At 48.4% G+C, this 72,089-nt stretch overlaps 2 protein-coding genes and 1 long non-coding RNA gene across 3 annotated transcripts; all 3 read right to left on the bottom strand.

Annotated features, from left to right (window-relative positions):
* Positions 1-12,649: 12,649 nt before the first annotated feature.
* Positions 12,650-13,360, bottom strand: LOC141022646 (uncharacterized). Its single transcript, XM_073498909.1, has one exon. It carries the CDS (start codon positions 13,358-13,360, stop codon positions 12,650-12,652), a length of 711 nt encoding a protein of 236 aa, XP_073355010.1.
* A 1,425-nt stretch (positions 13,361-14,785) lies between these two features.
* On the bottom strand, positions 14,786-15,628 carry LOC141022647 (uncharacterized). Its single transcript, XM_073498910.1, has one exon. The coding sequence runs from the start codon at positions 15,626-15,628 to the stop codon at positions 14,786-14,788; it is 843 nt and encodes a 280-aa protein (XP_073355011.1).
* An 8,134-nt stretch (positions 15,629-23,762) lies between these two features.
* On the bottom strand, positions 23,763-25,377 carry LOC120963904 (uncharacterized). The gene is made up of 2 exons (XR_005755593.1): positions 25,144-25,377; positions 23,763-24,022 (listed from the first exon to the last, which is right to left on the bottom strand). It is a non-coding gene; the product is annotated as an uncharacterized lncRNA (long non-coding RNA).
* Between the last annotated feature and the right edge of the window lie 46,712 nt (positions 25,378-72,089).

A 72,089-nucleotide genomic window follows, 5' to 3' on the forward strand; every position in this document is an offset into this window, starting at 1 on the left:
AACCGTACATTTTCTTGTGGTTTGACTTAATCTCACCATGCTTCTTTGCATCCTGTGATCTTCCAATTGTTGTGAATCAAACAACCAGATTGGCAGAAATCCTATGTTTTTAAATTCTCTGTTTTGCACGTGCATTCCTATCCTATTCCTGTCTATTTCCTATCCCTGCATTGTTGGAATCCTCCAATTCAAACGAGCCCTTACAGAATTACTTCTCTTACAGATAGTTGTCAAAGAAAACCTTGCGTGGTTTGTCCCGCTCCTGCTGCGTCGTCGTCCACCCCTGCTCAGCTGCTCCAACGATAGAAGGGTCTAGCACAACAGGGATCCGGCCTCCAGACTGTCTTTCGCCGCCTCAGATCTTCTTTCCCGCCGCTGGCAGCCATGAAAACTGCATTACCATCATCAACCGAGCATATGACCTCGAGGACTACACGGGTCCGCAAGAGAGGTTGCACTCTTTCGTGTCTGCTTACGTTATGCATCGCTTAATATTCCATGCTACTTTATCATCCTGTTCACCGATTAGACTCTGAGTCAGCTCCAAACTAATGGTCAAACTCGAGTTTTTAAATGGTTGTGGGGTACATATCGGGGCCTCTATCAATAGTATCTATCTACTATCTGGTTAATCTCTGGTGTCTACTATGAGTTTCATGTTGGGTGGGAAACAAACAGTAAAGAAGCCATTATCTGTATTTTTTAACTGAAGCCATTATCTGCCTGCTATTATTGGTTTTGGGTCTATCCACAAGTTGCTACCATCACTCTGGATTCTGCATGCACTCCTTACATAATCTCACTATGTTTTATTCCTATGCATGACAGTTATTGTAAACAATGGAACTGAACATGTAGAGGAAAAGAGACGAGCCTTGCGTGGCAATAAAATTTCATGCAGACGTCGCTCCATGGTAGGCGCAAAGGCAGCCCCCCTCCACGCATTTCGGATTGTAATCGAGAGGAAGATATCTGTTCCGAGGGGGATTCAGAAGGAGAAAACAACTCCTATTTACCCCCTGAGGTCTTCGCTCTAACTTGGCATGCTGATGTTGGTTATATCATGCATATGGTGTCTTGCATTGCTTACTTTATACATCAAATATGTCATCTGCTTAGTTTAGACATCCTTTGTGCGAATGCCATCTGTTTAGTTTATTCATCATTTATGTGAATTATGCAACGCCATCTTGTTTAGCCAGGCATCATATATGTGAATTTTGCAATGCCATACTGCTTAGCCAGTCATCTTATATGTAAATTATATCAGGCCATCATTTTTTTCGTTACATATTACATTTGTCAACAATGTTAGTACATTCAACTGCTCTTCGTGTGCATCAGCCATTTGACACGGTGATGGAAAATTCCGGAGTGACAACAAGGTCTTCAGAGCAGACTATGCTATCTGACGAAGCGCATATCTCGCTGGTTACAGATAGCTCCTCAGAGGAGGATTCAGAGACAGATGACCAGTCCTATTCCCCCCGAGGTGTATGCTCTAACTTGGCAGGGTTATGTTGCTCATATCGTGCGTATGGTGTGTCGCATTGCTATGTCATTTGATTAGTTTAGACATGCTTTGTGTGAATGCCACCTGTTCAGTGTCTAATTACCAGATATGTGAATTATGCATTGCCATCTTGTTGCAAGACATTATATATGTGAATTATACAATGCTATCTTGTTGCAAAGGCATTATATATGTGAATTATGCAATGCCATGCTGTTTAGCCAATCATCATGTATGTGAATTATATCATGCTATCATTTTTTTGTATTACGTGTTCCATTTGTCGACAACGTTTGTATATTCAACTACTCTTCCTGTGCATCAGCCATTTGAACTGGTGATGGAAGTATCTGGAGTGAAAATAAGGTATTCAGAGCAGACAATGCTACCTGCTGAAGCAGACATCTTGCTGGTTACAGAGAGCTCCTCAGAGGAGGATTCAGAGACTGATGACTAGTCCTATTTCCCCCCTGAGGTCTATGCTCGAACTTGGCAGGGTTATATTAGCCATGTCATGCATGTTGTCTTGCATTGCTTAGTTTTTACATCATATATGGATTGCCATCTGCTTACTTGCTTACTATATAAATCATATATTTGAATTATATCGTGCCATCATGTTTACATAGTACATACACATGATCTATCTGAATTATGGCATGGCAACCCATTTAATAAAGACATCATATAGTTATATCATCTCATCCTGTTTAGTGTTTACAGTCATCATATTTTGAATTATGGCATTCTATCCGTGAATGTATGTGAATTATGGCATGCCAACCTATTTAATAAACACATTATATAGTTATGTCATGTCATCCTGTTTACATAGTCTCATATTTTGAACTATGTCTTTCCATCTTTTTTAGTTAGCCATCATAATGTGAAATTGTGTCATGCTATCCTGTTTAGTTAGCCATCATATATGTGAAATTGTGTCATGCTATCCTGTTTGGTTAGACAACATAAATATGAATTATTTCATGCCCTCTTTTATTCCCCACTATCCATTGCACCTATCTATCATACAATGTCTATACTTTCAATTACTTTTTTTGTTTATCAGCCATTTGAATTGGAGAGCGTGATGGCAGTATATAAAGGAGTAACAACACGGTCTTCAGAAAAGATAGTGCTACCAGTTGATGCAGATAGAACCACGGTTGTACTTGCCCAAGGACCAGATCCACCACACATAACCCAGACTCTCACAGATTGTACCCCTACCCAGTTGGACAGAGAACCAGCTACACCCCTTCTAACCCCAACCCCGGCAGATAGTAACCCAGTTCCAGTTGACACAACACCGTCTCCACCACAGAGCACCCAAACACGAGCAGTTAGTAAGGGAACTGCAGTGCCCAAAGCACGAGGACCACCACTCCGAATCCCAACTCAACGCTTAAAGGAGAAGAAGATTTGTTCTCAGGTCAGGTTCTGTAGCTATGGTTCATACTCCTTTGCTCTTGCATTACTGTATTTACTCATACCAACTATTTTCAAATTTGAAGGATGGAATTGAAACTCCAATGGCGCAACAGGTATGTTTTAAACCCGTTTCTTTAACTGGTTTGCTGTTGTAACCTGCTCTATGTTGATTTCAGTTTCAATTGAATAAACAGTTATGTTCTCATGTCATGCACATTACAAGTGTTGTTATTGCTCTATAGTTACCCACACTTATATTCTGTCTATTCTGCTTTGTCTTGAACAAATATTATTTGAACTGTGTCTCTATCTTGATTTAGCAACAAAAACTAGAATGATATAGACCATAAAGTGACCATGGTACATAGATATATGTTTGTTTCATGCTGTTATCCTGTCCACTTTACTACTGAACTCATTTACCAAAATGAGTTTCATATACAACATGGTAAACATGTGATGTGTCTGCTTGTTTCTCTTTTAGAATGCGGACAAAATATTGGAGAACAGTACCGCGTTATCCAATGGTAAAGGAAGTAATGCAGATAAGGTTCAAGATAGTGAGACATCCCTGTTGGTCTCCAAGAAAGCTGATAAAAACTATCTTGATGACAGTGAGGGAACCCAAAAGTCCTGTCTTGATGTAGTGTTCGAGTTACTGGCCACTACTGCTGGCACAAGCTCTTCGAACTCGCTGCCTGAATCAGTTCATCTTCTTGAGTCTCAACTTCAAGTTGAAAGACATCGATCAGATGTGCTGCGACAGGAAGCTGAAGGACTGAGGAAGTCCCTGCAGAATTCAGATGCATATTTTCTGGTGCAACAACAAGCGCTGGAGGATTTAAGCGCCAAACAAGAGAAAGTTAATAAGCTTGCTAAGCATCTTGCCAGCATTATGGGTACCCAGGATATTGTTTCTTGAGATCTTCTGAAGTGGTTTTAGTTCTGGATTTGTTTTGCTGCGGCGTTTATTTGCGCTGGTCGCCAACTTTGACAACCAGTGTATATGATATGCTGCTTTGTTCCCTATATTTGCACTGGTGGCGAACTTTGATGCCCAGTGGATGTAATATGTGTAATAGCCGTGATAGCCTAGCGTTAGTTGCTTGCTTATTTATTTCCTTGTTGTCTTGTTTATTTGTTTGCATGTAGTCATTGCAGTTCTTTTTCCGCGGTTAGCTAGTGGCTGCAATAACCTATTTTTTAAAACTAGGTCACAATAACCATGGGCTAATATTTACTGTAGTGACACTGGGCCTCCTACTGGCCGTAGAAACAGTGGGCCTTCTATGGGCCGTAGAAACAATGGGCCTTCTACGGGCCGTAGAAACAATGGGCCTTCTGCGGGCCGTATCATCAATGGGCCTTATACGGGCCGTATGATCGATTGGCCAAACATGGGCCAAACAGACCGCATTATGGCCGTAAACGGGCTAGAGTTGGAATCGTCCGTTCATGGGCCGACCATAACGGGCCATCGTTAATAGGCCGTATTTGATGACGCTATGAAAACGGCCCAACGTATTAACGGACCACAAACGGGCCGACTGTAACCACGGGCTGAATTTGGCCCACAAGCAGAAAATTACAGTAACGGGCCGTAAGTAAACGAATGCTGGAAATGAGCCCAAGAATAAATGGGCTCTCAGAAGGCCGAAAGATAACATGGGCTGGAAACGGCCCAACGGAATAACGGGCTGTTAATGGGTATAAAGTGATACACTGTTCATTACGGGCCAGTTTCACCACGGGCCGTTAATGGGTGTAAAGTGATACACTGTTCATTACGGGCCAGTTTCACCACGGGCCGTTAATAGGCCAAGAGTTACATAGGGCCTCATATGGGCCGAAAGACGTCATGGGCCATACATGGGCCAGAAGTGAAAACGGGCTGGGATCATATTGGATAGCCCAGATGACGCTACTGGGCCTAATTCAGATAGGGCGTAACGGGCCTTGGGTTAGCGGGCTGTAAATGGGCTATATGCGAACAAGCCATTAACAGGCTTTCCATGGGCCGGCCCGCCACCTTTTGACCAAGTCAAACGGGCCGACCTTTTCACAGGAATGGGCCTCTGTTGGGCCGTGCCATGTGTCGACGTATCATAGGCGCCTGCTGTCCAATGAGTGGATGACATCTGTCCCAACGATGAGCCGACACGTGTTTCCTCCAGCCAATGATGATTTTACACGTGGAAAATCCCCATTGGTCGGGGTTGTTAACGGGTTATCGGATCCAAAACCCGACCCGATAGCTTAACGGCATTCCGTTACGGTGGATGCCACGTGTCGGTCACCCTTGACGAAAGCACTTCTGTGACGTGCGATTTATCGTCATGGAAGTGGACACTTCCGTGATGATAATTTTGGTAATGTCATGGAACACTTCTAGACAGCATAGGTATGACTATCTTGATTCTGTCATAAATTTGTCATGGATGTACATGCATGACAAAAAACGCGACCTACTGTGACAAACACGTATCATCACGGAAGTGTATTTTTTGTAGTGATAGGACATCTCATATTCATTACTACAATCTCGTGGTAGGTAGATGTACTATGCACTACACCCATATGAATACAATCAAAAGCAGCATGTAGGGTATTATCTCTTCGAGAGAGCCCGAAGCTGGGTAAAATCCCGTGTCCATGTTACCATCGCTCCAAGGCGCCTAGCTTAGGACCCCTACTACGAGATACGCCGGATATTGAACCGACATCCCCCACCCCCATGCATCTCCGGCCACACCCCCATGCACGTCTGCTGTCCCAAAGGCTTCACCACGCTTGCATGAAAGTCAGGCCCACCCTCATGCACGCACGTACACCACCAGGTCTATCTTCATGCCACCGCTCGTGCCGCTACCACGCACATGTTTGACCAGCAGGGCTCCCCCTGCCGTCGCATGTGCCATTTCTGATCCCTCGATCGAACCAATGACCCCGCCGGCGCACTTTTCGCTGCTACAGTACTGTCCCTTGCCTCTGGAGACACAAAATCCCCCCGCGCTGCATGCAATCTTCAAAACGCCTCTCCTGTCACCACCCGCTGCCCAGCCCGAGAAGAAAAAGGCTACGCCTACTATTACCTCACCTATGTCCGCCGCAGACCACGAGATCGCCTCTGAGCGGCTGATCAACCCGCCCTTGCCACCCCAAGCCACTGACACCCTGGCCGCCCCTCCAATGACTCCATCGTTTGGCCCCACCACTCACAACCATCAAAATCCACCCCTCCAGCTCGTCCCAGCTCCGACGAACTCGCGCGCTGCTGAACTCCCGGGCCCTCCCCCTAACCATGGCAGGCCGGGCCCCCTCCCTCCTCTTTCGCTCCTTGCTACGAGACCCATATCGTACCCCACGTCTATGACTTGTGGCCCCTAGATTGGTTACCTCCCCTACATGACTTTGGTACTGCACCTCGAGCCCCTCCGACCCGTGACATTTGCTTACCTGTCCCTCCCTCTGGTCGCTCCGGTCAGCGCGAGGATACGCACGCATGCGCCTCCCCCGTCCCTTCAGCTCCGCTGCTGTGCATTCCTTTTCCCTCCTGCCATGACAAGAGACCTTGCCCTCCTCATGCAGACGGTGTAGCAGAAGATTCGCACGCAGCCTGCAGCGCGTCGCCTCGCGCCTCGACCCCTGCTCCTTCACCCTCCTATCGAGACGTTTTGCTGCATCCCAAGGCCAGCTCCATCCCCCTACTTATACCCACCTCCACCACCCGGCTAAAACTCACACACACAGCCACTCCTCCTCCAAACGCAAGAAGAAGACGACTCGCCGGCGGTGCTTCCGGTGCCTCGCGACGGACCACGTCGTCTTTGACTGCAGGGACCCCGTCCGTTGAGCCCGCTGCTGGTGCTCCGGTCACCGTAGCTTCAGGTGCAAAGCCCTTCGCCTCCTTCCCTGTTTTCCAAAGTTGCCGCCCTCCCCTACCCCCCGTTCTAATCTTGCTTTCTGTCCTGCCAGCTCCATGGACGCCCTGCCAGTCCACGCCGTCGCCAACGTCGCTCCTGCCAACCAGCCCCCATCGCTGCGGCCCCGACAACGCTCTGCTTCAGCTCCTTCCAGGTGGAGGTCCACGACGCTGGCTCCTCCTCCGCCTCCATGCCGCTCCGTTTCAGCTCCTCCTCCAACAAGCCCCACCTCATCTGCCTGGAGGCCACCTTTGATCTCAACGCCCCTCCTCCTGACCTCTCCGCTCCGGTCGACGAAGTCGCTGTCAGGTTTCAGGTACGCTTCATCAAAGCTATCCATGACCTAGATGAGGCGGCTGCTGCAACTGCTCGTCGCCTCAACCTATCCCCGCCTCGCCCAACCCACGCATCTCGCCGTGCACCTCGCTCGGCTCCGGCGTCCTCCGCGCACCTCAACAAAGCCCCCCACCTTTGCTCCCGTCCCTAACCCACCTTGGCAGCCCTTCATCGTAGTTCCGCCCCAGCTTGACCAGGATGACATAGCTAGGTATGCCTTCATCCACTTCCGCACTCCCGTTCACAACCTTTTCCCTGCCATCCGCCGTGTGCTCCGGGAGCGCAGTGGCAACCCTGTTTTCTGTGTCGCAGCGTCTTTCCGTGGTGCTGGCCTAGTATCCTTCCCCTCTACTGCCGCTCGCCATGCCGTCATCACGCATGGCCCCATGCATGTGTATGGCAACACCATCTCCCTCGAGCACGCTGAAAACCATGGCCCTTCCACCGCTCTTTTCGAGGATGATCTCGTGGAGCTGGAAGCCATTGGCTTCCCTCTCGAGCTCTGGCACCCATCGGGTGTCCACTTCATCCTCCACTTTCTTGGAGAAATCTTCTCCATTGATCAGTACTGCCTTCTTTCCGACGAGTGCACCTCCATTAGGGCTCATGTCGCCCTCTTCAAGGGTACCACTCTCCCTGATGCTCTCACAATCCAGCTACCCAATCTTGACATCCTAGTTGTACAGCTTCATGAGCATGGCAAGGTCACACGCATCGGCCCAAGCGACCCATCTCCCTTCTCCTCTGATGGGGACTCAGAATCCACCTCGGATTCGGCTTCCAACTCGGACTCCCCCGCTCCGGATCCTTCCATTGGCCTTCAGTGTGCCGCTGCAGCCATGGCAACTTTTGGCCCTTTCACTGTCTCACCAGAATTTCCACAGGTCCCACCACCTTCCCATCAAGAAACGCCTCGCTTGCCGCTGACGCCTTTGTTGAGCTTGCCATCAGTTCATCTGATGATAAGTCCCTTTCGCCAGGGTTGGTTTGGCACCTCCAGTCCTTTTGGATTCCATCCTGGCTGATATGCAGCCCTTGCTGGCCGATCATCATTCAGCTAACCCCGATCTGCCTCCAAACACTTCTCCGGTGGACTGTGTGCCTCCCTCTACTCCTGTCCTTGCTGCCGCAGCTGCTGTTCCAGCCGCCTTGACGTTGGCGCCACGTGCTGCAGCTTCGCTGGTGTACTCTCGCCGTCGCAGGGCTGCTGTGGCGTTGGCGCACCCCCCCCAGCCAGCCATGGATCTTGAGGCTGATCTGGTGGTGCATGAGGCCGTTGCCAAGAAAGGACGTGCCTGCCGTAGGCGGGCCAGCTCTGTTCTGCATGTCAGGCGGAGTGCTCGTCTCGCTGAACTAGAGCCATACAAGAAGGAGACCATGCAGGACAAGGCCTCCAAGGCAAAAGCCAAGCGCCTGATGCTGGGCAACTCTGCTCGTGATTTTGAGGATGCCGTGCGCTCCCCTCGCCTGTACCCTGATGATGTTCAGCCTGGCTCTCCCCGCGCCCTGGCCGCTCTGGCTCTAGAGTGTGGCTCTTCACCTGATGAGGCCGAGTTCGTGACTTCGACTGCTGGTGCCGTTGCCAAGTGATCTATGTATTGCTGCGTCAAGAAGTTTGGTTGGTGCCGCTGCTTGTGTTGGCCGCCAGACATACCTGTATCTGTATGTGTCTATATCCGTAGTTTGGTTCCAAGTGTCATGTATTTCCCTTTTAAGCTGGTGTTTGTTGTAGTGCTTTATGTCTAGCTCGACCTTGTCGTTCTGTTTGTGGAATGTAAGAGGATTAGGTGACGAAGGAAAATGCATTGAAGTTTTATTTGAATTAATGTCTCTCAAACCAAACCTTCTTATTATTCAAGAAACCAAACTGGCAACCCCTTCTCCGCTGAAAATCAGATCCTTCCTCCCTTGATTTTGTTAGCTATCTCCCAGCGCGTGGCACTACTGGTGGGCTACTAATGGCTGTCTCTACTACCTCCCTATCAGTCAAGTCGCACGTCAATCACTTGTTCTGTAACTCCGTTACGCTTCAATCTCTCGCTTGTCCAACCCCTTTCGTTGTTACCAACATGTACGCGCCAACTACTCGAGCTCTCAAAAGCGACTTCCTCGACGAATTAAAAAGTATTGCCCCTCAGAAAACACCCCGTGGTTAGTCATAGGCGACTTCAATCTAATTCGCTTCCCTCATGAGAAAAATAATCCCAATTTCCATCATCTTGAGGCCAATCTCTTCAACGACACCTTGGACCACCTTGTGCTACTAGAACTACCCCTCCTGGATAGGAAGTTCACCTAGACGAATAATCAAGACTCACCTGTTCTAGAACGCCTCGACCATGCTTTCTTCAACTTAGCCTGGAACAATTCCTTCCCAAACTGCTCGCTCACCTCCCTGCCATGCCTCACTCCTGACCATGTTCCACTTGTCGTATCCATCTCTACCTCCATCCCATGCTCCCGCCTTTTTTCGGTTTAAATGTTCCTGGGCCTTGCATCCGGCCTGCCGACGTATCGTAGCTCAGGATGCCGCCCAGCACAACCAAACCAGCCCATCCCCCTCATCCAACCTAGCCCAAATGCTTCAAACCTGTCGTTCGCGCCTAAAGCAATGGGCCAAAACCCTCAGACCACCACCCGTCAGAGAGCAACGCTGTAAGACTGTTCTTAAGCTGATCGATGCTAAAGAGGAATCTCGCTCTCTCTCTGTAACCGACTCTTCACTGCGAGTTGTCCTAAAGCGCTCCCTCCATCGAGCCAACCATGATCGTATGATGGCAATCAGACAGCGAGCAAAAGTTAAGCGCGCCATTTGGGGAGATGAAAATACAATTTTTTTTTCATGTCTGTGCTTCCCAACACTTCCACAAAAACCAGATCCCATTGCTCCATGTTCTAGACCAGGACTTCTCCACCCATGATCAAAAAGCCTCTATCCTGACGGATTTCTATCAAAACCTGCTAGGCTGCCCGGCGGCCACTTCATGGAATTTTGATCTGTCACACCTCTACGCTACCCCGGTGCCTCAACTCCGCCATCTGGATGCCCCTTTCACCTCTAACGAAATCAAACTCGCCTTCTTGCACATGAACCGCAACGCTAGCCCAGGTCCCGATGGCTTTGGTCCCTTCTTCTACAGTTCGGTCTGGAACTCCATCAAACACAATTTCATTGCTTTCTTTCATGATTTCTATAATCTTACATCCCAAATGGAGCGTTTCAACAGATCCTTCATTGTACTTCTACCTAAAAAAGATGGTGCCAACACTGCGGATGCCTTCCGTCCTATCTCCTTGCAGAACTGTCCAATCAAAGGCATTGCCAAGCTCCTCACCAATCGTCTAAAAACTTTCATTCCTCTTCTCGTTCACGGTGACCAAACATGTTTTATTTCTGGACGGTGTATTGCTGAAAATTTCATCTATGCTGCAGATTCCCTTAACTGTTGTCATAAACGAAAGGCTGCAACAATAGTCCTCAAACTTGACTTCAAGAAAGCGTTTGATTCCATCTCGTGGCCTTCTCTTCTCAAAATTCTACGCCATCGGGGTTTTCCAGATCGCTTCTGCTCCTGGATTGAGGACTTACTTTCTACCAGAAAAAATGCAGTCATTCTAAACGAGGCCCCTGGAAGTTGGATTCAGTGCAAAAACGGCCTCCGTCAGGGTGATCCCATTTCACCTTATCTGTTTATCATCGTGGCTGATGTTCTTCAACAGCTCATCTTGTCCGCTGCCTCTGATCAAGCCAATGAGCTCCACCATCCCGTCTACAATGACCTCCCGCCCTCTATTCTCCAATATGCCGACGATACTCTCATCATTGCCCATGCCTCCACTACTGCTGCCCGCAAGCTCAAGCAGCTTCTAGACGATTTTGCACTAGCAACCGGCCTTTGCATAAATTTCTCCAAGACAACTTTCGTCCCCATGAATGTTGAAACCACAACTGCCTCCTCAATTGCACAGATATTTGGTTGCGCTACCTCTAGGTTTCCCCAAACCTATCTCGGCCTTCCCCTATCCCCCACTAAGCTCCCCCCTTCGGCCTTCCAGCCCCTTCTCTCTTCATACAGATCACTCCTCCCTGGCTGGTGCGCAAAATAACTCAATCGGGCTGGGAGGCTCGTGCTCATTTCATCCGTTCAGGACTCTCTCTTGAATTACTTTATGACGGTTTTCAAAATTCCAAAGAAGACGCTAAAGATGTTGGATGCCATTAGACGGGCCTTCTTCTGGGCTGCTAAGGAGACTTGCACGGGCTCCAAATGTTTGATTGCTTGGAAAAATGTTTGTAAACCGATTTTTTTGGTGGTCTAGGCATTAAGAATCTAGCTGCTCAGAATGACTGTCTTCTTATGAAGTTTGCTTACAAATACCTCACACATGACGACACCTCTCAACTACCTTGGATTGCCTGGTTAGATAAGCAACACCTTTGCAGCCTATCCCACATACCATCCTGCCAAAACCCTTCTTTCCTAACCAAAATCATCCAAACGCAGCTACACACCTTGCTACCTATCACCTTTGTGCTCACCAACAATGGCCAGAAGACCTTCTTCTGGCTTGATACCTGGCTACTGCCAACCTCCCTAGCCACTACTTTCCCATGCCTTTATTCCCACTACAAACTTTTTCATCCCAGTGGTACATATCATGCGAGACGGGATACATGCGAACCTGTCGAACAGGATAACCTCGGCTGCCTCGCGCGAGCTCGCTGCTCTTTGCTTGTCGTTGCAGGATGTTCAGCTGATGGATGGGCAGGATGAGAGGTTCTTGCTGCATGAAAAAAACTACTCTTCCAAAGCCGCTTACAATATTCTGATGCATGAAGACAATGATGATGATCATGCTGACCTAGTTTGGAGATCCAGAGCGCCGCACAAGCTCAAACTGTTTGCCTGGCAGCTCTTTCGAGGACGACTAAGCACTCGTGCAAATCTGTCCTTCAAGCACATGGCCGATTCCGCCAGCTATCCACGATGTGCTGGCCCCTCTGAAGATACTACTCATCTGTTCATTGCCTGCCCGCGGGCTATGCATATTTGGGCACATCTAGGCCTCTCCACTACCCACAAGTTCCAGGACCTCTGGTTGGTCCCCCACAGCAGCTGGACGGCAGGGTCTGGCCGGAAGTGCTTCTCGTCGTTCTCTGGAAGATTTGGGACTCCCGCAACGTGACTGTTTCCCGTACTGAAGATCACTCTTCTCGTACAACCATTCAGAACATTGTAACTGACTTTGGGCTCTTCTCGCACCGCTTTAGGGATCATGCTGACAAGGTAGCTGCCACGTCTTGGCTTGGCTAACTTACCACACGGCTTGCCGTGTTCTTGTAATCTGTAACTGTCACTATTGGGCCCCTTTTGGCCTCTTGAGTAATATATTCAATTGCGGAACCTCTCCCCCGGGTGATTCCTAAAAAAAATTACAGGGAGAGCTAGTTAGGTTCTCTTGGTCTATTGAGCAGCGAGTTAGCCTTGCGCCTGCTTGCCACATGCCAAAGCCCTGCTTCCTCAACGACCTTTTCGAGCAGCGCGAGCGCCGTAGATCGTTGGTTTTTGAAGATTCTTGCATTCCGCTCATTCCACGTGATCCACCATATGTGTTGCACCAGAGAGCTCCATGCCTTCCTCTCTTTCGCCGGGACCATGCCGGTTGTCTGGCCGGACCATTCCAGCAGCGAGGTAGTTGAAGGTGTAGGCGCCAGTACCAGCGACATGTTGAATTGTTGGAGAACAGATTGCCAAAAGCTCGCTGTGTACGGGAACGTTGCGAGCAGATGCAGAGCATCCTCCAGCGGCCCAACACAAAGAGCATAGGCAGGGTCATGCGACCATCCCTTCTTGGCGAGCATGTCCGCCGTATTGCAGCGTCCAAGGATCGCCAACCACCGAAACACCTTGCACTTCCCAGAGGCATCCGACTTCCAGTTGAACTTGTCGAAACTGGCCCTTAATGACCCCTCAAATTGGATGCCGTATGCTGATTTTGATGAGTATTTTCCATTAGCAGTCCACCTCCAAGTGATAGAATCTGGTTCCGTTCCCAGCGCCGTGTGATGAATCTCGGACCAGAGGACAGTGAACTCCCGCGTGGCCTCAGCAGGGAGGTTCTGTTTCAGATGCCTGACCCACCGTTCGTCAGTCATCGCCTGAGCGACCGTCAAGTTTTTCCTAGTGCAGTGGGCAAAAAGGAAGGGGAATCTAAACTGAAAACACATCCCCTTGTGCCATGGCTTCCTCTAGAAGGAAATACGCGCTCCATCCCCAAGGTGGAAGAGGACTGATGCATTGAACAAGTTTCTCACCCTTTGGTTGATTGGAAGATCTAGACCATGCCACGGCTTGCCGGGCTCGGCCCAAGACTTCCATAACCAAAGCACGCGGAGGGCCGCACTCTGGGCCGCCAAATCAATTATACCGAGGCCACCGAAGTCCGTTGGGCGGCACACAAGTTTCCAGTCGGCGAGGCACTTTCCGCCGATAGTAACTTCCTGTCCACCCCACAAGAATTCCTGACGCACCTTGTCGATCAGTTTTTGCAGCCAAGCTGGCATATGAAGTGCGATCATCTGGAATATAGGCATTGCAGATAGAACCGATTTGACAAGGTCAAGCCTGCCGTCAAGGGAGAGGAGAGCCATCTTCCACCCCATCATCTGTGCAAGAACCTTGTCACAGATCGGTTGTAGCTTGGCTTTTTCAACTTCTTGTCGGACAGTGGCATACCGAGGTATTTGCAAGGGAACCCCTGGACCGGCCAGTCAAAACCCCGTAGCACCTCATGCAGATCGATTCCCTCACAGCAGATTGGTGTGACGGAGGACTTGTTGATATTTGTGTGAAGGCCCATGGCATCCCCAAACAACATCAGAATCTGTTTAACCACCTGAACTTCCCTACTGTTAGGAGCAATGAATATGATGGCATCGTCGGCATCGTCGGCATACAAGGAGGTCCTGAACTACAACTGAAGCTCCCCAATTGGCCCTAGAATCCCCTTCTCCACCGCCAAATCAAAGAGGGATGCCAAACAATCCATAACGATGACAAAGAGCAGGGGGGAAAGGGGACCCCCCTATGGCAGACCCTTCTGCGAGACGATGGAATCTGAGAGATCGCCATTGACCAAAATCTTGGTGGACCCCGAGTAGAGAATGGCGGCCAGACTGTTGGTCACTTTCCTCCCAAACCCCTTGCTAGCAATAGCTTGAGCAAGAACTCCCAAGATACAGTGTCGAACGCCCTCTGAATATCGAGCTTTAGCATGAGGGTCGGAGTTTTTGATTTGCGGAATGCCTTGGCGAGCCCACCGACATAGCTGTAGTTGTCATGGATGGCCCTCCCTTGGATGAATGCGTTTTGGCAAGGCCTACGAGCTCATGCATCCGTTTCTGCAACCTCACAACAAGAATTTTGTTGACCAGATTGGCAAAACTGCAAACGAGACTAATGGGTCTGTAATCCGTTGCAGCCATGGCCTCTGCATTTTTTTGGCAGCAACACAATGGTGGCCTGGTTTCGCCGGTGGAGGTGGGCCATGGAGCTGTTTTGGACAGCCCTTAAAGCGTTGATCAAGTCCCCCTTAATTGTTGTCCATGAGTGCTTATAAAAGACCCCGGTGAACCCATCAGGACCGGGCGCCCAGTTCCCGTCAGTTCCATGATGATACGCTGGACCTCCTCTTCGGTGATCTCCTCTTCAAGCTCTCTCAAGTCAATCCGCCGGTACCCCAAGGCAGCCAGATTCAGGCATCGAGGTCTCAACCTTTTCTCTCCAAAAATGTGATCAAAGTGAGTGTGGATGGACTTTACTTTGGAGTCCTGATCTGTGACGATTATACCGTCCACCATCAGCCGGATAATGTGGTTCCTGCAACGACGCGAAGATGCTTTCGCCTTGAAGAACCTGGTTCCCGCGTCCCCCTCTTTGATGTTATTAACCCTCGATTTTTGCCTCCATATTGCTCTGTCAAGTGTGGCATAACCGAGCCTTTGCATCTTCAACATAGCATGGAACTGCCTTTCATCAGTAGTAAGTTGCCTACTGTCCATGGCTTTATCAAGCCGGCCGATGAGTTCAGCGGTGATCGCCGTTTTAAGTTTCAGGTTGTTGCAGAAGCTAGCTTGCCAGCAACCCATCGCCTTCACAGTGGTAGCTAGCTTGGCTGCGAAACGACAGAGAGGGTCTCCCAGAGCTGGCGTCCCCAGCCAAGCCCGTGTAACCACCTCCTCAAAATCCTGGAACTTCACCCAGTGGTTTCGGAACTGGAACTGTCTGTTATGTTTGAAAGCCACCTCGCAGCAGAGGAGAAGGGGACAGTGGTATGAAATCTCTGACGACAGGGCCCGAAGTAGGCAGCTAGGCATCCCTTCCTCCCAGTCCCCATTGATCAAAACATGATCCAACTTTACCATGGTTGCTTGCGCTTGTTCGTTGCACCACGTGTATCTCCTCCCGTGGAGGTAAAGATCTTTGAGCTGAACTTCATTGATGAAGTTTCTGAAGGCAGCCATGCACCTCCTGTTGAGTCTGGTGTTGCTCTTGTCGCTGGCTCTCACGATGAGGATGAAATCCCCTACCAAATCAAGGGGGGTGGCACCCGGTATGAAGTTCTGCACGTACTTCTTGAGTTATTGGAGGAAAATGATCTTGTCGTCGTCTCCTTGAGGCCCATAGACAGTGACAACACCCACGGGTTCACCCGTGGCATTGGAGCCAACAGCCGCCACGAAGTGGCATTGCACGTCAACAGTGGGGAAGGCATAGTGATCGCTCTTCCACGCGAGCAGAACACCGCCACGGGTCCCAACCGCCAGCGAGAAGGAAAAGTCATTGAACTCCCCTCCACAACATTGATGTACAAGCGATCGGTCGAACAACGATAACTTGGTTTCTTGCAAACAAACTAGGGATGCCTTGTTCCGATACACTAGGTCTTTGACCACCTTCCTACGAGCTGGGTTATTCAACCCTCTTACATTCCAAGTCAGCCAGTTGTGTTCCATGGGGAAACCTTGTCGTCATGCTTGCCGCGCGGTGGCCCTATGCCGTTGTAGGCACTGGCGCCGTGCCACCCTTCCCAGCGCGTGCCAGGGCCATGAGCGCCGAGATTTAGGCCAATGACAGGGGCTCGTCAAACGCTGTGGCGTAGCACTCGAGGCGGCACTCCTTGCCCTCTGGAATTGCCAGACCCCGTTTGGACATGACAAGCCGCCTAGCCTGCTTCATGACACTGCCGTCCGCCTTCGGGAAGAGCTTCTTCTTGCAGTCCAGGCGATAACTGCGTCGTGTCGTAGGTGCCGGCGCCCTGGCTGGGCGCTTGGGTCGGCCACGGGCTCGCTTCGGTGCCGGTAGAATGGCCGGCTCGGTGGGCATCGCCACCAGCTCGAGAAAACGCGTTGCGGCCTCCACATGGGTGCATGGCTGCAATAGGGCCCCACCTCCTACAGAGGCATTTGAAGTAGGCGTGCCTAACTCCGCAGAAAGCGTGGATGCGTCGGGCAGTCTCAGCCCTCCGTGGGGACCGGTTCCCTCCAGAGGGGGTGCACCAGGCAAATTTGATAAATTTGATCTGTGAACGAAATCAAATCACAGAATGAACTATCCGTGAAACTATTTCACGCGGATGACCTTTTTGTGTGACGCCCGACACGAAGGCGCCACACTACACTGTGTGGCGCCTCACAGATAGGCGCTACACGCCTGGCCAGCGTTGCACCCTAGACTGCCTAAAAATTGCTAAGTCATTGCGCAGAGCCTAAGAGCTAGGCGCTGCACTGTATAGTGTGGCGCCTAGCTCTCAGGCGCTGCACTAGTGATTGCACTACAAAATGAAGCAACCACTAATGCAACGCCTAGAAACTAGGCGCTACACTGTATAGTGTGGCGCCTAGCTCTCAGGCGCTGCACACTGACTTAGTAATTTTCGTATCACACGGGTGCGACGCTGGCCAGGCGTGTAGCGCCTATCTGTGAGGCGTTGCATAATGTAGTGTGGCGCCTTCGTGTCGGGCGTCACACAAAAAAGTCAGCCGCGTGAAATAGTTTCACGGGCAGTTCATTTTGTGATTTGATTTCGTTCATAGGTCAAATTTGTCAATTTTGCCGATGCACGAGCAGGGCAGGGGTAGAGAGCCTAGGCGCGTGCTGAGGTACGCCCTGCGGTGGACCAGTAGGCAGCGGGCATCAAGACGACCGCGTCGACCCGACCGATGGGTTCTTCATGTGACCGATCCAAAGACGCAGAAGGGCTGCGCACCGCAGTTATCATTGGCGGGGAAGTGGTGGCCCGTGCCCTCCTGTCGCATCAAGGACCACCGACTGCCTCCTCCAGAGACAGGCCGACCAGCCCCCAGTTGGCCACCTCACCACTCAGAAGCCCTTGTCTGGTAGTGGTCTGCCCTCCCACGTGCATGGACGGCGAAGTGGGCAACGCCCCCATGCAAGCAACTGATGGTACGGCCCCATGCAGCGTCGGAGGCGTCCCTGACAGTCCAGGCAATAAAGGGCTGGATCCGCCCGCGGAAGGGTCGCCCAAGCCCGTGGGAAAGGCGGCGACATGAGCCTCCCCTACGGCAGCCACTGTCTTGTCATGAGTAGGCACGTAGGCCACCTCCTCCAGCACCAGCGCAACCACCATGTCGTGCTCATCCGGCTGCAGCACACCTTGAAGCCGCCGGCATTGGCCGGAGTAGGGGCGGTTGTGCTATCGACGACCCCTCCTCTCGGTGAGGGAGAGCCCAAAGCCAGTCCTCCCCCTAGAGACCTCGTCGGAGGAGCCATGCTCCCAGGGGTCCGGCATCTCCTCCGGTGGTGGCTCGTCACCATCCTCCTCGCCGCCGTCCTCGAACTAGCGCACAACAGAGGTAGGGCGGGGTGGGAAAAAGGTAACCGAGTCGACATGCACCAGAACAGGGTAGGTAAGCTTGTGCGGAAGATGCTCGGTGCATGCGCAGGTCTCGATCCCATCGCCCTCCAACCCAAAGCCTCGTGGGAGGGAGACATGGGCGAGGGGGTCGGGGCGCTTGCAAGTCCGCACGGTGAGCTCCGTCTCCGTCGGGACCTCGTCAGGGTCCTCCACCCAAGCGCGGGCGACGAAGTAGGAAAGGTCAGCCTTGTCGATGGATTCCACCGCCGCCTGGTAGATGAGGCACTCCGGAAGCAGGCCTTGCGTGGTTTGGAGGGTGAACTCCTACGGCGGGATGCCCTCAATGAAGAGGCGGACAGTGTAGATTGACCGAGGTGGCGAAGGTGAGACGGTTCCACCGGTGCACCAGGAGGGTGTGCCGTTAAAATGCACCATGTCAACTCCTCTGACCAGCTCGAACCACCGTCGGTGGGCGAAGCGCATGAAGAACGAGCCTGACTGCATGAGGGAGACCTAGAGACCATTGGTGGGTATGTCGGGCAAGTCGTAGCGGATGGCCGTGGCGACATCAGTGGGCAACAGCGCGGGCAGCGACCTAGCAACGGTGAGCACGAGCACAGACTCGCGCAGTCACGCCTCCTCGTCCAGCGCCTCTTGGGACCCCTCAATGAGGCACTTTGTCTTGCGCGTACGGCGGTTTCCCTCCACGACCATGTCAATGGGTGGCCATCCGACGGACGCGTTGCCGGCAGGCCCTTGGTCCGTCGGAGGGTTGGGAAGACCAGACGAGAGCGGGCCGGGGAGGGGTTGTGGTTGGGGTGCTCAGACGGGAACACGAGGCGAGAGTGGATTGGCGGAGGGGGAGCTAGCGCTGGCTCAGCGGATCTCCGCCGCCGCTGGTCAAGGTGTGAAAGAGGGACCTAGGGCAGGTGGCAGGAAGGGCAGTTGTGAGTGGTATGGCCAAGGACCAGTCAATGGAGGCACCTGACCTTGCTGCGGCAGGAAGCAATCTTGTGGAACGAACTGAGGCAGCAGAAACACCTTCCCTGGAGGTCCTCCTTATAGCCCGAGACGCCGTCAATACGGGGAGCGTTGGTGGTTGGGCGTAGGGAAGTAATGGCGCCGGAGATCCCGGAGGGCCAGTCCCGCCCCCTTTCTTCTGCTTCCGCCTGACTTCATGCCACTCCGATGAAACAGTGGCCGCAGGTGCCTGAGATCCAGCAGGCACGTACGCTCCGGCATGGGCTTGGGCAGCCGCCCCCACCATGATGATGGATTGAAGGCGCTGCCTTGGCTGCTCAGGGAGGGCAAGCATTTATGGCGCGAGGCAGGAATGGACCACGTCAGCGAAGGAGGGAGCTGGAGAGGCGAGGGGAGAGCCAGCGTCAGAGATGCTCACCCTCTCCGCGGAAGCAGAGCAGGCCGGGGACGCCATGGGGTGCGCCGAGAAAGGTGGCTTTGGGTTGGTGGGTACCGCTGCCGGGCGGCAGGGGCACGGCCGCGCCGTCGGCGAGGGGCCGGTGGCGCCTGGGAGAGGGCGGAGTGCCTGGGAGAGGGTGGCTCTAGTATTTTTTACAAGGATGCTTCCGGTTCCAATTAATGGAATTTGGCCACTGGGCGAGCCTAGAATTTCCAACAATTGGAAAAGCCTGTCAATCGTAAGTAAAAAAATTGTCTTTTTTGTCACAAGCATATGACTCATCATGAAACAAATAAATAGGAACATCGTGTGCTAGATCTTTTCAAAGAACATAATTTTTTAAATGTTTTGATAAAACTATTTTATCTCTACAGCTACATATAGATGTTCCTACATGTCTAAAAATTTCATTAGACAATACACAGAGATAAATTTGTGGTTCAAAGAAACAAAAAAAACCCCTTTTTTAAACCCCACCATATATTAAATAGTAAAAACATTCATACAATTTTGCCACACTTGATGGAACACTATTAATAAGAATACCATCAGACCTATTATTAAAACTGAACTTCATAATCTCATGCGCCACCATATTAGCCTTCCTTTTAATCTTGGAATTTTTTTAAATTCATCATCATATTGAAGATACTAAATGATTCTTTCTTTAGATCAACCAGGCTTGACCTGTAGAAAGAAAGCCACAAAAGAACAATCAGTTTTCAAAATTATGGGTTTGTGAAGAGTGAAACCGATATAAAGGCCAGAGAGGGCCGCTTCAAGTTCCGCTTCCTCTACGCTGAAGCAAGCACCAATATAATCCCAAGCAGAAATGATAACTTCTCAGTATGATTTCTGACAACTACACCCATGGTCACAACGCTAAGGCCTCCGCAATACTTGCATCAACATTAATCTTGAATAATTTTGGTGTGGGACCTGCAAGGAACACAATTCCTCTCATTATTAATGGGTTGTACCCCATCGACCACTTACCGTTTTCTACTGACCTCAATCGACATGTTTGCATGACAAGACAAGAATGAAGCCCAATAATTTTGAATAAAACTCACTGAGACCGAGATATTCATTTCCTTTTATCAAAGATCAAGTCATTCCTCAAGTGCCAAGCTCTCCAGAACATGAATGTAGTTTACTTGTGCACAGGCGAACTTAACTGATCCAATAAAATAAGAAACCAGTTCTGCCCGAGTATTTTAAGATCTCTTCAGTCGGTAACTTTCAAACCTCCCTCAACGCCATGCGCAACTCATAAGCCTTAGGGCAAAAGACCAAAGCATGGAAAATAGACTCATCTTCAACACCACAGATCGAGCACGTACCTAGGATAACTTAGTGGCGTTTTACTCTCTTAACTTGTACAACTAGATTGTTAGAGGCAGTCCGCCAAGCAAAAATTCTAATTTTCTGAGGAACATTAGCCTTCCAAATAATATTCCAGAGCCTCCTCTCTCCATTTACCTGGAGCATGTCTATTCAGCTGAAAATCTTGGATAGCCCCTCTTGCCGATGCACCATTAAGTAGAAAGGAGAGGGCCTCGGCCACAAAAGCGGAATATGTATGGCGATAATGGATCCCCTTGCCACAGACCATGAGAAGGGTGAAAGGAATCTAGCAGCTGGCCATTAACTGAAGAGAGAATTTCACTGAAGTAGCACATGCCATAATCCACTTGATCCAGATTGGAGCAAAACCATATGCTCGAAGCATATTTTCCACGAATTTCGGATCCACACGGTCATATGCTTTAGTGACATCCAAATTATATCCACAATATTCACCTCGAGAATCTCTCAATGTATTCAATGAGTGCATACATTCAAAAGCGATAAGAGCATTATCATACATTAATATTCCAGGGCTAAAAGCACTTTGGGTAGGAGAAATCATACCATCCAGCAGAGGTCTCAGTCTATTAACAAGGCACCTAGAGATAATTTTGTATATGACATTACATAGGCTAATAAGTAGGTCAAAAATACTTTATTGACCGAGGATACTTTACTTTAGGAATAAGAACAATCGTTGTATCATTAATCCCCTCCAGCATATTTCCAGCAAAAAATAATTGCTGGACAACACAAACAATATCTTCCTTGAGCAAACCCCGGTTCCTTTGAAAAAATCCAGCTGGAAACCCATCTTGTCCCGGGGCCTTTAACTACCCAATTTGGAAGAGAGCATTGCTAATTACTTGTTTAGAGAAATGTTTGCATAGATCTTCATTCGTTTCCTCATTCACCAAAGGTTTCACAAGCGGAACAATACGACAGACTCACCAGAGTCGCAAGAGTAAAGATCCTTAAAAAACTGAGTTTGTGATACCTTTAATTTCCTCCAAATCATTTGTAAGGCACCCGTCGCTTCTTCTAGTAGCAGATATTGTTCTTCTTAGCTCTCCAAGTGGCCTTCCTATGAAAAAAATTGTATTCCTATCCCCCATCACATTTTGTCCAAACATGCATGATCTCTGGTTCCACATGATTTCTTCCTTAATCAAAATCTCATCCATCCCTCTGAGGATTTTCTTCCTCTCCAAAATTGCATGATGATCATTTCTTTTAAAAAGAATATTTAATATTTTACGAGTAGATTCAAGATTTCTAGGCAGATATCCAATATGAACCTTACTCCACCCATGAAGAGACTTCATGAGCTTGTCCAGGTTGTTTCCACATCTCCCAGATCACTGACAGGCAAACTAATATTCCAACACGATTCAATCTGATCTTTCAGCACCACATCCTCTCTCTCCCAGTACGCTTCATATTTCAAATGTTTAACAAATGTACCGGAATGAGGAGCACCCAACAATTCAATAAGAATAGGGCAATGATCTGACCTGGAACTGATAATAGTGAAACCTTGCAGTCAGGAAAAATAGAGGACCACTGAGGGCACGCCACCGCTCTATCAAGTCGCACCTTCACATTTTTATTGCCCTCCTACTTATTATAATAAGTCCAAGGAACTCCATGGAAACCCAAATCGAATAAATTACATTCAGACAAGATCGCACGAAAATTAGCCATAAGTTTGCGAGAAAGCTTATTCCGAGAAAAATGCTCATTCAGACACATTGCCTCATTAAAATATCCAGCCATAAACCATGGCTGAGACCCAAGCGTTTAATTTGCCTAAGTAGATCCCACATAATGTACCTGTGGTTTGCCTTTGGTTACCCATACACAAAAGTACTTCTCCACTTAGTGCCATCCCCATTGTAGATGTACATGTCAAAAAAATGATCTCCATATTTGTTCAACTTCAGAGTATAAAGGTCATCCCAAAAAACCGCTAAACCAGCCCCTTTGCCTAGAACAGAAAGAGTAAACACATTTTTCATACCAAACGATAACACAAACTCTCAACATACTCTTTTATTTTTCCTTGTTTCAGAAAGAAAGATAATGTTGGGTCGGTGTGTCTTTGAGAGGCACAAAAGTTCTTGGACTGTCTTCTTTTCTACATTCTACACACATATACAAAAATATTCAGAATTTTTTGGTATACAAAATTAACATTTTCAAAGTTCTTTAAAGGGCTGTCTCGAGCCGTGGATCCAAATCATTTTTAGGGATATGCTCCTATAATTTAATATTGTTCAGTCAACCTTTAGTGAAGCTTGAAAAAGTAGGCTGGTAATCAAGCAGACTGTCCTTGTACATCCAACATGATAGCAAGGTTCATTCCTTTGTCCTATACATGAACCAGTATTATCTGAACATTAAGTAGACGAAGATGTCATCTAATTCGTGATGTAGGAAAAAACCCTAGGTGGCCCGATGTCCATGAACTGGAGGTGGATTCGAGAAGGAACACGAAGAACACGAGGGGAAAACACGGAGAGATCACATGAGAAAACCCTATTGGACAAGATTCACTGCAAGTACTCAAATCACAAGCAATACAAGAGGTGCACCAAGATCCAAAGACAACAAGGGAAATAAAGATACAAGGTAGTCCATCCAAATCTATAGGAGAGATGGGTCTGGATGATTCACTTGGGGAATCATTCTCCCTTAGGCTTTGTTTGGTAGGAGTGGATTGGGGAGGTTTGGGGAGGGGGGATTCCATGGGATTGGGTGAATCCCTTCCTTCCACCCAATCCCCTCAAAACCCTTTGAATCCCCAAAACACCTCCATCCACAATCCTCTTTGTTTAAAATTTCTATTTGGTAGGCAGGGTTTGTCAAATTGAAATAACATGGTGTATTACATGAAAAAAAATCCAATATATACAATGTAACTAACTCCCCTTATAACAACATGATATCTCATCACAACAACAATATAATTTATCATAACAGTATGACTTGGAATCACCAAATGCCAACAATCATAATTTATCATAACAACAACAACAGTTTATCACAACCACAACAGGTCATTGATACCATGGCCTACAAGTTCACCATCAACAGTGTACATTGTATGTCAGTGACTTCATATATAGCCAACAAGCTCACATGGCTCCTCAGACTCCATTCTTTGGGTGCCTGCATGATAATATATGTGAGACAAGCCTGGAAATAGGGTGCACAGTCAGTTCTGATACTTACATATCTTGCTGCCCAGACTAAATTGGTGCATAGATTTAGTTTGTTTAAATTTTTGTTCGCTGAATGTTTATTAGAAAACATATGACACGTGAACAATGAAATAGGGTGCACACGGGTCAATTCTGATCCTTTTAGAAAGAAAATTTTATGTCAGTTCTAATCCTTTTAGAAAGAAAATGTAACGGAGTGCCGCAGCGCCACAAAAGGATTGTCGGACATTTCCATTGGCATACAATGGACCTGACACTTTGCAAGGGCATACAAAGCCTGAAATTTTAGCAATTTAGCAATTTTCAGGAGTCGTTCCAGAATTCAACACCAACACATTAAGAAGTGAAACTAAGCATAACTGTTAGCTGATTGTAACATCATCGGTCAAATCATGAAAATCACACTGAATGCAGATATCAAGACTGTGTAATATCTTTGAATGCTAAAATAATAATTATCATTTAGAAAACGACATGAGCAAGTAATAACTACAATACATCATGCAGGTGCAGGTAACTGCATATCCAGGTCATGGTTTGATATCATTTAGAAAACAACATGAGCAAGTGGCTGGACCTCACTACATAACTCTTTGGTTTTGCCTCTGTGTCACAGGCTTTAAGAGAATACTACCCCTCGAGCAACGATCCCAGTACTATCATGGTGTGTGTATGGGTGAAAGATAAATTTGTTTTGCATGAAAAGACCAAAAGCTAGCTATCAGAAATCCCAAGATGAGTGTCCATACAATTCACTGCATGTTGATAAAAACAACTAAATAGCCACCTAAATTACAACCAATATTTGAAGGCTACTAAAGCTAAGTGTCGTGTTATGCAATTAGAAGAGAGACAACGAACTGGCCATGGGTGGCCATGGAGGCAGCAAACTGCTGAAGCCGAACTCCACAACAAACCTAGGTAGGAGAGTATATGGATAGCCATGGAGGTAGCGAACTGCTGCAGAATGGAGTCATGGCCGCTGGGTGTTGGACGAGGAGCAAGAAGAGCCGGCCCTAGGGTTTGCAGGGGAGGGGATGGAGAAGTGGAGGAGAGGGGAGGAATCACCTCGGGGAGAACTGGCGGAGGAGGACGTCGACGCTCTGGCGGCAGTGGCAAGGTGAAGATCCGGTGGCGGGGCGCTCCTCTCGGTGGCGGCGTGGCGCCTCCTCTCAGTGGCGGCGGCGCGTTCTCGCATTCCCTGCGTGCGCCCTCGAGGGTTGGGAGACCCGTGGATAGAAGGGATTGGGCTGTGCAAAACTCGTGAAACAAACGGGCTGTCGGGGGTTAGGGAGGTTTTCGGGCCCCGCGGGGTTAATCCTCTCAAAACCCCCTTGACCCCCTTTTGTCAAACGAGTCCTTAGGAGGTCTCGATGATTCACTTGGGGAGTCCTTCTCCACAAGTGGAGGTCTTGCATTCCAATGGAGTCTTCTCTCTCAAGAGGAATCCCACAAGGGGAGATACATGAGCTAAGCTCTAATGTCTAGATCTAATCTTAGCTATATCTAAATGGAGGAGGAAGGAGGGTATATATAGGTCCAAGGCATGAGGGGTAAGTAGGGGCCAAATGGTAATACATCGGAAAAGCTCAATAGCTGGATGCAGGCAGCCCCGTGTGCACGTGGTAAATGGAGCCCGTGCACATGGGATATCCGGAGAGCTAGCGGCTTAGCCCATGCACATGAGCTTGTACCGTGGGACGGGGTCCAGAGGCCCGTGCACACGGGGTATCCAAAGGCCTCACAACTTATCACCTTCTCGTGGACACCGGTCGGTGCTTGCAGAACTTGGCCTTCTTCTTGACGGTTCCTTCTCCGCTTCCAAGCTTCCCTCTTGGATGGTGTAGTCGTTCTCTTCCGCATGTACTCCTCCTCTCCATGTGTGAAGATTCACTCAAACCTAGGCATACACATGAGAGGAGTGTCAAATAGTATACCATCCTCGAAGGGCACGGCGCATGTAAAGGAGAAGATTCACCTTTATATATTTGAATTGGATGATGTGCGTGTCTCTTGGAAAATGGGCTCTTGATATGGTGATGTCCGTAGGATGCTCCGCATCATCCCCTCCCGCGTTGGAAAAGATCCAACCTCGGATCGGAAAACAAATCACCATGAGAAAGAGATGGAGTTGCCATGTATAAATGGATGATATCCAAGTACTCATCATCTTCAATCTTGAAATTGGCACTCTCCAATATCACACCATCTTGTAATTCCTGCAAAAGGGGCAAATACGACAAACACTTGGAAAAAAATGTGGTTAGTGTTAGTGTAAAACCAAGCATTTAAGTGGTGATTTACCCAACAAGTGTCGTGATCATGCATAGCATAAGGTGTGACAAAGAAGTGTGGCGTGTCATGTAAGCATATCAATTGAGCACAACCGAAGGAAAGAAGCAATAGCAATATATAGGGTCAATCATGTAAATGTGAGGTAGTGTATGTAATGTGCATGGCAAAAGAACAAGCATCTACCTCAATGTCATAGCAAGCATGCACAAAGTCCTCAACAAAAGGTCTATAGTAGGGATATGAATCATTCACAATAGAAAATATAATTAGAGGTCTAACTACATGGGGCAATCCAAAGTGCAAGACAATCCAAGCATAATGTGCATAAGGTGTAGTGAAAACAGTGTGGCACTTAACACAATTTGGTCGGCGTCCTGGGAACGGGGGTACCCAGACTTGCCTGCCTGCGGCCCAGGGCGTGGCTCATCTAGCGGCCTGGTACGGACCGTCTTCACGAACAACTACTCAAGACCCTTGCGAGGGGCCAAGCCTCGCGAGGCAGACGACACAAGACCTCCTCAGGGGCGCCCCCCTAGACTGGCTCCCGAGGAGCGGAGATATCTATGCAAGGGGCACTTCGCGAGGTTCGCATGACGTGAGCCATGAAGACAACGGCCAGGCGTGCGCCAGCGGGCGCAGAGTACTCGTTGCCTCTTTGGTGCTAAAGGGGCAAGCGCAGGCGAGGAGTCCCGAGGCATCAGGCAAAGGTTTCCATATTGGTGCAACGAGACCAAGACCAGTAGGACGGCAGGACGGAGGTCACCATGGAGCCCACGACGGCGTCACCACCAGAGCCTTTGGCAGGCGAAGACCACCTTTTGTCAGGTTAACTTGTACTAGTTGTCCCCCTTCAAATTGGCCATTGTGGGATCCCTTCCGCCAAATATTTGGGAAGAGGACTCGGGCCTCTATAAATAGGACTAGCCACCACCCTAGTAGGGGGACGGATCATTCAGACCATCCTCAACACACAAGCTCACCGAGCTCAAGAACACCTCTCCTCAGGAGGCTGTTCTTCCCTTGTACTTGTTCATCCTCAGCCTGCATGGAAATCCACCACACCACACTGGAGTAGGATATTACACCACAACGGTGGCCCGAACCAGTATAAACCCTCGTGTCTCTTGTTCTTTGGGTTCGTTGAGTTAAGCCTTGAGATCATTGCGAGAGCGAGCTAGAGATAGAGAGATCTTCGTGCGCACCCCAGTGTTCGAACGTCAAGGGTTAGCCGGAACCCAAAATCCGACATTTGGCGCGCTAGGTAGGGATGCGCCGTAGCCTTTCTTTTGTCGATCCGCGCTCCGCTGCTCCACCGGATCCATGGCAGACGCTCGTCGAGCCCGTGCCGAGCGCCTGGCCGCCCTCGCCGCCCGCGTCGCTTAGACGGCGCCTGTCGGTGGACCTCCCCGCCATTCTCCATCGCCTGCTGCCAACGCTGCCACCGGCCCGGCAGGGAACAAGTAGCAAGCTTCGCCGCTGCACCCTTCCGTGCGGTGGGACGAACGCACCGCCACCCCATCACTAACTCTGGCTGGCTCGTCATCCCGCGCTTGTCGCGCGCCCACGGATGCGTAGGCTGCGCTGCTCACGGCATGTGAGCTCCTGCGCTATCGTCCAGTCGATGACCTCTACAACAACTGGCTCAACCGCATCGCCGAGCTCATCAGCGCCGCTGGGGGCTCTCCTGCGCCGTCCCTTTCACTACCTCGACCACCTCCAGCAGCGGGCGACGTCGCCCATGGAGCGCCTCCACGACCTCCCCATCAAGACGCTGCCCTCGCACCAAGACGCGCGGCCCAGCGGCATGACCCACCAGGGTGGGCACCCGTGCATGAAGAAGGAAGCTGCCAAGAAGTCCCTCGGCCGCAAGAAAACGCTCCTGCGCTCCCAGCACCACAGCGCCAAGACCGCGCGCCGCCTGCTGCGGTGGTGCGAGGATATCATGACCAGGCTCCGGCTCCGCGACGGGCTCCGGTAACCACAGCAGGTTGCCGTGGCTTCACTCCCGAGCTGCGCAGCGTCGTCTGGCCCGGCAAGTTCAAGCTGGACCTACCTCTGCGCTACAATGGCACCCCCGACCCCGCGGAGTTCCTGCAGCTCTATGAGCTAAGCATCAAGGCGGCCAACGGCGATGAGAAGGTCATGGCAAATTGGTTCCCTATGGCCCTCAAAGATGGCGCGCGCTCGTGGCTCCTAAACCTGCCCGCGGGATCGATCTCCTCCTGGGGAAAGATGCGCGAGCGTTTCGTCGCCAACTTCCAAGGCACTCACGACCGCCGGCCGGCCGCGGGTGACTTGCGGCGCATCAAGCAGCAGCCAGGGGAAACCCTGCAGAAGTACAACCAGCGCTTCAACAGCGTTCGCCTCAAGATTCCCAAGGTGACGGACGAAGCCATCATCTCCATGTTTTCCGATGGCATCCGCGACGTCAAGATGAAGGAAGAGGTCGCCATCCACGAGGAGCTATGCACGACCCTGAGATGTTTAACATGGCGACCAAGTGCACAAGAGCTGAGGAAGGACGCCTTTCCCTCCTCGAGCTCCCAGCTGCCGACCAGAAGGACAAGAAGGCGAAGGTCAAGGACGTGAAGCACAAGGGGGCTGCCGTGCTCGCGGCAGAACCAGAGATGAAGCGCGGCCGCGACCACCCCGAGTCGTCCAAGGCCAACCGCCCGTTCTATGCCTTCCACAATGTTCACAACCACAACACCAGCGACTGTCAGGAGCTCAGGGCCATCCGTGATGGGCGCTTTGGTCGACACCCTGAGCGCAATGACTGGGGTAATGGCCGAGGAGGAGGACAAAGTAGGGGACGCTAGGACGACCGTGGACCCCGCCAGGAGTGGCGCAACCGGCCTCGTGAGGACAGCTGGAAGGACCAACCTCGCGAGGGCGCCTGGAGAGACTAGCTCCATGAGGACCGCCCTCAGGGAAACGCTGGGCTCCCTGTAGGATCGAAAGTATGTATAGAGGGGGGTGATTAGACTACTTGACCAAATAAAAATCTAGCCTTTTCCCAATTTTAGTTCTTGGCAGATTTTAGCAACTTAGCACAAGTCAAGCAATCAACCTACACATGCAATTCTAAGAGTGTAGCAGCGGAATGTAAAACAATTGCATATGAAGGTAAAGGGAGGAGTTTGGAGGGAGCAAACACAATGTAGACACGGGGATTTTTTATCCGTGGTTCCGATAGCTGGTGCTATCGTACATCCACGTTGATGGAGACTTCAACCCACGAAGGGTAACGGTTGCGCGAGTCCACGGAGGGCTCCACCCACGAAGGGTCCACGAAGAAGCAACCTTGTCTATCCCACCATGGCCGTCGCCCACGAAGGACTTGCCTCACTCGGGTAGATCTTCATGAAGTAGGCGATCTCCTTGCCCTTACAAACTCCTTGGTTCAACTCCACAATCTTGACGGAGGCTCCCAAGTGACACCTAGTCAATCTAGGAGACACCACTCTCCAAGAGGTAAAAAATGGTGTGTTGATGATGAACTCCTTGCTCTTGTGCTTCAAATGATAGTCTCCCCAACACTCAACTCTCTCTCATAGGATTGGATTTGGTGGAAAGATAATTTGGGTGGAAAGCAACTTGGGGAAGGCTAGAGATCAAGATTTATGTGGTTGGAATGGAATATCTTGACCTCAACACAAGTGTAGGTGGTTCTCTCTCAGAAAATATAGGTTGGAAGTGTAGGCATGTTCTGATGGCTCTCTCCACGAATGAAGAGTGGGTGGAGGGGTATATATAGCCTCCACACAAAATCTTGCACACAATTTACCAAACTCGGTGGGACCGAATCATGAAACTCGGTCGGACCGATTTAGTTCATAATGTGACCGTTAGGGTTTTCGGTGGGACCGATGTCATTAGGGTTAGGGTATAACGTAATCTCGGTGAGACCGATTACACAAACTCGGTGGGACCGATTTTGGTAATAGAGAAACAAAGAGTTGGCCAGGCAAACTCGGTGGGACTGATTCGCTCATCTCGGTTGGACCAAAACGTTACGAAAGGGAAACAGAGAGTTTGCATTGCAATCTCGGTGGGACCGATCGCTCATCTCGGTTTGACCGAAACATTACGAAGGGAAACAGAGAGATTACAATCCCATCTCGGTGAGACTGAGATCCCTATCGGTGAGACCGAAAAGACTAGGGTTTCTAGCAGTGGCTATGTCAAGTGAACTCGGTGGCGCCAGATAGAAAGTTTTGGTGGGGACGAGTTTGACTTTTGGTTTGGGACATATGTGGATATGAGAAAGTAGTTGAGGGCTTTGGAGCATATCACTAAGCATTTTGAGCAAGAATCTCATTAAGCAGCACCTCACCCCCTCTTATAGTATTGGCTTTTCCTATGGACTCAATGTGATCTTGGATCACTAAAATGAAAAAGTAGAGTCTTGTGCTCTGAGTTTGAGCCAATCCTTTTGTCCTTAGCATTTTGAGGGGTCCACTTTTCTAATCCAGGCCATGCCAATCATTGAGCTTTCCTGAAATATTTATCTTGAAATAGCATTAGCTCAATGAGCTATATGTTGTTAGGAATTACCAAAACCACCCAGGGATAGTTGCACTTTCAATCTCCCCCTTTTTGGTAATTGATGACAACATATAGATCAAAGCTTCGACAAATGATAATAAGATTGAAAAACATTGTCGCTTTGAGAAGTATGTGATAAGCAAGAGCTCCCCCTAAATTTGTGCATTATTTAAAATTTGCTTTTGAATGCAAATGCACAATCGATTAGGATCATGGGTTACTCTTCCATGTCACATACATCTTGGTGGAGCGCTCAAAATGATAGAAATTGAACGCATGCACTCATCACCAAGCAAGTGAATGATCATATAAGGATATAAGAGATAAGAGAATATCATCCAACAAGCATAAAGGTACCATATGATCAAACACATGATCAACCAGTATCTCACAAGCACACAATCAAAAATTAGTTCGACCAAAATAGCAAGAGAGATAAAAAGCAACACTCTCTGTCGAAGCCTATGATCTATACATTTTTCTCCCCCTTTGGCAACAAGTTACCAAAATGTTCAAAAATGCATAGGACGAAACGTCTCTCAGGCTTGATCTTCGGTAGGTGATGTAGAGATGACTCCAAGGACGAAAGGTTCTGTTGATGTAGCTGGAGCTGGTGGAGTGGCTGCTGGAGGTGGTACTGGAGCTGTAGCTGCTGGAGCTGATGCTGTAGCTCTAGTATCTGTGACTGGCACTGCAGCAGACCTCTGGCTTTGGGGCACTCTAGCAAAAGCATCTGTAGTTAACTTTCCCTTCTTCTCCTCCATTTCCTCCTGAAGTTGCTCAACTGCTGACTGAATCTCAGTTACTTTGACATCAAGATCATAGAATTTCTGCTCAATGATCCTCGCCAAGCTCTCCTGGTTTTGAGTCAGGGTGGCCAAGCTCTTCTCAATCCTCAAGGTGGACTGGATCAGATATCCAAGCTGATCTTGCTTGGATTTCAAGAACACTTGAGATGCCTCTTCCATAGTTGGCATTCTTGCAGCTTTCTCTGCCCTTGCCTTCTCTCTCTTCTCATGTGCTTGCATAGATGTGGGGTCTTCCTCATTCATCACAACAGTGTTATCTTCAAATTTAGGATGTAGAGGAAGGTGCTCCTTGTCCAACAGATATGTACCTGTGCCCATCTTGGAGTTGATGAGCTCCTGAATGTGTGGAGCATACCCACAGCTTCTCTTTTGGTCAGCAGCTGTCCTCTTGATTGTTTCCACAATTAGACTCATCACTTTGAACTTCTGAGGCACATCAAATAAGTGTAGCAAATTGATAGCATGTCCTATGATCATCTTGTGATCTCCAGACTTGGGTAGCAATGTGTGCCTAAGGATCCAGTTGATGGTAGGCAGACCAGACAACAAATAGTGTACAGATCCAAGCTTATGAGTCTCCAAAGCTTTGTCTGGGATCTCCTTGTACATGTTGGCCATAGAGTTGTGGTCTTTCTTCTTGGTGGCATACACATCCAAGTCATCTTCATGTTCTTCAGGGGCATTGATCAGCTTGGCCCATTCTTCTACTGTGGATTGGTACCTAGTACCCTCAGACATCCATATAATCCTCCCATCTGGATAGAAATGGGTTGTAGAATAGAATTGCATGATCAGCTCATCATTCCACTTGGTGAGCTTCTGTACAACAAATGTATCTACTCCACAAGCCTTGAAGCTGTCATAAACTCCTGGATAGTGATCTTCATTTTCCTTGATGTACTCCCAGTCTATCCATCTCATGTCACATACTATGGGCTTCTTGTCAAGCAGGATTGTCTCATAGAAATCTTGCTGTTCCTTTGTGTGGAACCTGTAATCAACAACAGTTCTCCTCCTGACAGCATATGGATCAGACTGTCTTGCAGGCAAACTGTCAGTAGACCCTGTGAATAGGTTGTAGATGAGGTAGAATAGATGAGAATCACAAAGTACAGAGGTTTTTCAAAACAACTGAGTCAAAAAGCTTAGTTTTAGTTCTCTACAGTGATCTTGGAGCTACCGAATTGACAAACTCGGTGATACTGAAGCAACACTTGGAACCTAAACTAGTGAACTCGGTTGGGCCGAGTCACAGTTCGGTGGCACCGAGATTGCTAGGGTTTCACATAATCTTGAACTCGGTCACACCGATTTGCACGTTTTGGTCGGATCGAAAAGCGCATGTGCAATGGCCAAGGCCGAATCGGTGAGACCGATTTCTACAGTTCGCTCGGTCTGAGATGAGTTCTGCGGAGAGCTAACCCTAAAATTTTCGAATCAATCTAGACCTAAGGAAGTTTTAGTTGGATGGATCAATCTTAATCGTGGCAAGAAACATGGCATTGTCCTTGTGCTAGGAATCGGAGTGAAAAAGACAGCACAAGGGGTCGAACACTTACCCTAGAGCGGCGAGTGTTGCTACGGCGGCAACGGCGGGGCACATTGCCGTTGACGGCGGCGGAGACCAGCGGCGGGAGGTCGCTGGCGGCGAGAGGACAATCCGGAGACCCGAAGAGGCAGAGCTAGGTCACGCGCGGGTGAAGGGTTTCGGAAAATTTTCCAAAATTTGACCCGTCAGTATATATAACCTGACCATGTCGGTGTGACCGAGTGGAACAACTCGGTGGCACCGAGATGCAAAACTGCAGGCAGTTACTGCAACTCGGTGTGACTGAAAGGTTCTAATCGGTTGCACCGAGATTGAAAACCTAGATCAACTAAGTGATCTCGGTAGGACCGAAAAGGATGAATCGGTCAGACCGAAATGCACAAAGAGGTTTTGGAAGTTTAAGTCTATGACGAATCGGGGACTCCGAGTGCTCCTCACACAGAGTGGTTCAAATCTGACTTGATCAAACTTTGTGATGTAGCATGAATAGATTTTGAGACGAGGAAAGCATAGATAGCTAGAGGGATTTCTTAGGCATTCTTGTCCATCCATTTGGAAAAAGAGAAAAGCCAAACAATCAAAGCAACAAATGGATGTCCTCGAATGAGAAAAATATGCACCCAACATGCTCACACAATTAAAATGGCAAATGAAATATGTGACAAAGCATGCACAAACACTCTAGCATCTATCAAGCAATTGGCGATGACTAGGTCATCTATATATGAGTATATTGACTTAGGAGTCAAATGAGAACATTTGATCATAGGTCATACTCATCGTTTAAGCACAAGTGGGGTTACCACTTTTACATAAAGCATTGTTGTGTTCACACCATTAGAGTTGCTTTAGCTCAATTCTTAGAGTAAAGCTCCCCCCTAGATGTGATATCCCCCCTAAGAGGGATAAAATAACCTTGGGTTTTGTCGATGATGACTTCATGTAGGTAATGAAGATGCGGATGCTCAATGTTGATGTAGATCATTCGGAGCATTCCATTGGAGTGAGTTGCACTTTCAATACCTACATGGGTTAGTCCCACAAGGAACAAGCAAGGATATCCATAGACATAGAGTGATGTATACACAAGATGATGTCCATGAAAGCATTAGGTTACCTTGTCCCTTGTCTTACCAACAAGTGGGTTTGTGACTCCATGAACTAGTGCAAGATATGGAAGATGTTTGCACTTGTCCTTGCCAAAATGATAAGAGTGAAGTATGTTGGCGGAGTCACCCTCAAGAACTCTCTAGTTCTTCTTCTTAGGGATCCACACCATCTTGATGGGAATCCTTGGAGTTGTAGTCGTACTTGACGAGGTACAACTTGATGTAGTCTTGGGAACCCACTTGACCAAGGCCTTAGGAGCTTCTTCAAATGCATCAATCTCCTCTTGAAGCTTGTCCTTGCCTTTTAGCTTGTGGTCTTGTGGTGGAAGATCATCTTGAGCTTGTGTTCCTTTGAAAGAAGTAGGATTATACTTCTCTTGTTGAGGAACAAACTTCGTCTTGGGGTATTGATCTTCTTCCCACTCAACTCCATTGGCATTGAACTTTCGTTCAAAACCAACACCTTGATTCTTCTGGTGCCTTCCTTGCTTGCGTACAATTTCCTCAAATTGCTCAAGGCTCTTGTGAACACCTTTCTCTATAATTCCCTTCAATAAGCTATTTTCTTGCTCAAGTGTAACTTGGCTAAGAGAATCATTAGTGGAATCAAGAGAACTACTAGAAGCAACAACATTGGATTTAGCATGATTGTTGTTACTACTAGATGAAGAATCTTTCTTGTTCTTGTTGCTAGATTTAACTTGTGGCATGTAAGTAGACAAGAGTAAACGCTTGGCAATGTAAGAAGAACTTTTCTTGCGAAGATCATCATTGATTGCATTTAAAAACTCATGCTCTTGCTCAAGGTTAAGCTTTTCAAAGCGTAGCTTCTGATGAGTCTTTAAAAGTTCTCGATGATCTTCCAAGGTAGTTTCATGAGCTAACTTAAGAGTGTTTAGTTCTTTAGTTAGACGCTCAATCTTATCTTGATTAGCATGATTAATAGCAAGTTCATCATAGTTTTCATAACTAGAGTTGTCAACAAGTAAATCATCATCTCCTAGCAAATCATCTTCATCACTATTGAAATCAACATACTCGGGGTGTGTTACCTTTGGACCTTTAGACATGAAGCATCTTCCAATTCCTTCATTTGGTGAGTCAAATATGTCGTAGGAGTTGGTTGTCACAAGTGCTAGTACGGCAACACCTTCATCTTGAGTATATTCGGAGTCGGAGTGATAACTTCTTTCCGAGTGATGGTCGAAGTCGGAGCCGGATACCCATTCACCAACATGAGCTTGATGTCTTCGTTTTGTGTAGCTCCTTGATGACTTGTCCTTCCTCTTTGAATCCTTGCTTCTCCGAGAGGGTCTTCGTTCATAACGATCATCTCTACTCCTCCTCTCTCTTGATGGTGATTCTTCTCTCCTAATCCTTCTCTTGGGAGAATCTTCTCTTCTTTTGTAGGGAGCCGTACTTGGAATAGTGTTCGGGTCTTCCACAGTTGTAGCAGTTACGCTCATGACTAGAAGATCTTTTGTCATTGTAGGACCTTGACTTGGAACTTCTTTCCTTGCTTCTACTCTTGTACTTGTTGAAGTTCTTCACCATTAGGCTCAATTCTTCATTGAAGGTTTGCTTCTCACTTGATGATGTGGGGGCATCACATGAGGCTTTGTAAGCACCACTTGACTTGTTGTGAAGGTCTTCCTTATCCTTAAGTGACATCTCATGAGCAACAATTCTTCCGATGACTTCCGTTGGCTTGAGATCTTTGTAGTTCGGCATCATTTGGATCAATGTGCACACGGTATCATACTTTCCATCCAAGGCTCTTAGGATCTTCTTGATGATGAATCTATCGATCATCTCTTCACTTCCTAAGCCGGCAATCTCATTTGTGATGAGAGCAAGCCTAGAGTACATTTCAGCCACTCCTTCACCATCCTTCATTTTGAACTTGTCAAGTTGACTTTGAAGCACATCCAATTTGGATTCCTTGACAGAGTCGGTACCTTCATGCATATCAATCAAAGTATCCCAAATTTCCTTTGCATTCTCAAGACGGCTGATTTTGTTGAATTCCTCGGGGCACAATCCGTTGAAGAGAATATCACAAGCTTGAGCATTGTATTGCAACATCTTCAACTCTTCCGCGGTAGCTTCACGGTTCGGTCTCTCCCATCATAGAATTCACCTTGCAAGCTAATACACACAATAGCCCAAACGGCAGGGTTATGTCCAAGAATGTGCATTTTCATCTTATGCTTCCGACTAGCAAAATTTGTACCATCAAAGTAAGGACCTCTACGGTGGTAATTTCCCTCGCTAGGCGCCATACTCTCCTAGGTTGTGAAACCAAGGCTATGACCACCAAAAGCTATGGAAATCAAAGCAAATGGAGACCAAAGCTCTGATACCACTTGTAGGATCGAAAGTATGTCTAGAGGGGGGGGGGTGATTAGACTACTTGACCAAATAAAAATCTAGCCTTTTCCCAATTTTAGTTCTTGGCAGATTTTAGCAACTTAGCACAAGTCAAGAAATCAACCTACACATGCAATTCTAAGAGTGTAGCAGCGGAATGTAAAACAATTGCATATGAAGGTAAAGGGAGGAGTATGGAGGGAGCAAACGCAATGTAGACACGGAGATTTGTTATCCGTGGTTCCGATAGGTGGTTCTATCGTACATCCACGTTGATGGAGACTTCAACCCACGAAGGGTAACGGTTGCGCGAGTCCACGGAGGGCTCCACCCACGAAGGGTCCACGAAGAAGCAACCTTGTCTATCCCACCATGGCCGTCACCCACGAAGTACTTGCCTCACTCGGGTATATCTTCACGAAGTAGGCGATCTCCTTGCCCTTACAAACTCCTCGGTTCAACTCAACAATCTTGACGGAGGCTCCCAAGTGACACCTAGCCAATCTAGGAGACACCACTCTCCAAGAGGTAACAAATGGTGTGTTGATGATGAACTACTTACTCTTGTGATTCAAATGATAGTCTCCCCAACACTCAACTCTCTCTCTCATAGGATTGGATTTGGTGGAAAGATAATTTGAGTGGAAAGCAACTTGGGGAAGGCTAGAGCTCAAGATTTATGTGGTTGGAATGGAATATCTTGACCTCAACACAAGTGTAAGTGGTTCTCTCTCAGAAAATATAGGTTGGAAGTGTAGGCATGTTCTGATGGCTCTCTCCACGAATGAAGAGTGGGTGGAGGGGTATATATAGCCTCCACACAAAATCTAACCGTTACACACAATTTACCAAACTCGGTGGGACCGAATCATGAAACTCGGTCGGACCGATTTAGTTCATAATGTGACCGTTAGGGTTTTCGGTGGTACCGACATGTCAACTCGATGGGACCGATGTCATTAGGGTTAGAGCATAACGTAATCTCGGTGAGACCGATTACACAAACTCGGTGGGACCGATTTTGGTAATAGACAAACAGAGAGTTGGTCAGGCAAACTCGGTGGGACCGATTCGCTCATCTCGGTTGGACCGAAATGTTAAACAGAGAGTTTGCATTGCAATCTCGGTGGGACCGATTGCTCATCTCGGTTTGACCGAAACGTTACGAAGGGAAACAGAGAGATTACAATCCCATCTCGGGGAGACCGAGATCCCTATCGGTGAGACCGAAAGACTAGGGTTTCTGGCAGTGGCTATGTCAAGTGAACTCGATGGCGCCGGATAGAAAGTTTCGGTGGGGCCGAGTTTGAGTTTTGGTTTGGGACATATGTGGATATGAGAAAGTAGTTGAGGGCTTTGGAGCATATTACTAAGCATTTTGAGCAAGAACCTCATTAAGCAGCACCTCACCCCCTCTTAATAGTATTGGCTTTTCCTATGGACTCAATGTGATCTTGGATCACTAAAATGAAAAAAGTAGAGTCTTGTGCTTTGAGTTTGAGCCAATCCTTTTGTCCTTAGCATTTTGAGGGGTCCACTTTTCTAATCCATGCCATGCGAGTCATTGAGCTTTCCTGAAATATTTATCTTGAAATATCATTAGCTCAATGAGCTATATGTTGTTAGGAATTACCAAAACCACCCAGGGATAGTTGCACTTTCACTCCCTCCGCTGCCGCCACCGCCGAGGAGAAACAACGACCATCATCAGGACGAGGGGGCTGGGGGCTTCCAAGAGCCTCGCGCCATCACCTGCATCTTGGGTGGCGCCCAAGCCCCAGCCTCTCAGCGTATCTTTAAGCAGTTTGCTCGTGAGGTGAACGCGGCCCTTCCCAGGCTCGAGGCCACGCGCCCGCTCAGGTGGTCCAAGTGCACCATCACCTTCAGCTCATCAGACCAGCTCAAGTGCGCGGCAACAGCCGGCGCCCTCCCGATGCTCTGCTCACCCATCATCAGCAACGTCCAAGTCGCCAAGACCCTCATCAACGGTGGCGCAGGGCTCAATGTCCTGTCCATCGAGACGTTCGACAACCTTCAAGTGCCCTATGATCAGCTGCACCCTACCAAGCCCTTCTCAGGAGTAACCAACGGCTCTACCATCCCGATAGGGCAGGTGCGCCTCCCTGCACCTTCGGCCAGCATGACAACTACCGCACCGAGCTGATTGGCTTCGACGTCGTCCACGTCCGCCTGTCGTACAACGCCATCCTTGGGAATCCAGCCTTGGCCAAGTTTATGGCAGTGACCCACCACGGCTACAACATCCTCAAGATGCCAGGGAGTGGCGGCATCATCACGGTCCCATGTGAAGAAAGAGATGCGGTGTGCTCCCTCTAGCGCGCCTACCAGGCAGCTGCAGTCGAAACCCCCCGACAACGAAGGCACCGTGTACCCTCCTGAGGCCATCCCCAAGAAGAAGAAGCAGCTACTCCACCCAGCGCCTCAAGGAAGCTGTGTCTCCAGTGGCACCACCTCAGGATCTGCGCCCGCAGTCGGGGCGCCTCCCTCCCTCGCATAGGAAGGTGTGCCCGGCGCCCTCCTTAGGCTGAGCTCGGGGGCTCTCTTCTGGAGGGCCTCAGACCTAGCCAATGTCACGAGGGAGGCGCTCGGGCACCACGTGGAGGCGTGCTTCGCTGCACGTTTCCCTCAAGAGGGCACGAGGCATGGAGCGCCTAGTGCTCGGGAGTTCATCACCAAGGCGATCCAGGAGCTTCAGGAAGCAAGGACCATACGCGGCGACCGCCGCCCATCACCCGGCGCAGCTCCCCATCCCGGCGAGGACGGCGGGCTGCGCATCTGCGTCGAAATTCCAGGGCTCAACAGGGCCGCATATCAGGGACGTTTCTGGCCTTCGCACGTTGGACGGTGCGAGGGTCCACCTCACAGCTACGTTCGCATGCCATTCGGCTTGCCGAACGCGGCTGCCACCTTCTAGAGCCACCTGCGGAGCATCATGGCGGCTTAGGAAGCCAGACATCACGTCGTCCTGGAGGAGGTCGCGATGGTTCTCCAGGAGCCACCTGGGCCCGCAGAGCCTCCTGAGGCTCAGGACCCTGGCGGCTCATGAGGAACAACTCTTCGGTATGCATCTTCAGTTACTCCAACATCGCTCCGGCTACGGTATCAGGTGACTCTTTCCAGTTCATTCAGTTGGGGCGCCCCTCGGGCAGCATTATCCCCAAGTCGCACGGGTCTGTCCCTGCGACGTGTATCCTTTTGCATCTTTAGCTTACTCTGCTGGGAGCGCCCCTCGGGCTGCATCTTCCCCAGGCCACTCGGGTCCGTCCTAGTGGCATGTGTCGTTCTTGCATCTATATAAGCTAACCTGCCTCTTTGCTTAAGTCATCTCACGGTTATCGCCTGCTTGATTGTTGCCTATCGCGGCCTCCCGTGTTGCCGATCGGCCTCCTGCTCATCCCGCAATGGGGGCTGCTCATGCTGGCACGGTGCTTGTGCTCGGGTCCGTCCCTGCAACGCTGAGAAATCTGAGCGGTCGAGCTATGGCTCGCGGCACGCCCCGCGCACATCACCTCACCAGGCCCTCAGTGCCTTCATCTTCCTGCGGAACGACCAGTGGCAGACCGGCAAGCACGGCTGCAATCTGTATCCCTCCTTATGCTAACCTGCAGGAACCTCTAGAGGCTGATAGCGGGCGGCACCGCAGGCTCCTTCTTCTTCTTTCACGTAATTCGCTTGCGCGTTAAAGGGGGGCTCCTGATCATCATGACTCAGGAGCTCTTACTGGCTCTCCAGCCCTCACCCCCTGGCCTTGACCTTGGCATCACGACCTGGCATACCAGTGGCGGCTGAGCTCGCTCGAGGGCCGGGACCCGAGGACATAGAGCACACAGAAGAGCATGAAAAAGAGAGGGAGGCTCGCACGGGCCTAACCCAGCTACACTATAGACATTGACGCGTGAATTTGGCACTGCACAAGGGATCGACTCTGGACCGCTAAGATTAGTCTCACACTCGGATCAGCCAAGCGCTGCGACACAGGATTCTCATCCCTTGCAGCCTTGCTACGGCGACGCCGCCTTCCTTTCCTGCCTTCAGGTAGTCGCTTGCACGCTAAAGGGGACCTCTTGAGCATCACGCCTCAGGAGCTCTTACTGGACCTCAGGCCGCTCACCTCCTGGCCTTGACCACAGCATCGCGACCTGGCATACCAGCGACGGCTGCAGCCTGCCTGGGGACTGGGACCTATCAGCGTAGAGCACCAAGCTACCATGAGGTTGGGAAAGGAGGGACTGAGCCGAATCAAGACACGCAGTCGTAGATCGTCATAATAAGGATAATATTAACAGAAGGCACTACAGATCCTTTACACGCCCCCATGGGGTTCATATCGATTCCTCGCAGGGAACAAAAGGAGAAGGTTTCTAGGAGCCCTACCTACAAGCGTCGCCGCTGACGCCATCATAAACAGTGGGCCATGGGGGGCCGGCGCCAACCCCATCCAGATCAATGGCGGCGACGGCAGACACCGCTGCTGCGCTCCGGGCATGGCGAGAGCTCGGGGGCACGTAGCTGTCGTCGCTCGTCTCCGGGGTCTCGTAGGGCTCGGGAGAGTCGCTGGACTCCCAAGCGCCGTCACTGCTGTCGGAGGAACTGCCGGCGAGGCCAGTGGCAGGCCCAGCTCCTGCCGCTGTGCCGTCCTGACGGCGCCCTTCAGGGCAGCACTCCAGGCGGCGGCCCTCCTCGTCGAAGACCTTGAAGAACATCATGGAGGCACCATCGTATTCGAAGTAGATGGCGAGGGCGCCCTCCGCGCGGCAAGTTCGGGCAACCTCGCCCTATCCGCGGGTCATGAAGATCTTGCCCGGGGTGACGACCTCCGCCTCAGTCTCCGGGGCGTTGCACTCGGCATGCTGCAGTCACAGCTCGAGCGGTCCCCTCGGCGACATCTCTGCGGAGAAGAACTGCGGGAAGCGGATCCAAGAGCGCGGTGGCATCGCCGCCCACACCACAAGTTCACGCGAGGAGCCCTCGGCGTGGGTTCCCGGGGCGGCAACGTGCACCGCCGCGGCACGGCCACCGCGGCAATGGTGCGATCGGCGCCGATTGCTGCCTCCTCCTCCGGAGCCCACTGCCTGGGTGTACAAAGGCAGCGGGTAGCCGGGGGGAGGTCGCTCATGCCAAGGCCTCGTCACCTCCGGCCTCACGACGACATCGCGGGAGCGGGCCAGCCTCTTCTTCGCCGGGAGTGTCCCCGGCTCTTCGCGGGGAGCTTTCCCCTTTTCAGCTGTAGAGAACCTCCGTATCAGCGCCATGGGTGTCGCGGCAAGGAGGAAGAAGAAGAAGCGGGCAGAATGGAGGAAGAGATGAATGACGGGGGCTCTGCCCCTCTCCTCATTTATAGCCCAAGGGAGCCCAACCGCCGGCCTCCACGATCGCAGGTAATGATGGTTTTTCCGCATGCAACAGGGACTCGTCAAGTCGTGCAGTTGCCGAGGCAGCGTGGGGAAGCGGAGACGCCCACGTCCTATCAATCGCCACACGTCAATCAAGGCCGCAAGCTATTGGGGCTCGCGGCGCTCCGCACTTGCCCCTTGGCTTCGCTGCCAAGCCAAGTCCGACCGCGCGTTGGGCTCGGGGGCTATTGTCGGTGTCCTGGGAACGGGGGTACCCAGACTTGCCTGCCTGCTGCCTAGGGCGTGGCTCATCCAGCGGCTTGGTACGACCCATCTTCACCCACAACTACTCAAGACCCTCGCGAGGGGCCAAGCCTCGCAAGGCGAACGACACAAGACCTCCTCAGGGGCGGCCCCCTAGGTTGGCTCCCGAGGAGCGGAGATATCTCTGCAAGGGGCACCTCGCAAGGTTCGCATGACGTGAGCCATGATGACCACAGCCAGGCGGGCGCCAACTTGCGGAGAGTACTTGTTGCCTCTTTGGTGCTAAAGGGGCAAGCGCAGGCGAGGAGTCCTGAGGCATCAGGAAAAGGTTTCCATATTGGTGCAACGAGACCAAGACCAGCAGGACGGCAGGATGGAGGTCACCATGGAGCCCACGACGGCGTCACCACCAGAGCCTTTGGCAGGCGCAGATCACCTTTTGTCAGGATAACTTGTACTAGTTGTCCCCCTTCAAATTGGCCGTTGTGGGATCCCTTCCCGCCTAATATTTGGGAAGAGGACCCGGGCCTCTATAAATAGGACTAGCCACCACCCTAGCAGGGGGACGGATCATTCAGACCATCCTCAGCACACAAGCTCACTGAGCTCAAGAACACCTCTCCTCAGGAGGCTGTTCTTCCCTTGTACTTGTTCATCCTTAGCCTGCAAGGCAATCCACCACACCACACTGGAGTAGGGTATTACACCACAACGGTGGCCTGAACCAGTATAAACCCTCGTGTCTCTTGTTCTTTGGGTTCGTCGAGTTAAGCCTTGAGATCGTTGCGAGAGCGAGCTAGAGATAGAGAGATCTTCCTGCGCACCCCAGTGTTCGAACCTCAAGGGTTTTCCGGAACCCAGAATCCGACGAATTGAAAGAACAAGTGTTCATCGTCTATGAGACAATCAAGACAAGCATGTAGCAATCAATAGGGCATGTCATATGTGAAGAAACGACATTGTTGTAACCAAACATATGATAGGAGAAAGTAAACCGACAAGTTGGATGCAACACACAAGGCAAATATATAACGAGTCATGGAAAGGCGGCCATCAGAAGTGAATGCAATATCGCTAACATGTGTGTAAATAAGTGGTCGAAGATGACCGGTAAGTGTCATGGTGCAAGCAACACATGAAGTATAATACACAATATCCATGCTCAAGGTTTAGGAGTTCTCAAAAGAGAAGGATATATCATTAAAAGCGTGTCCTTGTGTGTCCTTCACAATGCCAAAGTGGTAGGAAATGCGGTGTAGAAGCGCCTCCATCGAAAGTGGCTCGCTCTCAAGAGCTCGAATGGTCAACTCACATGAAGTGGAAGTTGACACAGAGTCGAGCAATCCTACACATGCACACAACAAAGCAAAGAATGTATGTGCATGGTAGATAAACACATCATCCATCATGATGGTTCTCTTTTCTTGCACATAATGATTAGAAGCAAAAGTGCAAGAATGATATGATGCAACAACGGCAATGTTCATGGCACTAGGCATATGGTGCAAAGAAGGAAGACAAGCATGCTTCACATGAAAGACGACAAATGCTCCAAACATATGGGAGAAATCTATGAGGGCAATCTCATTAGCAAGACTAAAAGCATTGTTGCACTCAATACATGGCAATTCATCTAGCATGAGAGAAGCACCATATGGAGCAATTATGCAATATTCAACAGAAATCATGTGCATAGTAAGGAAATGGATGCCATCAACCGCATGAAACAAGCAAGTATGTATCATCGGTGATGCAACATAGGCAATCATATCTATCATGACATGCAAACTAGTATTGCGGAGATGCAACATACTAGAGGAAATCATGTCAATCATGTCATGTGAGCAAATAATAGTCATTGGTAATGGGCATGATATATCGCAAGCATGAAAACATGGCATGGTAAAAGTATGATCACATGCATGGGACACAAAGCAAACATGTAAATAGAAAACATCTCCACCAAGCATGAAAATACATATATAAGTACTAGAATCATGGGACATGTATATTGCAATGCATGGGTCACCAAAGCATGCCATACAAATGGAAATGAATATATCATGCAAAGTGAATATGGCAATATGGGCATAATATATGTAATGAACAATAACACATAACCATGTGAGGGCCATGTAGAAGGAATGCGCGAAGGGGAATGGTGGAGAATAAGCACTCCATGGTGGTGCACGTCTTCATTGCTCTCTAGAGCTCTTTTCCTCAACTTGCGCTCTTGCGAGGTTGACGATGGTGCATTGGTACCTACACAACTAATAGGCAAATGAAACAAAGTGTGTGCATGGTAAATGTACACATCATCCATCATGATATGTATTTGCAGGTGAGAGTTAGCACAAGATAAGTGTAAGTGCATCTAGTGCCCCTTAGTGATTTTGGTGTATCAAAGACTTATAGGTAAAGGGACTAATGTGTTTGTCAGTGTACGCAGGTTCCATAAGTCTCTGAGGAGTTTGATATTTACGCAGAAAGTCGACCCCTAAAAATGAATGTCTTCATTTGAAGACTTTGGTTTTCTTGAAGACTTTGAAAATGAGGAAATTGGTGCGACCTTGAAGACTTTGATATTGATGCGAGGATTATGAAGCGTGAAGACTTTTGTTTTTGTAGTTTCATTTTCTCTTTCTTGAGTCAGAGGAAACACCTTACTATTAAAGGGGGTCGAGGTAAAACTAAGGAAAAGTTTCCAAGTGATGCTCATCTCAAATCCTACACCACCCAATCCTTCGAGTGAAGCCTTTGGAAATATTATATAGTTCAGTTAATTTCTTCAGTGTCAGAGACAAAGATCTTCTGGTCTCTGAGGAATTTGTTCTGACTGAGGAGTTAGGAATTCGCCAGTGCGGATTGCCTACAAGTGAGGAACATGATAGCCCTGAGGAATTTGAGAGGTCGAATTTCGGACTGTTGCTTTGCTACGTGCCAGCTGTCCCAAATATCTTATCCACCTAACGGTCATATAATTGAAGGGCATTTATGTCTTATCATGTCGGGCTGCTCCCCGGCTATAAATAGCCGCCCCCTACAACCACTAGTTGGTAGGCTGCTCTGAGAGAAACTGACACTTGTCCTTTAGAGCATCCCATCCCCCGAGGACTTTGAGAGAAAATCATCAGTGAGGAAACACCCAAAACCCAAACACCTACAACCCAAAGTGATTGAGCATCACCAAAGAGATTGTTCCTACGTGGAACCGACACTTGTTACCTTTGAAGACTGTGCATCTTCCAGACGGTTAGGCGTCATGGTCTAGAGCATCCAAGAGGAATTGTGGATCTCCTAGTGACCAAGTCTGTGAAGGTTTGGAAGTCACCTGGGAAGACTTACCACGAGTGATTGGGCGAGGTCTGTGTGACCTTGGCTCAAGGAGAATACAGTAAGGACTGTGTGTCCTTTGGTTTAAATACTGTAACGCCCCGAGACCGATGCTCCAGAAGCCTTCAATGTTCTTCGTTGTCGTTGTGTGTATTTATTTGTTTGTTGCATTTCATCATGGCATCATCCGCATTGCATCGGCACCTCGTTGCCGTCAATGTTTTTAAAACCTGCATCTGCTCATAGTTGCCGCGTCCTCCCCTTGCTATCATTGTCCGTTTCGAGACCAACCACACTTGCAACGTTGCTCCTCGTTTTCTCTCTTGTCCTCTCCGAGGCCTTTTGTCAGACACTTTGTCTTTGTCGACCCCTCTCAGACCACCCCTCGCGCGCGTCCGAAAATTGTTCCGAACCTAGCCCGGGTTGTTGTTACCGATGGGTCCGGATCATCCCCAAACATCTATAAAACATCACCGTTTTCTTTGTTGGACGCTCTAGCCTACTTATTCTCGACCGCCCGATTACAATCGGACGGACTGGATTAACCCCTACCCTAATCCCCTACCTATATAACTAGACCAACCCTAATCTTTAGGGGACTTGTCCCATCCTCCCTAGCCGCGCCGCCACCCACTCAGCATCTTCCTCGGGATCCTCCATATCCACCGAACTAGCCACCCTCTCCTCGATCCAAAATCCACCCTCGCATTCAGCACCAGGCCAACCACTGCTCATAGCCGCCTCCCCTCCCGGCTCCCGTGCGTGTCCAGCACCAAAGGAGAGGAGCTCCTCAAGCCCTCGATCCAGCGGGCAGGTGCCCGAGCGCCTCCTCACCTCGTCCCCGCGCCGCTCGTCGGAAGAACCGGCAGGCCACCGGAGCACCACCACCAGTGACCTCAACCACGAGGTCGTCGCCCTCATCCACCACGCCAGGAGCCCGAGCTCCTTCTCCCGTGTTCGTGCCCTGCCTCCCGAGACCAGGCGCCCTGTGCCCGCGACCCTCGCCCGAGCCGGCGACCTCCAGCAGCAACAACATCGCCGGAGATGGGTTCCCCGCCGTGCCCTGCTCCCTTCCTTCCCCATCTGCCGTCTCTCTTTTCCTCTCTGTCTCTAATCTCTCTGCTCCCTCTCTGCCGCCATGGACAGGGCTTCGATGCCGCCGCTGCCGTGTCTGCCTCCCTCCGCCTCCAGCTGACCCCGCCGCCATGCGCCTCGTCTGCCTTGCCGGGTTCCTCGCCAAGTCCCGTGTCGGCCTCTGCTTTGCCCTGCCGCCGCACCTTCGTTCTGTCCCCTGGGGAAGGAGACGACCAGCAGCCAAGCCGCTTCGAGCGACGACCGCCTCGCTGCGTTGACCGCACCCTTCCTTCGCCTACGTGGATCACAGCCACGCCTCCGGCCCAGCCTGGCTTCGGCCCAGCGCCCCCAAGCCAGTCGGCCTGCATCCTCCTCCACTGATCTGGGCCATGGCCCATGGTGAGAACCCCAGCCCCTCCAGATGCGGCCCGGTTCATGTTTTTTTTCCCGTCTGCGATTTTGTCTAATTATCCAGAGTATTGCAGTTTTATAGAAAAACCCTCTTTGTCATGCATATAATAACTTAATAACCATGCATCATTTGTAAAAACATTATATATGAAAAATGCTCAGAATTTCATCTAGTTTCATAATATGCTGCTTACATCCTTGTTTAAAATGCTTAAATTGCTGTTTGCATTAATTTGCTTAAATGCCATGTTAAAATAATTTATTTCATAACTAAATAACCGTAGCTCCGATTTTAATAAACTTTATATGTAAATGGGGTAGAAAAATGTCTAGTTTAACATGGTGCACTTCATTTTGCTGTTTAACAACATTAAAATATGTTTTAGGGCAGAACAGTACCAGATCTAAAATATGCATATGAGGTTTTTTCGGAATTGTTATTTGTTGTTCCGGCCTCATTTAAACTTGCCTAAATAGTTAGTTTACTTATGCTTCACCTCTTGCCATGTTTAATAACATTTGGTATTGTTGGGTACATAAACGAGAGAGAACTAAATAATTAATGTGGGGATTCGTCAATATGCAACGAGTTGCATATTGAGCTCCACTTAATTTGTAGTGTTGTATGTTGCACTTTGCCATGCCATGCTCATTAAATCGGACATGCATCATACTTGTCTGTGCATCATGCCATGTGTATGTGGTGGTTGTTTACTATGTGTTTGTTTCTTTCCGGGTTGCTTCTCTCGTTAGCTTCGGTTTCGTTCCGGAGTTGTGAGGATTCGTTCGACTTCATCCGTTTGTCTTCTTCATGGACTCGTTCTTCTTCCTAGCGGGATCTCAGGCAAGATGACCATACCCTCGAAATCACTTCTATCTTTGCTTGCTAGTTGTTCGCTCTATTGCTATGCTTGCGCTACCTACCACTTGCTTATCAAGCCTCCCATATTGCCATGAACCTCTAACCTTTGTCACCCTTCCTAGCAAACCGTTGTTTGGCTATGTTACCGCTTTTGCTCAGCCCCTCTTATAGCGTTGCTAGTTGCAGGTGAAGATGAAGTTTGTTCCATGTTGGAACATGGATATGTTGGGATATCACAATATCTCTTATCTTAATTAATGCATCTATATACTTGGTCAAGGGTGGAAGGCTCGGCCTTATGCCTGGTGTTTTGTTCCACTCTTGCCGCCCTAGTTTCCGTCATACCGGTGTTATGTTCCTTGATTTTGCGTTCCTAACGCGGTTAGGTGATTTATGGGACCCCCTTGACAGTTCGCTTTGAATAAAACTCCTCCAACAAGGCCCAACCTTGGTTTTACCATTTGCCTACCTAAGCCTTTTTCCCTTGGGTTCTACAGACTCAAGGGTCATCTTTATTTTACCCCCCGGGCCAGTGCTCCTTCGAGTGCTGGTCCAAACCGAGCGATGTCCGGCGCCCCCTGGGCAACCAGGGTCTATGCCAACCCGACGTCTGGCTCATCCGGTGTGCCCTGAGAACGAGATATGCGCAGCTCCTATCGGGATTTGTCGGCACATCCGGGCGGCTTTGCTGGTCTTGTTTTAGCATTGTCGAAATGTCTTGTAAACCGGGATTCCGAGCATGATCGGGTCTTCCCGGGAGAAGGAATATCCTTCGTTGACCGTGAGAGCTTATAATGGGCTAAGTTGGGACACCCCTGCAGGGTATTATCTTTCGAAAGCTGTGCCCGCGGTTATGAGGCAGATGGGAATTTGTTAATATCCGGTTGTAGAGAACTTGACACTTGACTTAATTAAAACGCATCAACCGCGTGTGTAGCCGTGATGGTCTCTTTTCGGCGGAGTCCGGGAAGTGAACACGGCTTTTGGGTTATGTTTGACGTAAGTAGGAGTTCAGGATCACTTCTTGTTCATTACTAGTTGACGACCGTTCCGTTGCTCCTCTTCTCGCTCTTATTTGCGTATGTTAGCCACCATATATGCTAGTGCTTGCTGCAGCTCCACCTCACTACCCCTTTTCCTACCCATAAACTTAAATAGTCTTGATCTCGCGGGTTGAGATTGCTGAGTCCTCATGACTCACAGATGCTTCCAAAACAGTTGCAGGTGCCGATGATACCAGTGCAGATGACGCAACTGAGCTCAAGTGGGAGCTCGATGAAGATCTTGTTCGTTGTGTTGTTTCTGTTCTTGTTGATCAGTAGTGGAGCCCAGTTGGACGATCGGGGATCTAGCAGTTGGGTTGTCTTCTTTTCTATTGGCTTTGACCGTAGTCGGTCTATGTGTGTATCTTGTATGATGTATGAATTCATGTATGTATTGTGTGAAGTGGTGATTGTAAGCCAACTCTCGTTATCCCATTCTTCTTCATTACATGGGATTGTGTGAAGATGAACCTTCTTGTGACAAAAGCACAATGCGGTTATGCCTCTAAGTCGTGCCTCGACACGTGAGAGATATAGCCGCATCGTGGGTGTTACAAGTTGGTAATCAGAGCCATCCCCGACTTAGGAGCCCCCTGCTTGATCGAATCGCTGGCGTTGTTGAGTCTAGAAACAAAAATGTTTTGAGTCTTTGGATTATATATATCGGAGAGTAGGATTCTTTTTACTCCTCAGTCCCTTCGTCGCTCTGGTGAGGACTCCTGACGTAGAAGTTTTGACTCTTCTCTCCTCAAATTTTCACTAATTTTTTTTAGGATCACGCGGGTATCTTGGAATCGTTCCGATGGTTTTGTGACGAGAACATTGTTCTTGGTGCCTCCTGACATTTAGGGGTTGTGGCAGTGTCCCGGGGAGTTGAGCTCCGAGGTGTTGTCGTCACAATTTTATCGTTGCAGTTCTGGAATACCTGAGTTTTGCCGACATCGAAAATCTCTTTTATGCAGTTGTTGGTGAGATCACCTCGACGCCACCCAGTACTGGGGCGGGAGTTCGGGAGTATTGCCATAACTCGTATAACGGATGCTTTTCGAAGGTTGAGGTAAATGATTTCCGAAGGTTTCTTGGTTATGTGTTGAAGGATGGATACAACTGGATCTACGCATTGTTAGTTTGGGTGATATATTTTGTGTCCCCTGTATTGCCAACACCTGATTGCATAACCAGAAAGTTTTGGGAGTTTATAAGTGGGAATTCAAGTAGCTCCTAGGATATCTTTCCGACAGATGCATGATATGAGATTGGGGTTCGACGTCTAGTGGTCCGCCTTTCCACGGTTGGTTTCACAGTGGTCTCGTAGTGTCTTAAAGAGTCCTTGGCTATGCCGACTCGGGGACGCTTCGTATGTCATGTGCACTGCCTTGTACATGATGGTGCTGTACGATCGAGCCCCGTGTGGGCCCCACCACGAAAACTTCGGACGTAATCTCTATCATATGTTTGTTCCGGCTTATTCCGCAAGCCAAATCCTTTGTTTTTGTTTTGTTTTGTGGTATTCGCATTGCTTCAATGCCAAGTGTTGATTCCATACCTTCCCTAAACGGTGTTCTCATATTTCTATGGGAGTGCTAATCCTTCTTGATCATGGAGTTTGCCATCTTAATTCTATTTCCAACCGGTGTGCTTCTCTTCAAGTGGATCCGATCATTTCAACATTCGCAAGATCAATTCTAAGCTTTTTCTCAATGGTGTTCGTTTCATCCGACCCAAGTTGCCTTTGTTTTCCCACCCTCCCACCCCTTTTTCTTCAAGGACTCAGATTTCTTAATCAAGTATCCTTTTTATTGATGCGAAGTCTCTTCATTCTTTTCTTTCAATGTTCTTATCCGGTGATTTCCCACGAAGATACTAACGGAGCTTCAAGTTTATCATTCTTCATTCTTTTTCTTCTCCGGTAGACTAAATTCAAGCCGTCAATGTTGGTCACATTCCTTTCCTTGTTTCAAATTTTTTTCTCATGCTGGTGTATCTCTTAATCATTCACCTCTCGCTTTCCATTTGTTCCGGTGTGCTGAAGATATCTCGGAAAATTCGGGTTATCATTCCTAATTTGTTCAAGATATCTCGAGGGCGTTATCTCTTTTGAACCATTTAATTCAACCGGTGTAATCTCTCTTCCAAGCGACCTTTTTAACGGTGTATCTTTTGAGTGGGCCTAACCCACAGGTCCTTTTCCAGGATCTTACCTGACTCTTCTAATTTTCCCGGAGCTATTCCCAAATTCTTTTCGAAGTTTGATGTAAGAATGAATTATCATCAGTCAAATGTCTTTCTCCAAGATCTATCAAATTCTTTCATCGTTGGTTCAACCTTTCCAATTTTTCATTCCAGAGTGCCTCAATAATTCATGGTGGTGTTTCTCATCGTCATTCTCAACATTTGAAGATCGAAGAAGAATTTCTCCTAAATCTTGGTCCGTTCTCTTGAAGATTCATAGTTCTAGCTTATGCCATCCTCTCATAATTGTTTTCGATTGTGAGAATTCTTCTCATACCCATCCGGAGCATTTCATGAGTTGTTTTCATTTCTTGATCATCCAAAGGCCATCTTTTCAGAAGATTTCTTCGTTCTCAGCTTTCAGCTCTCGTTCTCGAATTCTTCCAGTGCATCATTCAAATATCCTCTAATCAGTTCACGATCTCTTCGTTCTCACGTATTTAAATTCTATCAAGTATCTTTGTTCGTTTTCTAATTCTTCCCGGTGATTTGTGCCTTTGTTACTTTCATTCTCAATTCTTACGGTGGTTCGTTCAAGAGTTCTCTTCCTTTGTTATCATATAGATTCATTCGTTCTTTCCAATCCTACCGGTGGTTCGTTGAAGACCTTCCCAAGTTTGCGCCATATCTATCTTAATCCTTTCTACGAAAATAAGTAGTATGCAGAATCCGTTGCTTGTCATCAATCTAAATTGGTGAAGGCTAAGCATAATGTAATTCTTATTCTTATTTCATCCAAGTGATTCAATTCCTTATTCCAGAGATTCATCAAAATTCTTGATCTCATTTGTTCATTTTTCTTTCCGGAGCTCCAAGTTATTTCAATTATATCATTTCAAAGCTCCACCCAAATCATTGCAAGGCTTCACCTTGTGTTGTCAACTTCTCTTTCTTTTTATCATCCTTTTATTACCGGAGTTCTCACGAAGGCTCAACATGGTGGTTCGTCAAGGTTTCCTTTCATTCTTCAATTGTTCTTCGAGATTTCTCTCGGAGTCAAGATCCGTCAAGCTATACTCTAAAATAAACATGGTGCTCAACACATGTTTGTTTTGAGAAGTTCAAGCATTCTTCATCTTGCATTCTGAAGTGCAATTCTTTCTCTCTTATCTTTTGAGGTGGTGTTATGTCATTCTTGACAATTTGAGTTTGCGTTTCATGATTCACATGTTGTCAAGAATGAGATATTTTAAATCCACCAATCTCTTCGTTGGATTTATCTTGTGTCATGTTTCACCTAAAGACTTCCCTAAGGAATGTTGCTATTATGGTGCTTATCAATGATCCAAGTTTTCTACTATCCACTCGGCGAGAGGAGTTTTCATCTCTTCGTGGATCTCAAGCAAGCAATTGTTTTCGTTAGTGGCAGAATTTCACCTCAAGTTTTGAGATGTGTTCCATAAGCCCTCAACAAGCTTCTTCTTTTCGTTGTTGATTTTCCAACAACTCCGTTATTACCTTCTTGGAAGGATGCTTTCCAAGCTCATTTGTGGCAGAAGTTGTCATTTTCTTCTCCATTCTTTATTCCAAGGATCTATCTTCTATTATTTATTTTTTCCGGAGGCATTGGGATGTTGCTCTCTTCACTCATCATCTCGATTTGTGAGGACCGTGTTCTTTTCGTGCTTATCCATTTCCAACCGGAGTGTCGTGCCCTCTTTTCAAGTTCTTCCCATTCTGTCAAGTTCTGTCTCCTTCCTCAACTGGAGTGCTGTCTGAAATCTTTCTTACCCCTTGTGCCATTCTTTCTGTAGTTTCGGAGGCAATGTGTTGTTAATTTCATCGAGTATCCTCTCATCTTGTCAAGATCATGTTCAATTCTTTCCATTTTCTATCGGAGTGCTGTCCAAATTATGTCATTCTTGTTCCTTGTTTCTCTTTTCTACCGGTGTGCTTTCATATTAGTTTTGATCCGTTAAGCTCTTATTTCCATGTTTTTCAACCTACAAGGTTCTTGTAATGGTCCTTGTTCCTCTTGCTGAACAGAGTGTTTTAAATTTTGTTCACCTCCGTCGTGTCATTTCTTCAAGCTTTGCAACCTCTCAAGGTTCTTTGGTTTCACTCGTTTGTCAAAGAAGCAACTTTGTTTTACCTCTTCCTCTTCCGCTTCTCTCCGGTGCCATCCTAGATCTTGGGACGAGATCCTCTCGTAGTGGTGGAGTGTTGTAACGCCCCGAGACCGATGCTCCAGAAGCCTTCAATGTTCTTCGTTGTCGTTGTGTGTATTTATTTGTTTGTTGCATTTCATCATGGCATCATCCGTATTGCATCGGCACCTCGTTGCCGTCATTGTTTTTAAAACCTGCATCTGCTCATAGTTGCCGCGTCCCCCCTTGCTATCGTTGTCCGTTTCGAGATCAACCACACTTGCAACGTTGCTCCTCGTTTTCTCTCTTGTCTTCTTCGGGGCCTTTTGTCAGACACTTTGTCTTTGTCGACCCCTCTCAGACCACCCCTCGCGCGCGTCCGAAAATTGTTCCGAACCCGACCCGGGTTGTTGTTACCGATGGGTCCGGATCATCCCCAAACATCTATAAAACATCACCGTTTTCTTTGTTGGACGCTCTAGCCTACTTATTCTCGACCGCCCGATTATAATCGGACGGACCGGATTAACCCCTACCCTAATCCCCTACCTATATAACTAGACCAACCCTAATCTTTAGGGGACTTGTACCATCCTCCCTAGCCGCGCCGCCACCCACTCAGCATCTTCCCCGGGATCCTCCAGATCCACCGAACTAGCCGCCCTCTCCTCGATCCAAAATCCCCCCTCGCATTCAGCACCAGGCCAACCACTGCTCGCAGCCGCCTCCCCTCCCGGCTCCCGTGCGTGTCCAGCACCAAAGGAGAGGAGCTCCTCGAGCCCTCGATCCAGCGGGCAGGTGCCCGAGCGCCTCCTCACCTCGTCCCCACGCTGCTCGTCGGAAGAACCGGCAGGCCAACTGAGCACCACCACCAGTGACCTCAACCACGAGGGCGTCGCCCTCATCCACCACGCCAGGAGCCCGAGCTCCTTCTCCCGCGTTCGTGCCCTGCCTCCCGAGACCAGGCGCCCTGTGCCCGCAACCCTCACCCAAGCCGGCGACCTCCAGCAGCAACAACCTCGCCGGAGATGGGTTCCCCGCCGTGCCCTGCTCCCTTCTTTCCCCATCTGCCGTCTCTCTTTTCCTTTCTGTCTCAAATCTCTCTGCTCCCTCTCTGCCGCCATGGATAGGGCTTCGACGCCGCCGCCGCCGTGTCTGCCTCCCTCCGCCTCCAGCCGTCCTCGCCGCCATGCGCCTCGTCCGCCTTGCCGGGTTCCTCGCCAAGTCCCGTGTCGGCCTCTGCTTTGCCCTACCGCCGCGCCTTCGTTCTGTCCCCTGGGGAAGGAGACGACCAGCAGCCAAGCCGCTTTGAGCGACGACCGCCTCGCTGCGTTGACCGCGCCCTTCCTTCGCCTACGTGGACCGCAGCCACGCCTCCGGCCAAGCCTGGCTTCGGCCCAGTGCCCCCAAGCCAGCCGACCTGCATCCTCCTCCACCGATGTGGGCCATGGCCCGTGGTGAGAACCCCAGCCCCTCCAGATGCGGCCCGGTTCATGTTTTTTTCCCGTCTGCGATTTTGTCTAATTATCCAGAGTATTGCAGTTTTACAGAAAAACCCTCTTTGTCATGCATATAATAACTTAATAACCATGCATCATTTGTAAAAACATTATATATGAAAAATGCTCAAAATTTCATCTAGTTTCATAATATGCTGCTTACATCCTTGTTTAAAATGCTTAAATTGCTGTTTGCATTAATTTGCTTAAATGTCATGTTAAAATGATTTATTTCATAACTAAATAACCGTAGCTCCAATTTTAATAAACTTTATATGTAAATGGGGTAGAAAAATGCCTAGTTTAACATGGTGCACTTCATTTTACAGTTTAACAACATTAAATATGTTTTAGGGCAGAACAGTACCAAATCTAAAATATGCATATGAGTTTTTTCCGGAATTGTTATTTGTTGTTTCGGCCTCATTTAAACTTGCCTAAATAGTTAGTTTACTTATGCTTCACCTCTTGCCATGTTTAATAACATTTAATATTGTTGGGTACATAAACGAGAGAGAACGAAATAATTGATGTGGGGATTCGTCAATATGCAACGAGTTGCATATTGAGCTCCACTTAATTTGTAGTGTTGTATGTTGCACTTTGCCATGCCATGCTCATTAAATCGGACATGCATCATACTTGTCTATGCATCATGCCATGTGTATGTGGTGGTTGTTTACTATGTGTTTGTTTCTTTCCGGGTTGCTTCTCTCGTTAGCTTCGGTTTCGTTCCGGAGTTGTGAGGATTCGTTCGACTTCATCCGTTTGTCTTCTTCATGGACTCAATCTTCTTCCTAGCGGGATCTCAGGCAAGATGACCATACCCTCGAAATCACTTCTATCTTTGCTTGCTAGTTGTTCGCTCTATTGCTATGCTTGCGCTACCTACCACTTGCTTATCAAGCCTCCCATATTGCCATGAACCGCTAACCTTTGTCACCCTTCCTAGCAAACCATTGTTTGGCTATGTTACCACTTTTGCTCAGCCCCTCTTATAGCGTTGCTAGTTGCAGGTGAAGATGAAGTTTGTTCCATGTTGGAACATGGATATGTTGGGATATCACAATATCTCTTATCTTAATTAATGCATCTATATACTTGGTAAAGGGTGGAAGGCTCGGCCTTATGCCTGGTGTTTTGTTCCACTCTTGCCGCCCTAGTTTCCGTCATACCGGTGTTATGTTCCTTGATTTTGGGTTCCTAACGCGGTTGGGTAATTTATGGGACCCCCTTGACAGTTCGCTTTGAATAAAACTCCTCCAGCAAGGCCCAACCTTGGTTTTACCATTTGCCTACCTAAGCCTTTTTCCCTTGGGTTCTGCAGACTCAAGGGTCATCTTTATTTTACCCCCCGGGCCAGTGCTCCTTCGAGTGCTGGTCCAAACCGAGCGATGTCCGGCGCCCCCTGGGCAACCAGGGTCTATGCCAACCCGACGTTTGGCTCATCCGGTGTGCCCTGAGAACGAGATATGTGCAGCTCCTATCGGGATTTGTCGGCACATCCGGGCGGCTTTGCTGGTCTTGTTTTACCATTGTTGAAATGTCTTGTAAACCGGGATTCCGAGACTGATCGGGTCTTCCCGGGAGAAGGAATATCCTTCGTTGACCGTGAGAGCTTATAATGGGCTAAGTTGGGACACCCCTGCAGGGTATTATCTTTGGAAAGCCGTGCCCGCGGTTATGAGGCAGATGGGAATTTGTTAATATCCGGTTGTAGAGAACTTGACACTTGACTTAATTAAAACGCATCAACCGCGTGTGTAGCCGTGATGGTCTCTTTTCGGCGGAGTCCGGGAAGTGAACACGGCTTTTGGGTTATGTTTGACGTAAGTAGGAGTTCAGGATCACTTCTTGATCATTACTAGTTGACGACCGTTCCGTTGCTCCTCTTCTTGCTCATATTTGCGTATGTTAGCCACCATATATGGTAGTGCTTGCTGCAGCTCCACCTCAATACCCCCTTTCCTACCCATAAGCTTAAATAGTCTTGATCTCGCGGGTGTGAGATTGCTGAGTCCTCGTGACTCACAGATGCTTCCAAAACAGTTGCAGGTGCCGATGATACCAGTGCAGATGACGCAACTGAGCTCAAGTGGGAGCTCGATGAAGATCTTGTTTGTTGTGTTGTTTCTGTTCTTGTTGATCAGTAGTGGAGCCCAGTTGGGACGATCGGGGATCTAGCAGTTGGGTTGTCTTCTTTTCTTTTGGCTTTGACCGTAGTCGGTCTATGTGTGTATCTTGTATGATGTATGAATTCATTTATGTATTGTGTGAAGTGGCGATTGTAAGCCAACTCTCGTTATCCCATTCTTGTTCATTACATGGGATTGTGTGAAGATGACCCTTCTTGCGACAAAACCACAATCCGGTTATGCCTCTAAGTCGTGCCTCAACACGTGAGAGATATAGCCGCATCGTGGGTGTTACAAATACCAAGCTGCTCCAACCAGACGTACAACTGTCACAGCAGTTGGAACTGGTCTACCAAATCATTGTCTTCACCGAGCTACTGGTTCTATTTCCTCAACTCTTCCATTTCCTCGCTCATGTGTTGATGAAATTGATCGTTACTGTTTGAAGACTTTTACTGAAGACTTTCTTAATTTCCTCAATCCTATTTCTTCAGTCAACTTGTCTTCAGCCTGCTTATCCTGTTTATATGCTACCTTTGCTCTATGTATGCTTCATTTCATCGTGATGACTATGTCTCTGTCTTGTTATGCATGCACTTGAGTACCTATTCTGTTGCTTGTAGTTCGTCACTTAGCAAATTCCTCAAGTTGTATTTCCTCAGTGACGAATTTGTAGAAATCGCCTATTCACCCCCCTCTAGTCGATATAACGCACTTTCAATTGGTATCAGAGTGAGGTACTCCCTTGTTCTATGTGATTTTGGTTTAACCACCTGGAGTTTTAGTTATGTTGACTGCATGCATGATCAAGGTCTCAGCTGGGTGTCCTACCTTCGATGGGATGGACTACCCCTACTGGAAGAACAAGATGCACATGCATCTTGAGGCAATTGACAATGATCTGTGGTACATTGTGGAAAATGGCGTTCCCTCCATCACTCCTTCCATGAACGCTGCTGATGTGAAGAGATTCAAGCAACTTGACTCTCAAGCGAAGAATATCATATGTGGCCATCTGAGCAAAGGATAGTACGACAAAGTGAGTGCTTTGGAGTCTGCAAAGCTTATCTGGGATAGGCTGTCTAAGGTCAATGAAGGAATCTCAACCCAACATGATTCTCGAGTTGATGTTATTCGCAATCTCTTCAACCGCTTCAGAAGACTCAACAAAGAAAATTTTCAGCAAACCTTTGATCGACTCACTGACATATCAAATGAGCTTCAAGCACTTGGTGCCACTTACATCACCGACCATCAGGTGGTGAAGAAATTGCCGAGATCACTCGATTCATCATTCGATACACTGGCACTGATGATTCAAGAATGTGGAGACTACAATTCACTAGATCCTGCTGATATCCTCGAGAGGCTGAATACTCATGAGTTCCAACAAGCTGATAAAAGAGACCTCTATGGGCCAAGCTATGGAAGATCACGTGCACTGAAGGCAAAGGCAGTTTCCTCATCTGAAGGGGAAGATTCTGACAGCAGCCTTGGTGATCCTGAAGAACTGAGCCAGGAGCTAGCTGTGCTCGTGAGGAAATTACAGAAGTTCTCTAGACGTGGCCGATTTGGAAAATCTTCAAGAAATGATGACATGAGATCAGATTCTTCATCCCATGACTACAAGAAAATGACTTGCCACGAATGCAAGAAGCCTGGTCACTACATGGCTGATTGTACTCAAGGGTCGAAGGAATCAAAGAAGAATAAATACAAGGATGACAGTTCTGATGACTCAAAGAAAAAGAAGAAATCTTCAAAGTCCTCATCATCAAAATCTTCAAAGTCTTCATCTCACAAGAAGAGCAGTTCCAGAAAGGCTCGGGCATTCATTGGCAAGGAAATGTACTCTAAAGCTGAATCTAAGGAAAATTAGGAAGAGAAGGAATCTGAGGAGTCAGACTCTGGTGTGGCGAGGCTAGCTCTCGCTACTACTTTCGTCAGCAAGTCCATCTTCAACACTGAGGAACATGGCAACACCAACACCGCTAACGATGGAGATGATGACTACACTCCCACGTACTGCTTCATGGCAAAAGGTGCCAAGTACTCAAATATCCCTTGTTTGAGTCAAGTGAAGATGAATCTGATGAAAACCTCAGACCTAGCTATTCCAAGCTTGCTACTATTCCCATGGAACAACAAAAATATTTGGAAAGAATTCAAAATTTGCTAGACAAAAGCGATGACCTGTTGGGCGAGGAATTGAATCGGACTCAAACCTTGACTGATAATCTTCAACGACTATAGTCTACGTTTGATAACCTTCAAGGTCATCATGTAACACTCTTAGCTAATCATGAGAAGCTTTCTTATGAATTTGTTCAGAGAAAGCAAGATCTTGAGAAGCTGAGGGTGAGTCATGATGATCTTCAAAAGGAATATGATTCTTTGCTTGCTCAACAGATCAGTTCCACGTAGGAAGAATTCATTCCACCATGTTTGAATGCATTGAACGAGAATCTGCTAATTCCTCACCTGAAAGTTCAAATGCTTCTATTGCTGCAAATTCTTCAACTATTTCTGTGGTCAGAAATTCCTCATATGAGGATACCACAAGTATCACTGATAATACAGGGTTGAAGGAATTGTATGTGACAGGCATGTACAAAAGCCTCAAAGGGCATCAGGCTCTTTGTGATGTGCTTAAGAAGCAGATCCTCAATAGTATCCCTAGGAAAGAGGGTATTGCATTTGAGAGGAAACTCAATGCTGATGGGTCCTACTGGAAACCTGAGCCTCCTCTCTCCATTTACCTGGAGCATGTCTATTCAGCCGAAAATCTTAGATAGCCCCTCTTGCCAATGCACCATTAAGTAACAAGGAGAGGGCCTCGGCCACAAAGCGGAATACGTATGGCGATAATGGATCCCCTTGCCACAGACCATGAGAAGGATGAAAGGAATCTAGCAGCTAGCCATTAAACGAAGAGAGAATTTCACTGAAGTAAACATGCCATAATCCACTTGATCCAGATTGGAGCAAAACCATATGCTCGACGCATTATTTCCACAAATTTTGGATCCACATGGTCATATGCTTTAGTGACATCCAACTTATATCCACAATATTCACCCTGAGAATCTCTCAATGTATTCAATAAGTGCATACATTCAAAAGTGATAAGAGCATTATCAGAAATTAATATTCCAGGGCTAAAAGCACTTTGGGTAGGATAAATCATACCATCCAGCAGAGGTCTCAGTCTATTAACAAGGCACCTGGAGATAATTTTGTATTTGATATTACATAGGCTAATAAATAGGTCAAAAATACTTTATTGACCGAGGATACTTTACTTTAGGAATAAGAACAATCGTTGTATCATTAATCCCCTCTAACATATTTCCAGAATTTCCAGAAATAAAGAATTGCTGGACAACACAAACAATATCTTCCATGAGCAAACCCCGGTTCCTTTGACAAAATCTAGCTGGAAACCCATCTTGCCTCGGGGCCTTTAACTACCCAATTTGGAAGAGAGCATCACTAATTTATTGTTTAGAGAAATGTTTGCATAGATCTTCATTCATTTCCTCATTCACCAAAGGTTTCACAAGTGGAACGATACGGCAGATTCACCAGAGTCGCAAGAGTAAAGATCCTTAAATAATGAGTCTGTGATACCTTTAATTTCCTCCAAATCATTTGTAAGGCACCCATCGCATCTTCCGATAGCAGATATTGTTCTTCTTAGCTCTCCAAGTGGCCTTCCGATGAAAAGAAATTGTATTCCGATCCCCCATATCATTTTGTCCAAACATGATATCTGCTTCCACATGATTTCTTCCTTAATCAAAAGCTCATCCATCTCTCTGAGGATTTTCTTCCTCTCCACAATTGAACTATGATCGTTTCTTTTAAAAAGAATATTTAATATTTTACGAGTAGATTCAAGATTTCTAGGCAGATATCCGATATGAACCTTACTCCACCCCTGAAGAGACATCATCAGCTTGTCCAAGTTGTTTCCACATCTCCCAGATCACTGACAGGCAAACTATTATTCCAACACGATTCAATCTGATCTTTCAGCACCACATCCTCTCTCTCCCAGTACGCTACATATTTCAAATGTTTATCAAATGTACCGAAATGAGGAGCACCCAACAATTCAATAAGAATAGGGCAATGATCTGACCTAGAACTGATAATATGTGAAACCTTGCAGTCAGGAAAAATAGAGGACCCCTGAGGGCAAGCCACCGCTCTATCAAGTCACACCTTCACATTTTTATTGCCCTCCTGCTTATTATCGAATAAATTAAATTCAGACAATATCCCACGAAAATTAGCCATAAGTTTGCGAGAAAGCTTATTCCGAGAAAAATACTCATTCAGACACATTGCCTCATTAAAATCTCCAGCCATAAACCATGGCTCAGACCCAAGCGGTTTAATTTGCCTATTAGATCCCACATAATGTACCTTTGGTTTGCCTTTGGTTCTCCATACACAAAAGTACTTCTCCACTTAGTGCGATCCCCATTGTAGATGTACGTTGTCGGATTCAGGGTTCCACAGACCCTTGAGAGGTTCGAACTCTGGGGTGCGTGCGAAGAACTCTCCCCTCCTAGTCTGCCTGCTCAATGATTCCATGGCCTAGCTCGATGAACCCAAGGGGACAAGAGACACAACAGTCTATCCTCGTTCGGGCCACCTTGCGGTGTATTACCCTACTCCAGCTTTGTGGTGGATTGCCTCGAGGGGCTGAGGATGAACTAGTACAGTGGTGGAACAGCCTCAGGAGGTGAGGTGTTCTTGTGCTCGATGAGCTGGTGAGGTGGTCAGGGTGGAATGAATCCGTTCTCCTCTATGGTGGTGGCTAAGTCCTATTTATATTGGCCTTGGTCCTCTTCCCAAATGTAAGGCGGGAAGGGATCCCACAACGGCCAAATTTGAAGGGAGACAACTAGTACAAGCTATCCTGACAAAAGTAGTCTTCGCCTGCAAAAGGCTCTGGTGGTGATGCCACAATGGGCTCCGTGATGACCTCCGTCCTGCCGTCCTGGCGGTCTTGGCCTTGTTGCACCGATATGGAAACCTTTCCTTGATTCCTCGGGACCCCGCGCCTGCGCCTGCCTCCTTAGCACCAAAGAGGAAACTGGTACTCTGCGCCGGCTGGCGCCCGCCTGGCCTTGGTCGTCATGGCTCACATCATATGAACCTCGCGAGGTGCACCTTGCATAGATATCTCTGCTCCTCGGGAGCCAGCCTAGTGAGGCCGCCCCCCAAGGAGGTCCTGGTGTCGTCCGCCTCGCGAGGCTTGGCCCCTCGCGAGGGTCTTGAGTTGTTGTTGCTAAAGTTGGGCCGTACCGGGCCATTGGCGGAGCCACGCCGTGGGCCGCAGGCAGCCAAGTCTGGGTATCCCCGTTCCCAGGATGCCGACAGTAGCCCCCGGGCCCAAGGCGCGCTTGAACTTGGCTTCGAGGCGAAGCCAAAGGGCAAGGGCGGAGCGTCGCGGGCCCCAACCGTCTGCGGCCTTGGTCGATGCGTGGCGATTGATGGGACGTGGGCGCCTCCGCTTCCCCATGCTGCCTCGGGAACCGTTCGACTTGACAAGACTCTGCTGTATGCAGAGAAAAACCATCATTATGTGCGATTGTGGAGGCCGGAGGTTGGCCTCCTCTTGGTTATAAATGAGGAGGGGGCAGAGCCCCCTTTGCTCATCTCCTTCTTCCCATCGCCCACTCTATCTTCTTCCTTTTTGCCTCGCCGTCTTGCCGTAGCTCCCATGGCGTCAATTAGGAGGTTTTCCATGGCGGAGAAAGGGAAGACTCCCCGTGAGGAGCAAGGGCCGCTCCCGCCGAAGAAGAGGCTGAGCCGCCCCCGCGACGTCGGCGACAGGCCAGTGGTGGTGTGGCCTTGGTATGAGTGACCTCCGCCCGGCTTCTCGCTTCCTCTGTACGCCCAGGCGCAAGGCTCCGGAGGAGGCAGCAGCGCCCCGCGCCCCGCCAGCCATGGTCGTGGTGGCCAAGCTGAGGTCGCGCGGGTTGCAGGCCTGCAAACCCATGCTGAAGGCTCCTCCCACGAGTTCGTGGTGTGGGCGGCGATGCCCCCGCGCACGTGGATTTAGCTTCCGCGGTTATTTGCCGAGGAGATGCCTCCGAGGGGGCCACTCAAGCTGTGGCTGCAGCATGCCGGGTGCTGCAGTCTGGCCACGGGGGCGGAAGTCGAGGTCATCCCCTTAGGCAAATTCTTCATGACCCGAGGATGGGGCGAGGTCGCCCGCGCTTGCCGCGCGGAGGGGGCCCTCGCCATCCATTTTGAGTATGAAGATGCCTCCACTCTGTTTTCAAGGTCTTCAACGAGGAAGACCGCCGCCTGGAGTGCTGCCCCGGAGGTGGCCGCCAGCATGGCGTGGCAGTGGGCGTTGAGCTTGCTCCCGGTCCAGCCGCTAGCTCCTCCAGCAGCAGCGATGACTCCTGGGAGTCCAGCGACTCTCCCGAGCCTAGCGAGTCCCCGGAGTCGAGCGACGACAACTACGTGCCTCCGAGCTCTCGCCGTGCCTGGAGCGCGGCAGCGGCATCCGCTCGGCATCGTCGATGACCTGGATGGGGTTGGCGTCGGCCTCTCGTGGCCCATTGTTGATGATGGCGTTGATGGCGACACCCATAGTCAGGGCTCCCTGAGGTTTTTCATCTTTTGTTCCCTGCGAGGAATTGAGATAAACCCCGTGGGGGTATCTAAAGAACATGTAATGCTTTGCTCCAATGTTTATTATCCCTATTATAAGGTTGCGGCTGCGTATCTTGCTTCGACATTGTCCCCCCTTTTTGTCCTCGCGGTAGCTTAGCGCTCTACGCCGGCAGGTCCCAGTCCCCAGGCAAGCTTCGGCCATCGCTGGTATGCCAGGTCGCGATGCCGTGGTCAAGGCCAGGATGTGAGCGGCCCAAGGTCCGGTAAGAGCTCCTGAGACACGATGCTTAATAGGTCCCCTTTGGCGTGCAAGCAGCTTCCTGAAGGCCGAAAAGGAAAGCAACACTGCTGGAGCAAGGCTGCGAGAGTCAATAATTCCAGACAGCGGCGCCGCGCTAACACGAATAGGAGACTTATCTTAACGAGCCTGAGGTGATTACTTGCGCAGCGCCCGATTCACGCTTCAGCAGCAATGCTACTAGGTAGGGCTCACGCCAGCCTCCCCTTTCCTTGCTCATCTGAATGCTCTGCGTCCTTGGGTCCCGACCCTCGAGCGAGGCTCAGCCGCCGCTGGAATGCCAAGTCGCGATGCCGTGGTCAAGGCCAGGGGGTGAGGGCTGGAGAGTAAGTAGGAGCTCCTGAGGCGCGATGCTCAGGAGTCCCCCCTTTAACGCGCAAGCGAATCATGCGAAGAGGGGGCAGCCAGCGGGGCCGCCCGTAGTTAAGCTTTGGAGATTCCTGCGGGTTAGTCCGAGAGGAGAATATAACTCATAATCGCATTTTCTGTCCTGCCGCTGATATTTCCACAAGAAGATGAGGGCACTGAGGATCTGGTGAGGTGACGTGCACGGAGCGGGCCGCGAGGCATAGCTTGATCCCTCAGGTTTATCCGCGTTGTAGGGACGGACCCGAGCACAAGCACCGTGCCAGCATGTGTAGCCCCCATTGCGGGATGAGCAGGAGGCCGGTCAGGAACGCAGGAGGCTGCGAAGGGCGACAGGCAAGCAGGTGACAACATAAATCATCTTATGGAATTAGGTAAAGCTAGTTCTGATAGATGCAAGAACGATACATGCCGCAGGGACAGACCCACGCGGCCTGCGGATGATGCAGCCCGAGGGGCGCCCCAACAAGGTAAATTAAAGACATGAAAGGATACATGTCACAGGGACAGGACCATGCGAGCTGGGGATAATGCAGCCCGAGGGGCGCCCCCAACTGAATTAACCGGAAAATGTCACCTGGCACCGCTGCTAAAGAGATGTTGAAGTAGCTAAAGACGCATGCTGAAGAAGTCGCTCCTCACGAGCCGCCTGGGTCCTGTGTTAGGGAACGTAGCAGAAATTTAAAATTTTCTACGTATCACCAAGATCAATCTATGGAGTCATCTAGCAACGAGAGAGAGGGGAGTGCATCTACATACCCTTGTAGATCGCGCGCGGAAGCGTTCAAGAGAACGGGGTTGATGGAGTCGTACTCGTCGTGATCCAAATCACCGATGATCCTAGCGCCGAACGGACGGCACCTCCGCGTTCAACACATGTACGGAGCGGGGACGTCTCCTCCTTCTTGATCCAGCAAGGGGGGAGGAGAAGTTGATGGAGATCTTGCAGCACGACGGCGTGGTGGTGGAAGTAGCGGGATCCTGGCAGGGCTTCGCCAAGCGCAAGCGGGGAGGAAGAGGTGTCACGGGAGGGAGGGAGGCGCCAGGGCTTGGGGTGCTTCTCCCATGTGCCTCCCCACTATATATAGGGGTGGAGGGGGCTGGTTTCTTGCCCTCCAAGTCCATTGGGGCGTTGGCAAAGGTGGGGGAAAGAAATCCCATCATTTCCCTTCCCCACCGATTGTTATCCCCCTTTTTTAGGGATCTTGATCTTATCCCTTCGGGATATGATCTTATTCCTTCTAAGGTGGGATCTTGGTGCGCCTTGAACAGGGGTGCGGGGCCTTGCCCCCACTACCCACGTTCATGTGGGCCCCCCCATGCAGGTGGGCCCCACTTCGGAACCTTCTAGAACCTTCCCGGTACAATACCGAAAAATCCCGAACATTTTCCGGTGGCCAAAATAGGACTTCCCATATATAAATCTTTACCTCCGGACCATTCCGGAACTCCTCGTGACGTCCGGGATCTCATCCGGGACTCCGAACAACTTTCGGTTAACCGCATACTAATATCTCTACAACTCTAGCGTCACCGAACCTTAAGTGTGTAGACCCTACGGGCTCGGGAGACATGCAGACATGACCGAGACGACTCTCCGGTCAATAACCAACAGCGGGATCTGGATACCCATGTTGGCTCCCACATGTTCCACGATGATCTCATCGGATGAACCACGATGTCGAGGATTCAATCAATCCCGTATACAATTCCCTTTGTCAATCGGTACGTTACTTGCCCGAGATTCGATCGTCGGTATCCCAATACCTTGTTCAATCTCGTTACCGGCAAGTCACTTTACTCGTACCGTAACGCATGATCCCATGGCTAACTCCTTAGTCACATTGAGCTCATTATGATGATGCATTACCGAGTGGGCCCAGAGATACCTCTCCGTCATACGGAGTGACAAATCCCAGTCTCGATTCGTGCCAACCCAACAGACACTTTCGGAGATACCTGTAGTGCACCTTTATAGCCACCCAGTTACGTTGTGACGTTTGGTACACCCAAAGCATTCCTACGGTATCCGGGAGTTGCACAATCTCATGGTCTAAGGAAATGATACTTGACATTAGAAAAGCTCTAGCAAACGAACTACACGATCTTGTGCTATGCTTAGGATTGGGTCGTGTCCATCACATCATTCTCCTAATGATGTGATCCCGTTATCAATGACATCCAATGTCCATGGTCAGGAAACCATAACCATCTATTGATCAACGAGCTAGTCAACTAGAGGCTTACTAGGGACATGTTGTGGTGTATGTATTCACACATGTATTACGGTTTCCAGTTAATACAATTATAGCATGAACAACAGACAATTATCATGAACAAGGAAATACAATAATAACCATTTTATTATTGCCTCTAGGGCATATTTCCAACAGTCTCCCACTTGCACTAGAGTCAATAATCTAGTTCACATCACCATGTGATTAACACTCAAAGTTCACATCGCCATGTGACTAATACCCAAGAGTTTACTAGAGTCAATAATCTAGTTCACATTACCATGTGATTAACACTCAATGAGTTCTAGGGTTTGATCATGTTATGCTTACGAGAGAGGTTTTAGTCAACGGGTCTGCAACATTCAGATCCGTGTGTGCTTTACAAATCTCTATGTCATCTTGTAGATGCAGCTACCACGCGCTACTTGGAGCTATTCCAAATAACTGCTCTACTATACGAATCCGGTTCACTACTCAGAGTCATCCGGATTAGTGTCAAAGTTTGCATCGACGTAACCCTTTACGACGAACCCCCTTTCCACCTCCATAATTGAGAAAATTCCTTAGTCCACCAGATACTAAGGATAAGTTCGACCGCTGTCATGTGATCCCTTCCTGGATCACTATTGTACCCCTTGACTAACTCATGGCAAGGCACACTTCAGGTGCGGTACACAGCATAGCATATTGTAGAGCCTACGTCTAAAGCATAGGGGACGACCTTCGTCCTTTCTCTTTCTTCTGCCGTGGTCAGGTCTTGAGTCTTACTCAATACTCACACCTTGTAACACAGCCAAGAACTCCTTCTTTGCTGATCTATTTTGAACTCCTTCAAAATCTTGTCACGGTATGTATTCATTTGAAAGTACTATTAAGCGTTTTTGATCTATCCTTATAGATCTTGATGCTCAATGTTCAAGTAGCTTAATCCAGGCTTTCCATTAAAAACACTTTTCAAATAACCCTGGATGCTTTCCAGAAATTCTACATCATTTCTGATCAACAATATGTTAACAACATATACTCATCAAAAATTCTATAGTGCTCCCACGCACTTCTTTGGAAATACAAGTTTCTCATGAACTTTGTATAAACCCAAAATCTTTGATCATCTCATCAAAGCGTTCATTCCAACTCTGAGATGCTTACTCCAATCCTTAGAAGGATTGCTGGAGCTTTGCATACTTGTTAGCATCTTTCAGGATTGACAAAACCTTCTGGTTGTATCACATACAACCTTTCCTCAAGAAAATCGTCGAGGAAACAATGTTTTGACATCCTATCTGCAAGATTTCATAAATAATGCAGTAACTGCTAATATAATTCTAACAGACTCTTAGCATCGCTATGAGTGAGAAAGTCTCATCGCAGTCAACTCCTTGAACTTGCCGAAAAACATCTTAACGACAAGTCGAGCTTTCTTAATGGTGACACTTACCATCATTGTCTGTCTTCCCTTTAAAATCCATCTGTACCCAATAGCCTTACGACCATCAAGTAGTTCTTTAAAAGTCTATACTTTGTTTTCATACATGGATCCTCTCGGATTTTATGGCCTCGAGCCATTCGTCGGAATCCGGGCCCACCATCGCTTCTCCATAGCTCGTAGGTTCATTGTTGTCTAGCAACATGACTTCCAAGACAGGATTACGTACCACTTTGAAGTAGTACGCATCCTTGTCGTCCTATGAGGTTTGGTAGTGACTTGATCTGAAGTTTCATGATCACTATCATAAGCTTCCACTTCAATTGGTGTAGGTGCCACAGGAACAACTTCCTGTGCCCTGCTACACATTAGTTGAAGTGACGGTTCAATGACCTCATCAAGTCTCCACCATCCTCCCACTCAATTCTTTCGAGAGAAACTTTTCCTCGAGAAAGGACCCGTTTCTAGAAACAATCACTTTTGCTTCCAGATCTGAAATAGGAGGTATACCCAACTGTTTTGGGTATTCTATGAAGATGCATTTATCCGATTTGGGTTCGAGCTTATCAGCCTGAAACTTTTTCACATAAGCGTCGCAGCCCCAAACTTTTAAGAAACGACAGCTTAGGTTTCTCTAAACCATAGTTCATACGGTGTCGTCTCAACGGAATTGCGTGGTGCCCTATTTAAAGTGAATGCGGTTGTCTCTAATTCCTAACCCATAAACGATAGTTGTAATTCGATAAGAGACATCATGGTATGCACCATATCCAATAGGGTGCAGTTATGATGTTCGGACACACCATTACAATATGGTGTTCCAAGAGGTATTAGCCGTGAAACAATTTCCACAATTTCTTAATTGTGTGCCAAACTCGTAACTCAGATATTCATCTCTATGATCATATCACAGACATTTTATCCTCTTGTCACGACGATCTTCAACTTCACTCTGAAATTACTTGAACATTTCAATAATTCAGACTTGTGTTTATCAAGTAAATATTCTCAGCATCTACTCAAATCATCTGTGAAGTAAGAACATAACGATATCCACTGCGTGCGTCAGCACTCAATGGACTGCACACATCAAATGTATTACTTCCAACAAGTTGCTCTCTTGTTCCATCTGACTGGAAACGATGCCTTTCAGTCATCTTGCCCATGTGGTATGATTTGCATGTCTCAAGTGATTCAAAATCAAGTGAGTCCAAATGATCCATCTGTATGGACTTTCTTCATGCATATATACTAATAGACATGGTTCGCATGTCTCAATCTTTTCAAAAACGAGTGAGTGCAAAGATCCATCAACATGGAGCTTCTTCATGCGTTTTATACCAATATGACTCAAGTGGAAGTGCCACAAGTATGTGGTACTATCATTACTATCTTATATCTTTTGGCATGAACATGTGTATCACTACGATCGAGATTCAATAAACCATTCATTTTAGGTGCAAGACCATTGAAGGTATTATTCAAATAGACAGAGTAACCATTATTCTCCTTTAATGAATAACCCTATTGCGATAAACATAATCCAATCATGTCTATGCTCAACGCAAACACCAAATAATTATTATTCAGGTTTAACCCCAATCTCGATGGTAGAGGGAGCATGCGATGCTTGATCACATCAACCTTGGAAACACTTCCAACACATATCGTCATCTCACCTTTAGCTAGTCTCCGTTTATTCCGCACCTTTTATTTCGAGTTACTAACACTTAGCAACCGAACCGGTATCTAATACCCTAGTGCTACTAGGAGTACTAGTAAAGTACACATTAATATAATGTATATCCAATATACTTCTGTCGACCTTGCCAGCCTTCCCATCTACGAAGTATCTAGGGTAGTTCTGCTTCAGTGACCGTTCCCCTCATTTCAGAAGCACTTAGTCTCGGGTTTGGGTTCAACCTTGGGTTTCTTCACTAGAGCAGCAACTGATTCGCCGTTTCATGAAGTATCCCTTCTTGCCCTTGCCCTTCTAGAAACTAGTGGTTTTACTAACCATCAACAATTGATGCTCCTTCTTGATTTCTACTTTCGCGGTGTCAAACATCGCGAGTTGCTCAAGGATCATCATGTCTATCCCTGATATGTTATAGTTCATCACGAAGCTCTAATAGCTTGGTGGCAGTGACTATGGAGAACCATCACTATCTCATCTGGAAGATTAACTCCCACTCGATTCAAGTGATTGTAGTACTCAGACAATCTGAGCACATGCTCAACGATTGAGCTTTTCTCCCTTAGTTTGCAGGCTTAAGAAACTTGTCAGAGGTCTCATACCTCTTGACGTGGGCATTTGTCTGAAATCCCAATTTCAGTCTTTGGAACATCTCATATGTTCTGCGACGTTTCAAAACCGTCTTTGGTGCCACAATTTTAAACCGTTAGCATCACACACTGAACTATCACGTAGTCATCAAAACGTGTATGTCAGATGTTTCGTAACATCTACAGACGACACTCGAGGTTCAGCACACCGAGCGGTGCATTGAGGACATAAGCCTTCTGTGCAGCAATGAGGACAATCCTCAGTTTACGGACCCAGTCCGCATAATTGCTACTATCAACTTTCAACTAAATTTTTCTAGGAACATATCTTAGTAGAACTAAAGCGTAAGCTACGACATTATTTGCAAAGACCTTTTGACTATGTTCATGATAATTAAGTTCATCTGATTATTTAATGAACTCCCACTTAGATAGACATCCCTCTAGTCATCTAAGTGATACATGATCCGAATCGACTAGGCCGTGTCCGATCATCACGTGAGACGGACTAGTCATCATCGGTGAACATCTCCATGTTGATCGTATCTACTATACGACTCATGTTTGACCTTTCGGTCTGTTTTGTTCCGAGGCCATGTCTATACATGCTAGGCTCGTCAAGTCAACCTAAGTGTTTTGCTTGTGTTCCGAGGCCATGTCTGTACATGCTAGGCTCGTCAACACCCGTTGTATGCGAACGTTAGAATCTATCACACCCGATCATCACGTGGTGCTTCGAAACGGTGCACAGTTAGGGGGAACACATCTCTTGAAATTTTAGTGAGGGATCACCTTATTGATGCTATCGTCGTTCTAAGCAAATAAGATGTAAACATGACAAACATCACATGCAAATCATAAAGTGACTTGATATGGCCAATATCATCTTGCGCCTTTTGATCTCCATCTTCGAGGCGCGGCATGATCACCTTCGTCACCGGCATGACACCATGATCTCCATCATCGTGTCTTCATGAAGTTGTCTCGCCAACTATTACTTCTACTACTATGGCTAACGGTTAGCAATAAAGTAAGGTAATTACATGGCGTTTTTCATTGACATGCAGGTCATACAATAAATTAAGACAACTCCTATGGCTCCTGCCGGTTGTCATACTCATCGACATGCAAGTCGTGATTCCTATTACAAGAACATGATCAATCTCATACATCACATATATCATTCATCACATCCTTTTGGCCATATCACATCACATAGCATACCCTGCAAAAACAAGTTAGACGTCCTCTAATTGTTGTTGCATGTTTTACGTGGCTGCTATGGGTTTCTAGCAAGAATGTTTCTTACCTACGCAAAAGCCACAACGGTGATATGCCAATTGCTATTTACCCTTCATAAGGACCCTTTTCATCGAATCCGATCCGACTAAAGTGGGAGAGACAGACACCCGCTAGCCACCTTATGCATCAAGTGCATGTCAGTCGGTGGAACCTGTCTCACGTAAGAGTACGTGTAAGGTCGGTCTGGGCCGCTTCATCCCAAAATGGCGCCGAATCAAGATAAGACTAGTAACGGTAAGCAAATTGAACAAATCGTCGCCCACAACTACTTTGTGTTCTACTCGTGCATAGAATCTACGCATAAACCTGGCTCATGATGCCACTGTTGGGGAACGTAGCAAAAATTTAAAATTTTCTACATATCACCAAGATCAATCTATGGAGTCATCTAGCAACGAGAGAGAGGGGAGTGCATCTACATACCCTTGTAGATCGCGCGCGGAAGCGTTCAAGAGAACGGGGTTGATGGAGTCATACTCGTCG

The sequence above is a fragment of the Aegilops tauschii genome, chromosome 5, assembly GCF_002575655.3.
Source record: "Aegilops tauschii subsp. strangulata cultivar AL8/78 chromosome 5, Aet v6.0, whole genome shotgun sequence".
NCBI classification, from domain to species: Eukaryota; Viridiplantae; Streptophyta; class Magnoliopsida; order Poales; family Poaceae; genus Aegilops; species Aegilops tauschii.

What these genes read in the sequence shown, in the direction of transcription:
- LOC141022646 (XM_073498909.1), bottom strand. Translation starts at nt 13,360, where the DNA reads ATGACTGACGAACGGTGGGTCAGGCATCTGAAACAGAACCTCCCTGCT.
- LOC141022647 (XM_073498910.1), bottom strand. Translation starts at nt 15,628, where the DNA reads ATGGTAAAGTTGGATCATGTTTTGATCAATGGGGACTGGGAGGAAGGG.